This window comes from Puma concolor, chromosome B1 (assembly GCF_028749965.1).
Source record: "Puma concolor isolate L17-30 chromosome B1, mPumCon1.1.hap2, whole genome shotgun sequence".
Classification (NCBI taxonomy): Eukaryota; Metazoa; Chordata; class Mammalia; order Carnivora; family Felidae; genus Puma; species Puma concolor.
Genome location: NC_141670.1, coordinates 152883314 through 152955402, shown reverse-complemented (window position 1 = coordinate 152955402; position 72089 = coordinate 152883314). Strand labels below are relative to the sequence as shown.

At 35.4% G+C, this 72089-nt stretch overlaps 1 pseudogene; it reads right to left on the bottom strand.

Moving 5' to 3' along the window:
• Nucleotides 1-35463: 35463 nt before the first annotated feature.
• Nucleotides 35464-52950, bottom strand: LOC112858706 (D-aminoacyl-tRNA deacylase 2 pseudogene; annotated as a pseudogene).
• Nucleotides 52951-72089: the final 19139 nt, after the last annotated feature.

Below are 72089 nucleotides of genomic sequence, written 5' to 3'. Positions count from 1 at the left end.
TTTCTCTGCCCCTCCCCAGCTCACTCGCATGCTCTTTCTCTCTCAAAAATAAACATAAAAGAGAGAGAGAGAGAGAGAGAGAGAGAGAGAAGGCTAATCAATTGGCATCTTACCAACCCCACATCCCAATTCAAGTGTCATACTATATATTTAGAGATTCAGAAACAGTAGATTGTATAACTTAAAAACTGAATGTCTTTTTATTTCAAACCCATTGCGCTTTCCACTATATTATTGTACTTTTAGCAGTGACAAATGAATCAGTTACATAACTATATACGGCTTTAAGTGACTGTCACATTCTTCAGGGTTATCAATGAATCATCTCAGAAGTATTGTAAATATGGAAGTAGAGAGACAACCTATTAGGTTTCTCATTATTGTGTATCTTGTCTTCCATTCCCATGAAAAGGCACACTGTTCTCAAGATATTTAAGTTTAATTGTTCTAGTGACCACTTTTCTGCAGGCCCGGTTACTCACATGAGATAAAATCTGATAATATAAATTACTTGAAAGACTTTTAGTTGTACCCCTGCCAGGATTCATTTCTCTTCATATGAAATAGCAAAGAAATTTATTTGCATCTTATTGATTAACAGCAGACTCTGGAACCAAACTGGATTCAAATCCCAGACTGAGCAAGAGTTAGTTGGATAATTGTGGGCAAATTACTTTACCTCTCAGTTTTTTAATGTAAAAAAAAAAAAAAAAAAAAAAAAAAAAAAAAGGAATAATGATATTATCTATCTCAGAGGATTATTGTGCGGATTGAATGTTGAATATATGTAAAATGTTTAGAGGACCATTTTACATACAAAAAAATAGTATGGAAGTACATGGGTTTGAACTATGTAGGTCCACTTACATCAGCTTTTTGATAAATACGGTATAATATTATCAATATATTTTCCTTATGATTTTCTGAATAAAACTTTCTTTTCTCTAGCTCACTCTATTGTAAGAATATAGTATGTAGTACATGTAACACACACAATGTGAGATAATAGATTATGTTATCAGTAAGGGTTCCAATCAATAGTAGGCTATATGAGTAGTTACAGTTTAGGAGAGTCCAAATTATAAGGGGATTTTCAACTGTGTGGGGGTCAGTGATCCTAATAGTTCAAATTCTTTAGATATCTACACATTGGATTTCTCTTACCAGTTTACACAAAGGACTTTTGCTATAATGATCATTCTGAATTTGGGTTTTCTTGAAATTCTATCATTTAACAAAAATCTACTTTGTTAAATTCTCTCCTTGTCCTCTGATCCTTTCTTTGGCTCCAAAATTGTCACTGGTCAGCGAACACATGTTGAATGAACAAATAGTTATTTTGCTTGTCTCATTAGCATTGTGGAGCCTACATTGAAAATAGCAATTAGCTTGATTCACAGTGTTACAATGAATCTAACTAAACCAATTTTCTCCATTACAATTATAGGTCCCAGAGTACACAGGACACTCCTCAGGCACTTACCATATTCTGAAGAGTAAACAGTATTCACTTTTTCTTTGCTGCTCTAGCAGTGGTACACAATTATGAGTGAGAGAGAAAAACAAAGCCAAACAAAGCTACAGCAACACTTGTCTGGAATTGTCATTGTGTGATAAGCACAGAGGAATTGTCTTAGGTTGCAATATTTGCCACATTTACAATATATAATAAAATACTAAAGCTACATGCTTAAGTAGCAATACACTACTTAGTTTAATATAACTAGGATTATATTTAAAGCTATAATGCATACATCATATCTTTTCCTAGAAAATCCCACTGACATTCTAAAGAATTTTTGAAAATCTTTGAGAAAACATCAAGGGAAAGAGGAACTCTGAATACAAAATTACTAATGTTAAGTTCAGTAAGGGCTGCTGGTTTAGGAACTGCAGTTGGAGAAATCTATGAAACAGGTGTAAAAACCAAGAGCTAATTCAGCCATGTGGGGCCTGATCTGGGGGATGTTTCTTAGACTTCGTGAGTTCAATGAAGATTATCTTTTTCAGTTTTGACTCAAAATGGACAATGATTGCCAAACCCCACTACCATCCAAAAATTCAGAGACAGAAGAGCCATTCAGCAACCATAACCCAAGTCAGAAAGAGACCAAGAAATGACAAAAATTGAGCAGCAGAGAGAAGTTAGTGTCATATAAAGACTGTGGTCATTCAAGGGGCGCCTGGGTGGCTCAGTCGGTTAAGTGGCTGACTTCACCTCAGGTCATGATCTTGCGGTCCGTGAGTTCGAGCCCCGCGTCAGACTCTGTGCTGACAGCTCAGAGCCTGGAGCCTGTTGCAGATTCTGTGTCTCCCTCTCTCTGACCCTCCCCCATTCATGCTCTGTCTCTCTCTGTCTCAAAAATAAATAAACATTAAAAAAATTAAAAAATAAAAAGACTGTGGTCATTCTGGAGAAGCATCACTGGAAAACAAAACAAAACAAACACTTTTTGGAAATACCACTGATGAAGGGAGAATTTACAATGTGAACCTCAATCGGTTGTAAACTGACTGAACATTCCCCAAACTTGATGTAAAAGCCCAAAGACAAGGTGATCCTGATATGGCAATTTTGGGTACTCACTGAAAAAGAATGGAAATGGCTATGGGCATGATAATAAGGAATTTGATTTAAGGAATGTTTGTATATTTCAATTATTTATGCCATGGCTACCATCACAATTAAAAATGAGAGTTTATAAATACATGTATTTTTACAAGCACATCTGTTAATAATACAAATTCTTTATTTGTTTTAATGTTTATTTTTAGTGAGACAGAGCCCGAGTGGGGGAGGTGCAGAGAGAGGGGAAGTCAGAAAATCCCAAGAAGGCTCCATGCTGTCAGCAAAGAGCAGACATGGGACTTGAACCCACAAACCGGGAGATCAGGACCTGAGCAGAAATCAAGAGTTGGATGCTTAACCGACTGAACCACTCAGGCCCCCCTACAAATTCTTTGTTTTATAATTTTCTACAAACAATACTTTTAAAGACTTCAACAACTCTAAAAGGAACTGACCTTTTTTCATTTCCAAATGAATACTAACTTTTGTTTTATTTTTCTATTTGTTAAAGAAACCATAAACCCTTTGCATTTAGTTTCTAATTACTTTGTTATTCAAAACATGCGTAGAAGTTAGCCATCATAGAATAGTTCATGAAAAGGGCCTTTATCAATGGAATTTTAATAGGAATTAATTAGCATTGCTATATACACTTTAGCTAGTTAGTAGCTTACTAGATATTTACTCTTTTATGCCTTTACCATGCCAAGGTCTACTCCTAGGGATATGGCTGAAGAAAAGAGATCCACAGAAAGAAGTAGATTTCATTTTATATACTCAATATGTGATTTTGTAAATCTTACAGTGCATACAAACCACTCTCATGGATGTATGCTTAGAATTTATTCAAAGATGCCAGTTACACATAATTCTAAACATTTTCCTGAGAATTCCTTTCATAACCAGAATTTTTTCTCTGTAAGTTGAACATCCTTCACTCATAAAATACATCATTTATTTTTATTATTTGCTGAAGTGGATTGAAATACTGATCTCTAGGGTACCTGAGTGGCCAGTTGGTTGAGTGTCAGACTCTTGATTTCTGCTCAGGTTGAGTGTCAGACTCTTGATTTCTGCTCGGGTTGAGTGTCAGACTTTTGATTTTGACTCAGGTCAGGATCTCATAGTTTGTGAGATTGAGCTCCACATAGGACTCTGTTGACAGTACAGAGCCTGCTTGGGATTCCCTCTCTCTCTTTGCCCTTCCCCTGCACACACACTCCCCCTCCACCACACCTCTCTCTCTCTCTTTCTCTCTCAGAATATATAAACTTAAAAGAAAAAGAAATACTGATCTCAATTTTTATTCCTCATACCAGGTCATGTATTCATCATTGGAAAGGTATACTTCCCTACCCCTTGACTTTGGGCGTGCCCATATGACCTGGTACAATCAATAGGATGTTATTGGGCGTGATATGAAGAGAGGCTGGAATTGAGATCATGTGGTAAAGCTTGACATATGAACTCTAGAAATTCTGTCTGTGTACCACAGAAGCAGAGAGAGAGTTATAAGGAATGGAGTACAGCCCCTACCCACCCCACCCCCTCAAAGAAAACAAACAAACAAACAAACCAAAACCTCAAGAAACTTTTGTTGAACCAAGTTTCCAGATAATGACTGCCTGAGTCAGTCACCAGCACAGCAGGCTAAACTATGCAAATTCATTTTGAGTAAATTCATAATCTCTCAAGATCACTCACAACCTTACTTCCGGAGCAGTTTGAGTCTGCAACCACTCTGGTATTGCATACTCCTGCTTCTAACCGGAAGATCTTTTTTAAATGACAGTTTTACAGTGATTATAAAGATGTAGAAACAGGGGCTCCTGGATGGCTCAGTTGGTTAAGTGTCTGACTTTGGCTCAGAGTTTTGGGTTTGGGCTTTGGGTTAGCTTTGGGCTAGAGCTTTGGGTTAGAGCCCTGTGTCAGGGTCTCTGCGGATAGCTTGGAGACTGGAGCCTGCTTCAGATTCTGTGCCTTCCTGTCTCTCTGCCCCTCCCTCGCCCATGCTCTGTCTCTAAAATAAATAAACATTAAAAAAAATTTTTTTTAAGATGTAGAAACAGAACTTCTACTCTATGTGTGCCGTTGTGAGTAGCCATGTGGAGTTTGTATTTGTGTTAAACAAAGAACACGAAAAAAGTAAATTTTAACGGGTAAATGTTTTTGCTTTGTGAATGTAAAATTTTAGTTTTAATATAAGGTTTATCAAATTTGAGTATTATCCAGTTTAATTTACACAATAGAATATTGATTATTACTGATTAACGCATGCTTATCTTGTGGTTATTACTAAAAATTATTTTGCAATTTATAGAGAATCCTTTTGGGATGTCAAACATGGTAGTTAAGTTTCTAAAGAAAGCCATTCCCCACATAGAGCTCCTTTAGCCTGGGCCCTAGAGCGAGGCACCTATAGAACTGACCCAGCCTACCTGGAGCCAACCTGGACCAAACCACAGCCTGCAGCTGAAGGACAGTCAATTCACATACCAGTAAGTGTGAGAATAGAGGCTTATCTTTTATAAACCTTGAGTGTTGTTGCAGTGTGTAATTTAGGATTATTGTGGCATTTGTGTACCGAGTCAGGTACTGGCTTTTCAGACTTTTTATTTACTGCTCAAATTGTTTTATCCACCATTTCACTTTACACAATGTTTCCATCACAGAAAGGTCTCAGGGCTTATCTGCCGATTGACTGATAACTCAGCTTTAGACAGTTGGAATTTACAACCCCACTGAAGAGAAAAGGAGTCCACGTGAAAAGTTATAACAATGTAGGATGCTATGCGATAGTACACGTGGTATGCACATGATGAACACTTAGGATTAAAAGGAGGAAAGAAATAAGTGTTATCGGTGTCTTCTGTAGGATAAAATACAGAGGAATCTGTGAAGTTTGCTGAAGAAACAAGTTTTAGACTGTATTTAAAGAATTATTAGCATGCTTAGAGAAGGAGGGAGGTCTGCAGAAAATGAGGTGTATACCTAGGGCATGACTGAGCACAGCATTCTCAGGGGTAAGTACCTAGTGGAGAGGTACCTCTGGGAACATGCTGTACTGGGGTTCAAGCTTTGCCTCTTACCCACTTAAGTCGTTGGAGCAAAATTAGTTAACATTTGCAGACCCTTTTTTTCTCTTCTCTGTAAGTGAGCTAAATAATACTTCCTTTTGGGACTATTTTGAGGATCAAGTGATGTAGATTACAAACCGGCAGGCATATTGGATACATCAGAGACTATTAGTTCCCATTGCTCCGTTGATTTTTCCCTCATGTCCCCATATATCTATGTTTTGCTGCTCTGTTGTCTAATTTTCATTTCTAAGCTAAAAACATAGTTACATTTCTAATGTTCAGTTTAAGTTTGGGGAGTATGAAAGTAAGAGAAGTAGAGCCATGAACTGGGAGATGGGTAACAGAATGAGACTCTGGTATTCTTTTATTAAATTTTACAGGGTAGCCAATAACCGTCATCTAAACAGTAATACCAAGAGAGTCAGTCTATGACTTTCTGTGTTTTCTCAGGTGTGAATGAATCAGGGTGGGTCATCACTGGTGAGAAATGAAAAAGCCCTTTGTGTTTCAAAGTGTTTCTTTTCAAGTAGCTCAGTAAGCTAGAATAGGAGGTGGCACAGCAGTGGCACAGAGTTAACAGACACGCACACGCTCGTGCACCCTCATACTCACATACTGTATCTTATCACAGCATTTTCTGAGTTTTAAAGGACTGGTGCTGAGACATGTTCAAGGTTGCACTGAAAACAATTCTGTTGCACAGAACGTGTCCTTAGAGACAAACATACACTGAAGGATTTCTAGGTCAAGAACAAACACTTTGAAAGAAGATGCTTTCTGCTTTCATAGTTTTATTTGCTATATTGTTGTTCTTGTTGTTTTGCATCTCTATAAAACATTATACTTATAAAGTCATTTAAAAAATAATTTTCGAAAGAGTAAATTTCTTACTTAACCTGTGTCTGACAGAAGCATTCATTTTCTTTGGCAGACTCTCAATTTAGAATTTTTTTTTTAATGAACATAATTCAAAATATAAAAGCACGTATACATGAATAATGTATTGGAGAAACATAAAAAAATACCTCATAAAATCCCTTTATTGAGATTATGCTTCACATTTTTTAGGTAGATGGTAGTAGAATGGAAGAAGCTCAGTTCTGAGCCCTAAGGGGGTTAAAAAGGCCATTAACGCCAATGGAGATAGAAAAGAAGACAGAGAACAGGATTTGGGGAGAGCACTAAGCTGTAGAATGTCCTCCCTCAGTTATAACAACCATCAGTGAACTCTAAGGTTGTAAGGGAAATAGAATTTTTAAATTTTTTTTTCAACATTTTATTTATTTTTGGGACAGAGAGAGACAGAGCATGAACGGGCGAGGGGCAGAGAGAGAGGGAGACACAGAATCGGAAACAGGCTCCAGGCTCTGAGCCATCAGCCCAGAGCCCGATGCGGGGCTCGAACTCACGGACCGCGAGATCGTGACCTGGCTGAAGTCGGACGCTTAACCGACTGCGCCACCCAGGCGCCCCAGGAAATAGAATTTTAATTAAACTAGTCTTAGGAGCAAGAGGGCTCAGAGAAATTATTGGGTGGGACAGGGCAGCATACCAAAAGCAGATATCAAGAAACAGTCAAAGTTCCACGCAAAATTATTATATTTTCAGGATATAAAATAATATTCAATTTCTACTGAGCAGCCGGAATGAATTAGGCAAGGTGTAAGCATTTGGCTGGATGGGGGCATTAGAAGACTTTTTAGTCAAGATTTTTTGCACTGGGAAGATTATGTGAAGTAATTTGGGGAGGGCCAAAGTTGATTGGGTTTTTGGTGGGGATCAGAGCTGTTCTCCCAACCTTCACATCAGAATCACCTCTGTGAAGCCAGTCACATAATCTAAGATTGAAGTCACAGTTTCAGTTCCAGCAAGGGTAGTTTTAAAGAGGAAAAACATTTAATGAACATAGTGGGGACTAGAAGAAGCCTAAAGCATAAGGCATACATACCACCAGGGCTTGCCTCAGGGACACTAGATCCTTCAGCAGTAGGAAAATTCCAAGCTGCGTATATTCAAAAGATGGGGGGAGAGGGGGCTTATAATCTGCAATAGGGTGGTTTCTGTATTGGTCCAAATTGAGCATACAGGGGAACCTGGGTGGCTCAGTCAGTTAAGCAACCAACTCTTGGTTTTTGGCTCAGGTCACAATCTCGCAGTTTGTGGGATTGAGCCCTGTGTTGGGCTCTGAGCTGACAGCACAGAGCCTGTGTGGTATTCTCTCTCTCTCTCTCTCTCTCTCTCTCTCTCTCTCTCTCTCTCTCTCTCTCTCCCTTCTGCCCTTCCCCTGGGCCTGCACGTACATGCCCACTTTCTCTCTCTAAATAAACTTTAAATTTTTTTTTTTTAAAAATGATGCAAATAGGGGCGCCTGGGTGGCGCAGTCGGTTAAGCGTCCGACTTCAGCCAGGTCACGATCTCGCGGTCCGTGAGTTCGAGCCCCGCGTCGGGCTCTGGGCTGATGGCTCAGAGCCTGGAGCCTGTTTCCGATTCTGTGTCTCCCTCTCTCTCTGCCCCTCCCCCATTCATGCTCTGTCTCTCTCTGTCCCAAAAATAAATAAATGTTGAAAAAAAAAATTAAAAAAAAAAAATGATGCAAATAGATGAAAGAAGGAACAAAGCTGTACAAAGGCTATGTTAAGAAACACCAAGTATAACTACTTCTATATGATTTGGGGCGCTTCTGAAAAATTAAGATAAAAGTACAATAAAATTAAATCAAGATAAAGCAATATAAGCAGAAATTAACATATTTGTTATATTTTACTTCTGTTAAATTTACTGAAGGAGAAAAACATTTTACCAATGTTAAAGTTTTTTTTTTTTTTTATTTAGGCTTTGCTTATTTTATTTAAGAAATTTATACATAGACATTTAAATCTTGCCTCAAGGATTCCTCTATTATATAGATAAGGTACATCCTCACCTGGGGGGGGCCTGCGTGGCTCAGTCAGTTAAGCATCCGACTTTTGATTTTGGCGTAGGTCATGAATTCAAGGTTTGAGACTGAACCCCATGTCGGGTTCTGTCGGGGATCCTGTCACTCCCTTTCTCTCTGCCCCTCCCCTGCATGTATACATGCTCATGTGCTTGCTCCCTCTCAAAATAAATAAATACACTTAAAAAAAGATACATCCTCAATTGAACCCATTTGGTGCCCCTCAAAGTTCTTTCTGCCTCTATTGGTGAGGTCACAGGCACATGACAACTCTCTAATGATGCGTCCTAGCTCTGCCTCCTACCCTATGCCCAAAATTCAATTTTTTTTTTCTGTTTTAGTATCTCTAATTTCTCCCTTACTGCTCTATTTCCATTTTTTTCTCCTCAGATGTGATTTTCCTTAGACTATTTGCTAGGCTCTTGATTTGTATGACATCATCTTTGGGTTTTTCTCAATGGCATGAAAACTGAAGATTTGTGAAATCCTGCCCCCATGCCAGACCCATTGTCTTCAATTCCCTGCGTCTCTATCCAGATCACTGGCCTCCAGGTACCCACTTATCCAGGAGGGCTGTTTCAACACAAAAACTGCTATATTAGAAAGGTCATAATTTTTAAAGATACACATTGATTTCATTCTCTCTCAAGCATTCTAAAATCAATTGTTGAAATTACCATAAAAACTTTTTTAAGTCACTACCCAGGATGGAAAGCTTTTTAAAGGCAGAGAATGTTTTTTCACTAGCAATGGATACAAAGACCAACACATAGGTAGGAACACAGAGGCAGAGTTTAGCAAGTATATGACCAACTTGATATAACGAATGAATAGAACAAAATACCTTCCAGGGCATCTTAACAACGTATATGAAACACTGAGATCAGAGTGAGTAGGGGTCACAGAAGTTTAGTGCCAGCAGTATATAAGCCATTAAACTTCTCCAGGGAAGGCTTGTGAAATCACACTCTAATGAACTTTGACTACAGTTTATCCTGATTTTCTGATACAGACCTTTCTTTTGACAATCAACCTTCTCTGGTATCTGAAAATAACTGAAAACACATACTAATCTATATCTTCTGATTTTACCAAAATTTTAGCTTTGCATTTCTCATAGAAGTTTCGCTTCTGAACCTTGGCACTCTGAAAACTGGTTTCTAATACTGTAGTGCTGAGTTTTCCAATCTGTTTCCCTCCCTGAAATTCTAACCATGGCATAAGCAACCTCAATTTATCACTGACATCATCATTTATTACAACCCTTCATCCTAACCACCCACTGCCTTTTAGTGTCCTTTCTTTTTACTTATTTATTTTGATGGCCTGCCTAGCTCCGAGTTTGCCTTGCATTCCCAATTTGCCTTTCAGCCAAGTGGCTAGTGCAGACTAAGGGGCTATCATCATCCATCACCATCAGCACGCTGCACATTACTCACGGCATTTCAAATGGATGGTGCACTTCAGTTTTTTACATCCCCGATGCCTTTGGTCTCTCTGCCAATAATTCTTCCACTTTAATACTTAAGAGGCACCCAAAAGTTTGGATGTTTGCATATCTGCTTCACAAGGAAGCATGGTGCAGCAGAAGAAAATATCCTAACTTCACGTCTCTTCTTCCTCTTTTGGTGGATGAGTGCAGACATGTGCTAGAAATTCTCTGTCCTTTGGTGGTGAAGGACCACCCCTGTAGGTACTGATGTTAATCTTCTTAGTGTGGGAGATAGTATTTATACAAAGATACAAAGTGTTAATCTTTCAGGTGAAAGGAGGTTCCAAGTCTAGTTAACTACTTTGTTCATTTATATACTACAACCTTCAAAGAGCTGAAGTGCAAGTTATTCTCACAACATGATCGTATTTTGTACCTGGAATAGAGTTCGGATTGTGAAATAAGCATTAATTATGCTAAACATAGAGTGCGTTGTGTTCTATTTTTATTTTTGCCACAAAGACGTGAATCTGTGTTCACTGCTGCAGTCCCAGTTGACACAGATAAATTCAAAGAAAGGAAAGCAGTAATTTCTGTATTTGATAACCTAGAATGCTTATAAACAAAAGTGTCTTAATCCTGAGAGGATGGGCATTAACTATTGGGAGATATAACTGTAATTGACAGAGATTACCATGTAATCTGTACTTCCTAATAGTTTCATAAGACTAAATATTAGGTCTCAACGAAAAAATTATTTGCAACTACATTTTTAGATTTCATTGTATATGTCCTCAATAAATAGGGTAATTGAATAATTTATTCTACAAACTCTTTATATAGTGGAGAGTGCCAAAATAGTAAAAATTGCATTTTTTCTACATATTTTTTCACTTGGTTGAATGATTCTGTTGGTGATCTATGAAATAGTTCTATTCAAAATCTAATTTCAAAACTAAAATTTCTTCTAACATTCATGTACATTAAAGGAAAAAAATTGAGCCTTGAAATAATTGTTAGAACATGAAAAATAATTTAGACCACCATTTGCAATGACATGGATTGAGTTAGAGAGTAATATGCTAAATGAAAGAAGCTAATCAGAGAAAGACAAATACCACATGATTCCACCCATATGTGGAATTTAAGAAACAAAACAAGAGAGCAAAGGGAAAAGAGAGAGAGAGGCAAATTAGAAAACAGACCTTTTTAAAAGTTTATTTATTTTAGTAATCTCTACACCTAGTGTGGGGCTCATGACCCCGAGATCAAGAGTTGCATGCTCTTCCAACGGAGTCAGCCAGGTGCTCCCAGAAAACAGACTCTTTTTTTTTTAATGTTTATATTTATTTTTGAGAGAGAGAGAAATAGAGCATGAGTGGGGGAGGGGTAGAGAGAGAAAGGGAGACACAGAATCTGAAGCAGGCTCCAGGCTCTAAGCTGTCAGCACAGAGGGGCTTGAACCTGTGAACCACGAGGTCGTGAACCTGAGCTGAAGTCGGACGCTCAACCAACTAAGCCACCCAGGAGCCTCAACAGACTCTTAGTTATAGAGAACAAGCTGATGGTTACTGGAGGTGATGGGGATTAAGGAGACACTTGTGATGAGCATCTGGTATTCTATGGAAGTGTTGAATCACTATATTGTACACCTGAAACTAATAGTACACTGTAAACTAACTAGAATTTAAATAAACACTTCAAAAGATAATCTAGACCAAAAGTAATCTAGTATATTCACATACTTTAATCAATTTCTCTGTCAGAGCTGTTTCCCCAATACTGTGTCAGTTTTAGAAAAAAGTTTCTGAAAAATGCACCTTTTTTTTTGGATAAATGGATTTTTATGTCTTTCCCCTCCTCCCACCAAATCGTGTCTACTATCTTCTTCAAAGTTGCATTTAATGGGTAATGACAAGTGTACATCTTCAATTAGCACTTCTCTGTAGATCACAACATTGTTAATTGAAAAAAAATATATTGTTTAGCTAGGAGCTAAGATGTCTGATAAGCTCATAGCAATTTAACCTAAATGGAGAACTTTCCTAAAGTCTAATTTATTGCAAAGAAAAATATTTAAATATTCTATCGAAAATATTTGTGCAACTATTGTATTCGATCTCTATTCCTTTGATAAATGATTTTACTGACAAGGGGACCTGAGTGCCCTGGGTGGCTCAGTCAGTTGAGCATCTGACTTTGGCTCAGGTCATGATCTCACAGCTCGTGAGTTTGAGGCCCATGTTGGGCTCTGTGCTGACAGCTCAGAGCCGGGAGCCTGCTTCGGGTTCTGTGTCTCCCTGTCTCTGCCCCTCCCCTGCTCACATTCTGTCTCTCCCTGTTAAAAATAAATAAACATTAAAAAATTGTTTTAAATAATAATTTTACTGACAGAAGTCTCCAAAACATTATCTTTATTTGGATGAAGCATTAAGTGTATTATAATTTAGGTGCTGCCAAATCATAGGTCTTTTTGGTTCATTACATTTTGGTTTAGTAAAAACTATTTAACTGTTCTTCTGCAAAAAGTGTGTTTTTATATTACTGGGTAGAGAAAGATTTTGTTTATATTGTAAGATGACTTCTTAATTTCACATATACTTATGCCAAGTGAAGTAATAACTGTTAATTATTGACCCCATTAGGAGATAAGAAACTTCACAAAGTTTTAAATGATACCAGTTTTACATCAGTTCATCAGACACCTGAAATAGAAATTAAGTCATTATCAGTACTTGTTTGATTTTTTTCTCCATTCAATTTAAGAACTCAAAATAAAAGTTCTGGAAATGTATTCCCCTTGCCTTTTTGTATCACCAAAGGAAATATTTCTGATGGTCATGTCCCAGAAACACAAGCCCACTAAAACTGAGATTTAATCATACGAATATAGAATGTTATCTCTTGTCTATCTATACTTTACCACAAACCAATAAGATCCCATGATAACAGCAGCACATTACAGCTGAAAGATTTTGCAAGACAGAGATGCTCCCTGAGGAGGAGGTATTTAAGCTTAAATATTAAGCTATTTAAATAGCTACATAGCTATTCAAGAAGGCTATATCTATTTTTAAAAATTGAATCGATAATTGGTAACTTAAGAAAAAAAAAATAAAGCATCAAGCCCAAATGGTTTCACTGGTGATTTCTACTAAACTTAAGAAGAAATGATACCATTCTCCATAGTCTTTTCTAGAAATAGAAGGAGAGGAAACACTTTCTAACTCTTCTATGAGGTTAGTGTTATCCTAAAACCAAAATCAGATAAATATATTACAGAAAGGGATAACTATAGACCAGTATTCCTCATAAATATAGACACAAAAATACTAAACACAGTATTAGCAAAGCAACCCAACAATGTGTAAAAGGAATTTTATACCATACCAAGTACCAACTGGGATTTAATCCAGGTATGCGAGTCTGGTTCAATATTCAGAAACCAATCAATGAAAAACAATTTTGCCAACAGGGCAAAGAATAAACAAATAAAAATGTGATCAGATCAACTGATAGATAAAAAGCATTTAATAAGACCTAACATTTATTATAAAAATTCACCACATTAGAAATTAAAGGATACTTTTTCAACTTGCTAAAGGACACTTGCAAAAAACTACAGCTAATATTATATGTATTAAGAGACTCACATTTTTTTTTTCTCCAAGACTGGGAACAAGGTGATGATGTCCTCTTTCACCACTCTTGTTCAACATCATATCAGAAGTCCTTTCTTATTGCAGCAAGATAAGAAAATAAATTCTCTACAAATTGGAAAGGAAAAAATAATACTGCCTTTATTTGTAAATAACATGATTATCTATGTCACCCTTACAAATCTACAAAAGAACTTGTTTAACTAATAAGGATGTATAACATGTTTGTAGGATGGAAAGTTAATAGAGAAAAGTCAAAAAATATAGAAAAGCCATTTGATTTACTATATACCAGCAATAAACAACAAGAATTGGAAATTAAAAAAAAAATAACATATATGAGCACCAAAAAAACTGAAGTACTTGGACATAAATCTGACAAAGTATCTATAGAATCTTTAGAAAATTATAAAACACAAAAAATCAAAAAGTCAGATAAAAGTGGAGATATTCTTGTTTATGGATTGGAAAACTTGATATTGTTAAGATGTCAGTTCTTCCCAACTTGATCAACAGATTTGATCAAAACCCCTACAAGCTATTTTATATCAACAAACTGATTCTAAAATTTATATGGAAGGAAAAACATCTAAAATAGCTAACACCATATTAAATAAGAATAAAGTTCATACCACCTGATTTCAAGACTATTAAGTTAAAGTAATCGAGACTGCATGGTATTAGCAAAAGAACTAACATATACCAATGGAACAGAATAAAGCCAAAAGGGAGACACACAAACACGGCCCACTTATTTTGACAAAGGGGCAAAAACAATTCAATGGAATAAAGATAATCTTTTCACCCAATGATGATGGAATAATTGTAGGTCTATAAAACAACAACAAAAATGAACCCAGAGATTGTATACCTTTTACAAAAATTAACCAAAAATAGATCATGGATATAAAGGCAAACTACAAAACCATAAAACTTTGAGAAGAAAATGTAAGAAGAAAATCAAAGTGATCTTGGGTTTGGTGATGACTTTTTAGATGTTACACCAAAAACATGATCCATGAAAAAGAAGAATCAATACATTGGACTTTATCAAAATTAAATATTCTGTTCAGCCTAAGATACTGTGAGAGTATGAAAAGACAAGCCATAGATTGGGAGAATATATTTGCAAAACACATATCTAATAAAAGAATTATATTCAAAATATGCAAAGAACTCTTCAAATTCAACAATAAAAAAACAATCCAATTAAAAATGAGCTAATAATCTGAATAGACACATCAACACAAAGATACACAGATGGCAAATAAGCATATAAAAACCTGCTCAATAGCATTTATCTTTAAGGAAATGCAAATTAAAACAATGAGATACCACAACACACCTATTAGAATGACTAACATTCAGAAACTTGACAATTTCAATTGTTAGGATGCAGGGCAATAGAAAATCCTCATTCATTGCTGATGGGACTGCAAAAGTTATACAGTTGGAAGACAGTTTGGCAGTTTCTTACGAAGTAAAACATTGTCTTACCATATGATCTAGCAATCACGTGCCCACTTATTTATCCAATTGGTTTTAAAATTTATGTCTATACGACAAATACATGTGAATGCTTATAGCAGCTTTATTCATAATCTCCAAAAAGTGAAAACAACCAAGATTTTCTTCAATAGATGAATGGAAAAATACACTGTTGTTCCTCCATGCATGGAAGACTATTCAGTGATAAAAAGGAATTGAGCTATCAAGCCATACAAAGATGTGGATGCATCTTAAATGCATGCTAAGTGAAAGAAGCCAATTTGGAAAGGCTGCATGCTAACAAAGGCAAAACCATAGAGACAATAAACAGATGAGTGGTTGCCAGATGGTGGGGAGTGGGGAATAGGTTGAGCTGGTAAAGCACAGGGGATACTTTAGGAAAATGAAACTATTCTGTGATATTTTAATGGTGGATACATGACATGTGTTAAAACCCATAGCACTTTACAACAGAAAAATTAACCTAATGCATATAAATTTAAAAAGTCTTTTAGAAGGTCAGAGTATCCAATGATTGAATATAGATTGTGATGAAAGAACCTGTATCACAAATGTATGAAAGATCCTTACTGAAGGGATAAGGAGCAAAGGTGCCGAGCCAAGCAACTTTGGAAATGCATGGAGTCTGTAAAACTAAAAGCAAAAGGAGCTGAACATAAGAAATATACTGTGGTTGAAAAAGTATTTCCCATGGAAGTGTGAGCTAATACTTCAAAAGCTACTGTATTTGTATATTGGAATTTAAGTAAATAGAGGTGAATGGTGGGAGCCAGATTTTGTACTGCTGAAGTAGAAAGTTAAAATCAAGAATAATGATTTATATGGTTATGCAATAGAATTGAAGACAGCAGTATGAACTCATGTTTAGCTTAATGTAGATACAGATGGATACACATATACACATACACGATTTATAAATATTATAAATATTTTATACATATATGTAAATATAAGTTAGTATACACATATATGTTCTTGCTCTGTCCTCTGAGACTTGCTAGAAGCAATGATGCTGCAGAAGCAATAAACACGCCTAACACCTAGATCTTGGTTTTTAATTACATTTTCCAACATAAGGAATCAAAGCTCTTTGGAGAAATGTCTGATTCTAATATCGAGCTAGGAAATATAAAGGCTGAGCCAGGAGGATCTGTAGTGGCACAAAGTAAGGAAACAGTGAAAAACAGTAATGGTGGTGTGCCATAAAGAAAAAGGAGCTCCCAATAGCCAAAGATAGAAAAATTTGAGTAACTAAGTAAATAGTGTTGGATTGCAATCCAACATATAAAGCAAATATGCAGGAGCCCATGTTGATATAAATAAGTGCTTAAATGCACAGATATAGGAGAATAGACAAGTATCGCATGCAGAAGACACTCTGTCCTCAAGGTGATAAAACATAACATTTCACTCCTTAAGTGACCTCCTTCCAAAGAAATCAATGTGGAAAGAGATAAAGAAGAGAAACTTTATAGTGGAAAAGCCTAACATAAGCTATCTCATAATCATGATTAACATTAATAGACAGAAGTCAATAATACTGTAATAACTTTGTCTAGTGACAGATGGTAACTATACTTATGATGAGCACAGGTAATGTGTATAATTGTTGAATAACTGTGTTGTACATCTGAAAATAATACAACATTGTATGTCAACTACACTTCGATAAAAAAATTTAGAGAGAAGTCATGTTGATAGTAGTTACTCTTGATAGGATATTATTAAAATGGCATTGTATGGTCTTCCTGTCACAAGCCTATACATCCAATCTACTCATGAGAAAAAAAAAAAGACATCAGGCAAATCCTAAGTAATAAACATTCTACCCAATCTCAGTACTCCTGAAAAATTGCCAAAGACATCCCAAGAGAATGAGTCTGAGAAACTTTCACAACCAGGAGAAGACTAAGGAGACATGATGAGTAAGTGGATAATGGTATCACAAATGGAATCCTGGAATGGACAATGGGCATTATTTAACAACCGAGGAAATCTGAAAGTATGGCTGTTAGTTAAAAAATAATGTGTCAATATCAGTTGATTACTTGTGACAAATGTCTCATACTAATATAAGATGCTGCTGGTAGGGGAAGCTGGGTGTGGGGTATCTGCAAATTTTCTGTACCACCTTTACAACTTTTCTGTAAGCCTAAATCTACCCTAGAATAAATGTTTATTTTAAAAAGTAAAATAAAACAAAATAAAAAAAACACTCTGGGGTCACCAAACAAGGAAATGAACAGCAGTGAGATTTTCACCTTGCAAAAACTGCCAAAAGCATTCAGGCCATACATTCAAAGGCAAGACTACTTAACTTATATTTTTCCCACATATTTTACTCATGCCTAATATACTTGTTTAGGTTTCCAGTGACTCTGTCAAAAATTAGTCTGATATGGCCGTGTGTCTTGCTGGTCTTGGCACATAGCGCAGCTGGCTTGTGCTTCAAATGGTTGACGGGGGCTGTCCTGTCTTATTACTAGCCAAGACTGGTCACATGAATCAGAACGCACTTATTTTTCAGGTGACCACCTGTACTGCTGATCTTAAAGGAGAGGTTTCGATTACCTTACCTCTTGGACTCTTGGGAAGTGACAGGCTATTTTTGATCTTCTTTAATATTTATTCACGTGGTAAAAGCAAAAATTCTGTCCAGAGCATAGACATCACACACACTACTAGAGGAGATCTTGGTAGAAGCTGTAATGACAATCTACCATACCCTTTCTGACTTCTATAATTATTATTAATAGTACTTCATTACATTAAAGCAAACTCAAACAAAATGCTAAACTAGATGGGACACGAGGACAGAGTCATAAATGAGGACTATCTGTAAAAAGCCAGGATAGATGATTATTTAATTCAATAAATTTCCCCAGAATTAGTTGCAAGAGTTTTTGTTGCTCTAGTTTTGTTTACATATTAAGAGTTTAAAATTCAAGTGCTTTTCTTTGCCTTTATTCATAACTAAAATTGTCAAACCAAGATGGGGCAAGACTTTGACAAATGATTTCATACATCATCTTAATTTTACCAAAGACACACAAACTGAGGCAGTATAAGCAACTTGGAGAGATTCACCAAGATCAATCATGTTGGAGCTGTAATTACAAACTAAATTTTCTGCCCCTGGGCTTGCTCTTCCACTATATTACCCTGATAGTTTATGCTGAAATTTTATCTCTCCTTACTGAGGTCTCTCTGGCATTTTGTTTCAGAGCAGCCAGAATGGCATTGATGAAACTAAAAGTGTTTATGTAATGATTTTTAAAACTTTTTTTCCATAACATTTAAGGTATGCTCTTATAGAGCTAACAAACTGAATATGAAATCAAAGGTACTATTCAATCTGGTCAACGTCCTTACTTATGAGAGGATTCCAGTGATTCAATCAACCTCTCTTTGGGGAGCAACTACAATTTCTAAGCCACTGGGCTATGTACCAGAATGAGGGGATGGGAATGGGGCAGAACATAAATGTCTAATCAGCATGAAAGACTGACAAGGAGGTGTAATTCGAGGCATCATAAACCATGTAATGATACAGTGTAAGTTTACAGGAAAACCAACTGGAGTAATGTTAACTCTGATGTGGATATCAGGTAAAGAATCATGAAGAATGTGACATTTGAGCTTTAAAGTTGAGATAATGAATAACAGAGAAAAGGAAAGATCATAGATGCTAATGGTGATTGCAGAATGACAACTGTCCTTATATGTCATTTGTTTCTTGAAGGGAATTTGTGAGGGTTGTTTTTTTTTTAATGTTTGTTTATTTTTGAGACAGAGAAAGCACAAACAGGGGCAGGGTAGATAGAGAGAGAGGCACAGAGGATCTGAAGTGGGTTCTGCGCTGACAGCAGAGAGCCTGAGAGGGGCTCAAACTCACAAACCCTGAGATTACGACCTAAGATCATTGACAAAGTCAGACATTTAACTGACTGAGCCACCCAGGTGTCCCTGTGAGGGTTTTTATAGAAAAGTATATTGGGACCAGATGATACAGTTCCTTTAAGGTCATCTGGCAGGGGATATATATGTATTGAATGCCATTTAACTACTCTGTAACAAATATTATGTTGTTGCAGAAATACCATCTTAGAAATGAGAAATATTTATTAACTTTTACCCATGATGCTCTGTATCAAAATTTCATGGGTCAGTACTATGAAAGCCTAAAATGAAATAAACATCAGCATTATCATTAAAGGTTAAAAGTAAAAGCAAGCAACAGTGAGCATTGGAACGTTTCCACCTGCTGGAATAGCAAAGGCAGGCAACAGTAAGCACAACCTAGGGAGCTGCAAAAAGGCTTTCGTATCAGTGGTGGCACTTCTCTGATCTTGCTTAGTTTTGCCACTTAGGTCTTTGATGACATTGTGAGGGTCTACCTCTCTGAGGCCAACGAACTGTATCTAATAGAGGCGTTTGATTAAGCTGACACACTTAGTATATACGGAAAGTAATATGTTTCCTACGAACTACAATTTACTCCAATACCTGTATCATATATGAGAACTTTATTCCAAGGACAACAACTTGTTACATTACAAATATGCGGTAGAGCATTAGGGCTTAGGTGACAGGAAGGAAGGTTACAAAATCATTTATATATGATTCCTGAAAAGCTTTGGTCATTATATACTGTCTTATTTTTATATATGATTGGTAATACCAATCCACACATAGATTTTTAAGCCTTGCTAATTTTCTAGAAATTGCAAGAAATATTGAGTTTATTCATTTGGCTATGCTATTCAACATATTGTTTTAAGGAGAAAAATTGCACAGAAGATAATTTCATTTCTTTTAAATGCAAATAATCAATAATGCACAATTTTATTATCCATTTATAGTAGTAACTTTTCAGAGCAAATCAGCCAAAGAAAATTGGAATTTAAAAGTAATTATAAGGCATGTAAACTTAATATAATCATTTATAATGTAGAAAAAATATGCTAAACACTTGACTTCCGTAACTTAAACTTTCATAAATATTATTTACCTTAAAATTATTAAATCTACCCACACAATATGAGATAATACATATATTAAAATAAGAACTATATAAAACTAATATTAAATGTATTATTATAAAACATATAACGTATATAAGTGGAGCATTCCACTTGCATCGATTTTGGGAGAATATGTGACAAAATATGAATTCTATTTTATTAATCTTAGAGAATGTAATGAGTGACGGGGGAAAACTGTATTTGCTACTAGATCTTTACTGCAAGTTTTAGGAATGTTTTAATAAAAGATATTTTCAGGGGCGCCTGGGTGGCTCAGTCAGTTGGGCGTCGGACTTCAGCTGGGGTCATGATCTCGCGGTCCATGAGTTCAAGCCCCTCATCAGGCTCTGAGCTGACAGCTCAGAGCCTGGAGCCTGTTTTGGATTCTGTGTCTCCCTCTCTCTCTGACCCTCCCCTGCTCATGCTCTATCTCTCTCTGTCTCAAAACTAAATAAATGTTAAAAAAAATTAAATAAAAAAAAAGATATTTTCAGGCATGACACAAGAGTTAAAAGCAAAGTTCAGACACATATGAAGGTTTTGAAATTTTAGATATTTGCAGATTGAAAGTGACATAAACTTCAGGGAATACTTTTTAAAAACTTATACTTTTAGCCCCAGGGCTGACATTGCTCCTAATTATATCTATGGTTCATTGATTACGGATCAGATGAACATTTGTCCAAATATATATATTTAGAAATATGTATTTGTCTCTTCACGTTGCCATAGCTTAACAAAAAATTAAAGCCATGTGTGGGTGGCTCAGTTGGTTAAGCGACCGACTTCAGCTCAGGTCAGGATCTCACAGTTTATGTGCTCCAGCCCTGGGTTAGGCTCTGTGCTGACAACCCAGAGCCTGGAGCCTGCTTCGAATTCTATGTCTCCCTCTCTCTCTCTCTCTCTCTCTCTCTGCCCCTCCCCTGCTTGCACTCTGCCTATTTTTCTCTCAAAAATAAACGTTAAAAAAAATTAAAAATAAATAGAAAAATTTTAAAAGTGAAAAGAGACTGTATAAAGAAAAGGAAAGAAAAGGAACTGTATAAAGTATTTGTATATTCAAATATGCTAAGGAAAAAAAAATGACCACAATGGAGATATCCATGATAACAAAGCTATCACTCTCATAGTGAAAGAGCTCCAGGCTCACCTCACCAACAGTACACACACGTACCAGCTCGTGCACACGTACCCCACACACAGACCCCACAGCAAAATCTCAGCTCTCCCCAACACTCCCTGCTTGAAAACTTAAGAGCAGAGCTCCTCTGGACTGATTATTGTACCACTAAGGAAATAACCAGTCTACTCTGGAAATAAATCTAGTAGCAAAGGCTTTATTGCTCTGAAATTGCAGAAAGGAGTCAATCAGCCGGTAAAATCTGCCAACAGGTGCTCTGCCTGCAGTTTTCTCCTTGCTTAGTTCAGAAATTAGTTAACATTATAATTATTTTGCAACAAAGATGTGTTTCTATAGTTAAGTAAAAACAACCTTTTTTTTTTTTTTAAGCTTTCCAGCTGACTTGCATGTTAGCTACATTTCTGAAGATTTCTGACCCCCACCCCTTTCTCCTAATAAGAATTATATTTCTGGGATGCCTGGGTGGCTCAGACGGTTAAGCATCCAACTTCAGCTCAGGTCATGATCTCACAATTCGTGGGTTCAAGCCCTGCATTGGACTCGAGAATTATTACTATAATGGTTTGAATTCTAGTTTTAACTCTAGTGCTATCTATCAAAAATGGGAATTTTCTGTCACAGATATGCTAAAAATTATCTCTAAACTCCCTTCTAGTTCTGAGACATAATTGTATTATAATCATATTTTATTTACAAACTGAATTTAAAGAAATGTATAGATCTCAATATAATAAATTGTGCAAAAAAGCACATAACACTGGAACTTTCTTGACTACTATCAGACTATTTCCACTTGAATTTACTTTCTGTAATATTTTTTATTCCTCCATTTTATGTAGTTTATATGTGTAAAAACACCAAAATGAATTTTATAGTTAATATTCAAATTTTAATTTACTTCATGAGAAAGATAAAACTATGCATTTAGATACTTGAAAGAAGATTTTAAACATCAAAACAGAAGGGTGGTATTCGCATTTTGTTGAACACCTATAGAAGCTTGGGGAAACATCAAATGCCTCCACAATTAATATACTTTGTACTCACTTTATCCTTAGGCCTGGGCTCTGGCAGTTTCTCTAGGACTTGGCCTCTCAGAGAAGGTTACCTTGTTGTTATAGTTGATAAGGTCACAGTTGGTGCCATCCAACGCATTATAATTTTTTTTCACTTTGTTAATTTCTGAGAGTTATGTGATGGATATAATTTTAAACAATCTCCTCAAACCCATATGCCATACATAATCTAAATACAGAAATGTCCCTTTAACCTGGGAGTCACTCAAAGATATTGTTAAGCCAAAAGCTGACACTTGAAACACATTTTTAAAAAATCAGGTGGTCTCCCTTCTCTGCATAAACTCTGCAGTTAGGATGTTGGTATGTCTCAAGGATTAACTAAGGTCAGGTGATAACCTGCATCTCAGAAATGTTTATATGAGCAAAGATTTCCAGTGAATCCAAAGAACAGAAAGTCTTTTATTTCCCTCTCTGGACAGTACTTCCATCTAAGAGACCCTAGTAAATGCAGTAGAAAATTATATAAAAATTTTAATTCAGTACTTTATCTAGTTGACCAGGGCCAGAGTAAGGAGGGGGTCAATTTATATATATATATATATATATATATATATATATATATATATATATATATATATACACACACACACACACACACACACACATACATATCTCCAGATCAAGCTAAAGATATAAAGAGGAGTAGTTCAAATTAATCTACCTAGGATCAGTGAATTTAGTCAGTTTTTCTGACTTTTTTTTAAGCAGGCCACAGTAGTTTCTATCCACTTTTCATGAACTTAAAAGGTATTGAAAATCAATTTCAGTGAGATGTGCAATCTAATATTTAAGGGGCTATGGTAAGATCATTTTTTATATCTTTGCATGTTGTTATGTGTTAAGTGGGTTTAAAATGCAATATTCTAGTATGAAAAGATGCTTTGATTATGCCTCTAAGCTCATATGAGGGCTAGATTACACCAACTAATCAGCAAACTAATTCTGCTTTTGTGGGAAAGAAAACTAGCATTCAGATGGAGGGGAGGTAGGCAACTTTTCGTGGGAAACAATTCAGTGGATTTATTTTTCTGACGAAAAGAGTCAATACACGTCGACACTCACTCTATCTTTATGGTTCAAAAAATCAGAATCTTGATTACAGAGCTCGCTAAAAAGATAGAGGCTGGGAGCATTAAGCGAATGGGCTGGTGAGGGACACCAACAAAATAAACTGGAGAGAGACAAAAATGGAAGACATGGTAAGAGGGAGAAAAAGAAGTGAGAAAAGAGAGACAAGAAGGGAGGAAGACACCTCAGAAAACAAAAAGTCTGTATCTGGAGGATGACTGCTGCAGGGCTTTACTAGTTAAAGAGCAGAAAATCATGCACAAAATTTCTTTAACATCAAAGAAGAATGACTTAAGTTTGATAAGTGTTGTTCACGTTTGGGAACAATATGACTTTGTTCACTTTTTCATTAATTTATTCATCCATTTAAAAATATTTATTCAGAATCTTCTATGTGTTAACTTGTTTGATAGGCCCTAGGGATATTTTGGACAAGATAGAAATGGATTCTACTCTCATGGAATCATATAGTTTGTCAGGGTTAGTAATCCAGGAATTGATTAATCCTCAAACAGTAATAGTCAATGTTTCAAGGATAAGGTTTTCCATGTATTTAAATATGTTTAATAAGGGCAACTGGTGGAACTGCAAAATATGTTAAGTTTCATATATCATAACCTGAAAGTTTAGGTTAACCAAGTTCTTTAGATACTAATGTGTTATGTTCTTCCAAAGTGCTTTCTAAAATATAAATCTCTTAGGAAGGTATATATTAAGAATGGTATTTCTTGGTTGAAGGAGTGACTTAAACAAAATTGATGATGAATATGCCACGTAATGGTAAATCTGGAGACAGATAACCCTGGGCCAGTGGGGTCTCCATGATTCCAGAAACACCCAAACTCCTTTTGTTTTTCTGCTCTTCCATCCTCAGGGAAAATCCTAGCAATCACACCCTGACAGCTAGGAGTGTGGCAGCTGTCTTCCCAACAGAAGGAAGCAGAACTATGAGTGGCCAATAGTCAACATTGGTCAGCTATATTCTCTTTTAAAGTGCTTCCCCAGAAGCCCCAGGAAACAGCTTGGTATATACAACACTTTGGTGAAGACAGTGTCAAATAGTAATCTTAACTACATAGGAGGATAGCAGATATATTCCATTTTTGGGGCCAATTTCCTCTTTCCAACAATATCTGATTTCTCTTAGCAATGAAAGGATAATAAACAATGGTTAAGGAGTTATCAGTCTCTGCATCACATAGAAGAGTAGATCTTAAATGAATATACCTGAGTGTTGATAGTTGGAGGAGGGCAAGAAAATCATTTGCTGAAATATGGGAACCTGAAAGTTCATTATCCTCTCAGTTTTCTCTGGCACTCTGTAGGGACCCCCCCCCCACCCCACACACACACGGCTGATGTATCCATTTACTATGAACTATAGAGTTACCTCTCTCCCAAGCAGTCTGTAAAAAGTGTTATAGTGAATACAATAGGTGTTCCGTTAATATCTTGATAGCATAAAGGAAAAAGAGTGAAGTATTTCCAAACCAGTAGGACTTAGGCTTTAAGCTATATTTAGCTGGGTTTTGTTATCAAATCAGGTGTCAAGGAGCAAAATGATCAAGAGGTAAAAGGATGAAAAGAAATAGAGTGTGATTACTATCTGACATAGTTGGAAATGATGAAGATTCATCGAAGCTAATGCCTTGAGCATCTTTACTGAGCAGATTCCTCATAAATAATCAAGCACTTAGTGTAATATTGGTTACCATCATTTTAGTTAAAAGATGCTAAATGCTTATTAAATAACAGTCTATTTCTTGGGTTGTGCAGGCTAGAGTCCCTAGAGACAACATATAACACTTGATCTCAGCCAAAAGGCCAACAGGAAATAGTCATGATCCATTTGGAAACATTACCGACCTACAGTACGTATTCAATTACTACCAAGAAAGAGGAAAACAAAAAAAAAAAAAACCCTTAAATGTATACTACTACAATTTATTTTAATGTTTGTAGGAGAATACCATTAAGCTTATACTTCATTTTTGAACTTTTTTGTATGTATTCTTCAGTGATCTTATTGTTTACTACATAATATATTCAATAAATAAGATCTATTTTCTTTCACACTATATTATCATCTTAAAGGGTAAACTTAGATGTTCCTACTCAAATCTGATTTTTATGTTGTCATTAGTCTAATTTTTAAATAACTGCAATTTTCCAAAGTTTTACAGTTGGGAACACTGTGTTATGTTTTTTTTTTTTTTCTTTCCTTCTAGAAACCAATGTCCATGAATTTCAAAAATATAGGTGGCAAAACTTTGAGGAAGATATACTTTGTGGATACAACAAAAGCTGGTTTTAGTCATTATGATATTTTAAGCTACAATTCGTATTTTCCAAATCTTCTGGAGTTTTAGCTGTGATTTGCAAGTGATTTCTTTGTCACTTTTAAAAGTATGTGTCCACCCCTTTATTTCATGAAGACAACTGTGCTATTTAACCATGCTACTCTTGAGTAGTTAGTAGAACAGAGACATCATCAGAGCAGGAGCTAAATGTCTCAGGAGGAACACAATGTCCTCTTTAACATCTACACGCAGTGGGCATTTGTTTCGATTTGATTCATTAGACATGTGCCTAAGTTCCTAAGTATACGTTTTCCCTTTCACTCTTATAATTCCATCTAAAGGAGAAAATATTATTCCTACTCCTTATACAAGTTGGCATGCACGCTTAACAACATTTGGTTTCTGTTGATAAGCAGTAAAAACAATTGTAATAATAGAGAGATTAAGGAACACTTTATGTGGCATGTATTGTTCTAAGCTCTTTTCATCTATTCTCTCATTTAAATCCTCCATTAAGTCTACAAGTAAGGTATATTATTGTATAATTATTATCATCACGACACAGATGGGAAACTGAGGCACCAAGGTGTTAAGTGACTTATCTTTAGTAATACAAGAGATATGATAAAGTGAGATAAGCTCTGAAAGCTGGAAATGTGACTACAGAGCCTGGGTTCTTAGCTAATGTACGTATTGCTTCCTGAAAAATCAAATCCAGTCCAATTTAGTAAATATTCAGCATAAGTTTCTATTGTGCAAAGTATGGCTGTACAGCCTCCTGCAGCCTCGATACTGAGGTAGAGAAAGCAATCCCAATAGAAACTCAAAGACAGACAAATAGCAGACAAATCTTGGAATGTGGCACAAAAACAGTATTTGAGTGTTATCTTGCTTTATACTTCAGATTCAACATGGAAACTCAAAGGTTTAAGAAGATGCACAATGATAAGCTAAAAAGTAAAAGAAGCTATGAGGTAAGATCCATTGAAAGCATGTGGCAGCCGTATTTAGGAGAAACATCATCAAGGATGATGACGTGACCTGAATTTACTAGAAGCAGATTTTGAGTAATGGTATCAGTTCTTGACAAGAACTCATACGACAGGACTTCAAATCCCACCTCTGTCATCCATTTGTGATCTTAGCAATATCATTATTCATCTGTGAATCTCGGTTTCTCATGGGATTTAGAAACTAAGGGTAAAAAATTTCAGGTGGCATAATAAGGATTGAAAATTTAGTGCATGAACAGTTTATGCTGGGGAAAGCTTATTAAAATATATTAAAAGTATTTTATTTCAGGAATTTTTCATCCATTATCTCATTTCCCACAATAATGGGTGAATTAAGTACATTTATCTTATATATGAAATGTTGAATCTGAAAGAAGTATTAAGCAAGACAACCCTCAAACAAATATTGTTTTGATGTCAAATTTCAAGATTTGTCCACTACTTGGAAAAGTCACAATAAACATTTGCTATATCACTATTTTCATATTTAAAAATTCTATTTTGAAGAAGATAATTTTTCTACATAGCTATAATAAACTATTTTTCCATCTACACTTATCTCAATAAAATAGCCATTCCAAATCACATATAAACTGATTTATTTTCCTTCCCTTTTTCAATATGGTTTATTCACTAAAATACTACGCCTTTGAGAATACTAAAGTTTGGTTCTGCTATTATTTTTATGAATACTTCCTTTATAAATGACAGCACAAGAGCTTTTGTGAATCAAAGATCAAAATCTTGCCTATAAACAAAATCATAACATCCCATCAATTACAAAATTTTGGAGTGTGGAATAATCAGATTAGACAGCCACAGTTCATAATTCATCCAAGTTTTCTACCACTGCTATATAAAGCAACTTGATTGAACTCCCATAAACACTGAATCATCCCTGTCCTCACTGGGGAAGTCAGGTCTTACACTTCTCCAATTATGAGACTGGAAAGGCATTGAAGAGAGGCTTAAACATTTTTTTTTCTAAAAATGGGAAAAAATTATCAGGATCATGGGTTCACTAAGCAGCCTCAAAACATCAGAGATGCCCTAGCACTTTTAAAAAATAGTAATTAAGTCTCTGCTCGTGATAGATGAGTGATCTTCCTTAACGTGGATTTGCCAATCTGATTATATCCGCAGTCATGCCAGTTTAATTGCCTCAAATAACAAATACACATTTTTCTATTTGATTTACACATTCACACCTCATCATGACTAACAATCTTCCAATTCTTACAAAATCTAAAAGAAAAGCAGCATATATTTTCCAATTTGGTAAGAAAAGACACAACCCAAAATTTATTTCATATTGTTGGCCCTCAGTCTGGCAACCAGAAATAAATCTCCTCTTTTAGCTAAATTTCAGGTTAGTTATCTGATAATACATAATGGGTTTTGGTTGGGGGTTTGGGATTTGAAAGCATCTAAGAATGGGCTCGATTGATTTAAAAATGGAGAGAGTAATGAGCTAATTGGAGAAGAAAGGTGAGATCTGAGAGAGACTGAGCCTGACTGCAGGGTTATAGAGAAGGGACAGGAAACAATGCCACAATGTCACCAGTGCAGCTTGGAACAGAAAAATGGATAAGAAATACACTTTAAAAGTATTGCTCTGTGAGGTGCCTGGATGGCTCAGTTAGTTAAGCATCAGACTCTTGATTTCTGCTCAGGTCATGATCCCAAGGTCCTGAGATCAGGCTCCCACTGGGTGTGGAACCTGCTTAAGATTCTCTCTTTCTCCCTCTCCTGCTCCTCCCTGCCTCGCACACTCTCTCTCTTTCTCTAGAAATAAATAAATAAAGTATTACAGCGCTGTGTGTTATGAATGGCAATGTCTCTTTCAAGTTTTTAAGATGTGTCAGTTAATATTGATATCATTTTTCAGGTCATTGAAGGCATATTTTAGTAGGCAAGGCAATGAGATACATTGCCTCAGCATGCCTAAATAAAAGGCCCCTGAGTGTAACTTTTTACAAAACAAACAAACAAACAAACAAAAAGGATTAAGAAAAGCTTTTAGTAAATATCAATGCAGTATTCTCAAAATGACAAGAACCTATTTATATCAGGACTCAATACTTAGAAATTTCTAACAAATGTTTCTTTCTTTTTCTCCCTTCCTTTTCCACATTATATTCTACAAATACATTTAATGCTAAGTGTTTTTTATAGATACCCAAATTATAATCTCACTTCTATTTTGAAGAAAGATATGATGTTTCTTCAGTTCATTTGGATTAAATTATGTCCCTATAGTAGGTCTCTTAATTACTGTCTGTATATTCAGTGCTCCCAAGAACCTCTGAGTGTTCAGAAATATTAGCATCTTGTGCCTATCCCTCAGGGAAAAGGTGCATGGTGATCCAAATTTGTCTTTTGTTTTTCTTTATTCCTCATACTGTATGCTTCCCATAAGCAATCCCTCTTCTACACTCATAGGTGCATAGCCTACATGTTCTCTTTCCTCAAACCCAGGTTAATCCCATCTGTAGCTTTTTCATTCCCATAGGTTACAAAACCCATTTTACTGACACATATTAAAAATATGTCCAGGGCACCTGGGTGGCTCAGTCAATTAGGCATCAGACTTCAGCTGAGGTCATCATCTCATGTTTCATGAGTTCGAGCCCCACGTTGAGCTCTCTGCTGACAGCACAGAGCCTGCTTCAGATTCTCTGTCTCCCTCTCTCTCTGCCCCTCCCCTGCTTGTGCTCTCTCATTTTCATAAATAAAAACATGAAATAAAGGGGCCCCTGGGTGGTTTTCTTGGTTGAACGCCTGACTTCAGCTCAGGTCATGGTCTTGCAGTTCGTGAGTTTGAGCCCTGCATTGGGCTCGCTGCTGTCAGCACAGAGCTCACTTTGGATCCTCTGTCCCCCTCTCCCTACCCCTCCCCTGCTCATGCTCTCTCTCTCTCAAAAATAAATAGGACATTAAAAAATGAAATAAAATAAAAGCATATTCTGGTTCACCAATATGCAATAACTCCATTCCTTCCAGTCATAATTGCCCCGGACATAAGAGAACAAACAAGCACAGGTAAATTCTAAAAGGTGGAAAGAAGTGGGCAGACTGCCTAGAGACAGGGCATGAGGCACATGTAGCAGTGAGTCCCCTGTGTCTCCTTCTTACTCCATATACCCCAGATGAGGACTGCAGGAACTGCCAAACTGGACACACACAGATCAATAAAGCTCCAAGAAAAGCCCGTTTTCTCTAACAAAAGACCAGATCAAGATAGCCTAACAGCAGAAACATCTTTCTGTCAATACCTGCACTATTCCAGTGAAACACCAACAGAAAAACCATGTTACAGTTTTAGAAGAGGTTACCATCGGGGGAGACTAGGTAAACTGGACTTGGGATCTTTCTATATTCTTTCTTAGAACTGCACGGGACTCTACAATCTCCATACAAAATTTTAATTAATATATTCTGTTTCTAGCTTTGTTTGTCCTACCTTCAGATTAACATATCTAAATGTCTTTATATTTCAACAGATGTCTAGGTGTTAGAATAAAAGCTTAAAGAGCACATCGAAATTCTACCATCAACCAGTAGATCAGGGAAGGAAGGCCCTTTTTACACTGCGCCAAGTTACCTGTGAAGTCCTATGATTTGTTCATTCCATGAAGTTTTTATGAGTTCATTTCATGTGCGAGTCTCCAGGAGCACAGAGGCAACTATGCGATGGTTCTTATCTATTAAGCATTCATAAGTACGTGTTGAATACACACATAAACCAAAATTAGATTTATGTAGTGATAAATTCAAGTGCATGCGAGGAGAATATAACTATGAGAAAAGAGCACAGGGAAGGAAAGACTATGGGTGGCAGCCAATTCCACATATAATTGATTCCAATTTGGTCAGAAAGTATGTATAGGAACAAGAGTTGATTCTATGGCTTTTGCACAGTTCTTCTGCTAAGCTTACACCGCACCATTCAATCAATTACTCAGTATCCATTCAACACAACTATGTTGGTGCCTCATGGCATTTTTAAATAGTGTGGATATTCCTGATGGCATGTGTTAGCTTACAGCCATGTTCCTGCTCCATCTTAAAAATGTTTTGACAAAGTATGCCTGGAAGTCTTTGAACTAAAAGCTGTTAATAGTCTTGTTTTTTGTGAATAAGTCTGACAGTCTTATTTATTGTGAAAACAATTTGGAGGATACTAACATTGAAGGTAATTATGAGAAAAACTAAAGTCTATTTTGCAAACAAATAAAATACCTATAAACTTAAGATCTAAAAAATATTTGAGTCCTATGGGTTTTTTTTTAAATTTACTATTACTTGTTTATATGAATGATAAAGATAAAGAGCCAGATGAAGACTAAAGTGTGTAAGGTCTGGGAGTCTCTCAAGCATAGCAGCTTCGATCCCCTTGGAGTTTGGGATATGTCAGTTTCCTCATATGTGTATATGTTCACCAACCTAGAAACTCTCCAAACCGCAGAATTTAGGGTTTAAGCATGATTGCCTAAATCACTGGCCATTAGTGATTAAATCAGTTGCTAGCATTTTTTGGTCTTCCGTGGAGTGTGTTAATGTGTGTTGGGGTGGGGTGTGGAGCCAAAAGTTCCAATCCACTGGTGATTACATGGCTGGTTCCTCTGGTGACCAGCCCCCATCCTAAAGTTGTCTATAGACCTCTCAGCTAAGAATCTTCTCAGTAACATACTAAAGACCCTTCCAGCACTCAGGAGATTTCAAGGGTCTTAAAAGCTCTGTGCCAGGAAACAGGGCAAAGACCAAATGAATATTCTTTTATTATATCACAACTCTAGTCTTATATTAAGACATTTTAAAATTTATCTTTTAAGTTTCCTATAATCTCTAGATTCCTCCTCCATCCCTTTTGTTTACTTACAGCTTGTGGGTTAAGGGATCTTGCCTTGTACAATTTCCCAGGGTCTGATCTTTGCTAATTGCACACTTATGGTAAAGTTTATTATGTTCCTTTGTCCCTGTATTTCCTGAAAATTTGAAGTTCGATCCATAGACTGGTTCAGACTCAGGTTAGGTCCCTTTGGCCAGACTATAGGAAACATTGTTGTCTTCCTTCTTTGTAATATTAGTAGGCTTTGATTCTTAATGCTTCTATCTCTTAAGTTTTTGGAGATTGTTAAGTGGTGATTTTTCCCTCAACTTATTTAACTAAAAAGAAGAAAAAAGTTTACCCATTGCTCCCCACCCTACCTCCCACATTAAGGTAGAGAAACCTATATAAATAGCACTCTAACTTTTGTAGCATTCAGGTATTTTCAGTTTTCATCAACTTCATGCAGCCAGCATGTTCAATCAAGTTTTCCTCACTTCATTAACCTTTAGCTATTTTACATATTTTGTCCATAGTAGTCTGCTTTTTATATCACTAGCAATTTTTACTGAATGCTAGCTATTGTGAATGATATATTGTGGAGTATCTAGATTTAGCTGTCTATATAAAGCAGGAATTTTCTAGGTCTCAACTGACTGCCCTGAATATTCAGTGAGGTCTCCCCACTCTGGCTCATGAAGTCTAACATCGCCCTGTTCTGTTTGAGTTCTGTAGGTTTTTGAGATTATATTTCCCCGGTATTTGATGTTTTTCTGTACTTGTAGATTATATGCATATACAGCCAAAGACTCCAGGTACTCTTCCGCAGATGTATGGAGAATTTTTCCTAAATAGCTGTCTCTTATCCAGTACATCTTACTGATAATTTCAGCTTCCTCAGCCTCCCCAATAGCCTATCTTTGTTTTCACATCTCAGTAAGACTCATATGTTCTGCTTGTATTTTCTGTTGCCATATTGTATAGAAATCCCTTCTAGGCCAACATCCTGAGCAAACATAAGTCTCATACATTTTTCTTTTTCAATAAGGGATACATTCCTATAATTCCTATTTTCTGATATCTGAAAATAGTTATGTCATATTTTGTTCACTTTTCCAACGCTTTACATACTGGTATAGGACTAGACCACCTTATCTCAGTCATTGTCAGAAGCAGGGGTCTGGATTCATTTTGAAGGGAGAGCTAACATGATCTGCTCATGGATTATATGTGAGAGATAAAGAAAAGTCAAGAATGACTCTAAGACTTTTACCTGTTCACTTAGAATGATGAAGTTGGAATTCCATGAAGGGGATAGGAATCACCATGGGAGGGGCACACTGTTTGTTTCTATTGTGGGGAGAGGTACGAATACCAAAAACTGAACTTTCAGACATGCAGACTTGAGGTATCTGTTAGAATCCATATAGATACACTAGGTAGGTAGTTAGATATTTAAATGTAAATGTCAGGGAAAAAATGTAGACTAATGACTTAATTGAGGAGTTCTCAATGTGTAGACAAGTCTTGGGCTAGAAAACATTTCCTTACAAATCAACTGTAGATAGAAAAACAGATGACAAGTAGACCTCAGACTTTAGACCTGCTTGGGTCCTCTTTAATGGAAAATGAGTTATTAGTTGAATCACTTTTAATGGAAAATTATTTTACTCTACTTTTTCTTTTCTATATAGGCAGTATACACCGGTGGAACTTTTTTTGTTGTCTTTGAACTTGGTGTTCAAAGGGATACCAAGAGTGCAGTAATGGGGAGAAAGAAATTAAGAAATGAAAGACTAAAGCACACTGAATTCACTGTATAAAAGGAAGAGGAGGAAAAGATGGAAGAGAAAGAACAGTGTATAAGACAAGCTATACATGTGTTTGGAATAGTACATAGGAGGCGCTCAACAACATTTACTCATTAACTGTAGAAATGAATAGTTCACCCTTCTATTTCTATCCAAAATAAGAGCTTATAAGGGGAGACTTCCTGGAAAAGTCTCAGGTGGGACTAGTTTAGTTTTGAATTTGGTAAAATATAACTCTTGGAACCCATCAAGAAAAATAAAGTTATTCAATTTCATTACATTTGGCTCCATATTGGTTTCAAGTTACTTCATACTGTGGATAATGTTACTTTTAAGCCATGGACACAAATGATTTTCTGTTTGGTTCCATCCCAAACTAATGTTAGCATTTTAATAATTGAATTTGAAATGGCTTTCTTTTGTTTACTGAAGCAGTGGTGGTTATATCACAAGACTGTAAATCACTTAGGCAGTAATAAAGATGCTTCTACAGTATTACACAAGACCTAAAGTATTGTCTGTGCATTTTGTGAGAACAAAGGCCGTTGATTTTTTTTTTTCAGTTTGTGCAGGATTTTACCTAATTTTAAGGCAAATAGTTGTTTTTATTATATACTACACACACTTGAGGGTCTAAGAAATATATTTTTTCTTGACTGAACAAAATTATTCACTGCAAAATACTTAAATACACCTAAGAATATTCCCACAATGACTGTAAAGTGAATAGAAAGCAGTGTTCAAATTATCAAATGAAAGTGTAGAGAAAGCAGGATGAAAGGTGACTGAGATCCAGCTGTCATTGGGTCACTCAGTTCTTGTCCCAGATGTACCAAAGAATTGGAGACCCCAGATCAGAATGGGGAGATAGAGTTTATCAAGTAGGTAAGTAGAATACACTTGCAAGAGTAAAAGCAGACCACTGCCAGAAGAAGAAGGATGGCAGTGGCTCCAAGAAGCTCTACCTACAACCTTTTAAGCTTGTTTTGTGTACATGTGAATTTGGCTTTATTGATATTTTTGATTGACACCTGGTGGTTATATGACATTATGGCTTCTCAGCATGCACCTACCCATGATGCATTCTATTTGCATGCATTTATTTATTTTTTTAACGTTTATTATTTTTGGGACAGAGAGAGACAGAGCATGAATGGGGGAGGGGCAGAGAGAGAGGGAGACACAGAATCGGAAACAGGCTTCAGGCTCCGAGCCATCAGCCCAGAGCCTGACGCGGGGCTCGAACTCACGGAGCGCGAGATCGTGACCTGGCTGAAGTCGGACGCTTAACCGACTGCGCCACCCAGGCGCCCCTCTATTTGCATTTATTTATGTATTGTGTATTGCATTTATTTATGTATTGTGTATTTATGAGTGTCTTATGAGCTTTTGTTGTGACCTTAAAAGTACTTAAGGGCAAGGTGCACATTTTGAGCACATGCTCATCTCTTATAAGTCCCCTTGTGGCTTTTGAGCCAGCTCTGTGGCAAGGCCTTTCCTGTTCTGTTAGCCCTTAGAGGTAGCTCTGAAAGTGTGACTGTTAACTTTCAGGGTGGCTCCAAAGGTGTGGCCAGCACCTGCTTTATCCTTCCTTGCTCATGTCTAACTAACACAGTGTTTTGCGACTTGACAAGGTCATCCAATTAGCAGGTTACAGAGTTATGGATGGGACCCAGGATTTTCTTATCTAAAATTGCTGCAGGTTAGCATAGTCAAGAAGAAGAGGAAGAATGGGGCACTTGGGTCACTTAGTGGGTTAAACGTCTGACTTCAGCTCAGGTCATGATCTCGCGGTTTGTGAGTTCAAGCTCTGCATCCGGCTCTGTGCTGACAGCTCAGAGCCTGGAGCCTGCTTCAGATTCTGTCTCCCTCGCTCTCTGCCCCTCCCCTTCTCACACTCTCTCTCACTCTCTCAAAAATAAACATTAAAAAAAAAAGAAGGGGAAGAAAATAATTAGAGTTGAGATTTTATACCACAAAACAATTGCAGAAGCTAACTTAATTTTTCAAAACTAAACTAGGTGTGTATATGGTCCACTGGTATCCAGCTTTATAACTCCTGTTCATTCGGGTAAGTATCCTGTTCCCGCCACAACCGTGGCTTCAGCCGTCTTGCTGTTAGCAGCTAATTCCTTTTCACACAGAGTCACAAATTGCGGATAAAGTTTTAACTCTTCTGCTTTTCCAGAGTTAGAGTGATACTGCATGTTTCTGCCTTTTATTCTCCCACCAAGGGTGGCTTGAGGGATGATAAGAATGTTGCCAAGGAGCTCTAATACAGACACGTGCTTGCCATTTTCTGTTTTCACTTAATCATATTAACCATTTTGTGAAGAAGTTTTTTATTAGGTGCCTTGGAAAAACACACATAGATCGCTAATGTTCCCTGAACCTCCTGGGTCTCGGTGACCCCCTCAGCTGGGTGTATTTACAGCCAGCCCCGCAGGCACTGATCCAGAACTCCCCGGGCCTGAGGTATCCGGCTACCCTCAGCCTGGGCTCAAACGCTGGCAATCTAACATGTCCAGGTCCTGGGCTTGAGGCCATTTACATTTTTAGCCATAGTAACTGATATGTAATCTTTGGAAGAATTATATTTTGACTACATTTTCTGGTAGTTAATGACTGAGTGTGTTTCCCAAAAATTCACATGGTGAAGTCTTAACTCCCAATGTGATAGTATTTGGAGGTGGGACCTTTGGAAGGTAATAAGGTTTAGATGAGGTCATGAGGATACAGTCCTCAGGATGAGATTAGTGCCCTAATAAGAATAGACCAGATAACCTGCTTTCTTTCTTCTCTCTTCTATTTCTGCACCATTTGAGGATACACCAAGAAACCAGTCATCTGCAAGACAGATGACTTCACCATAATTTAATGATGTTGGCATTCTGATCTCAGGTCAGACTTACATCCAGAACTGTAAGAAATAAATGTCTGCTATTTAGGACACCTAGCCCATGGCATTTTGTTATAGCAGCCTGTGCTAAGATACTGTATTGGATTTCGATTCTTCTCTCTATGACTTGTAAATAGAGATTTCCAAAGGTCTGCTGTTTTAGTGAATCAAATTTTTTAACTTTTATTAATAAAGTAAATTTGAGAAAGACACAAAGACAGATGAGAGAGTGAGTGGGGGAGGGGCAGAGAGTGAGGGAGACACAGAATCTGAAAGAGGCTCCTGGCTGTGAGCTCTCAGCACAGAGCACAATGTGGGGCTCGAACTTACAAGCCATGAAATGACCTGAGCCAACTATCATATGTTCAAGCAATTCTACTTTTGGGTATTTATCTGAAGAAAACAAAAATATCAATTCAAAGATAGATATAGATAGATAGATAGATAGATAGATAGATAGATATAGATAGATATATTACAGCATTTTTACAATAGCTAAGACATAAAAGTAACCTAAGTGTCCATTGATAAGTGAATAAAGATGATGTACGTATGTATTTATGTATGTATATATGCATTCCTTCACTGGACATACTTCATTTTATTGTACTCACTTTATTGCACTTTGTAGATACTGCCTTCTCTACGAATTGAAGATTTATGGCAACTCTCAAGCAAGTCTATCAGTCCCATTTTGCTCTCAGCATTTGCTCACTCCATGTCTGTCATATTTTGATAATTCTTGTAATATTTCAAACTTTTTCATTGTTATTATATTTGTAATGGTGATCTATGATCAATGATTATGATTTGCTGAAAGTTCAGATGAGGGTTAGCATTTTTTAGCAATAAAGTATTTTTTCATTAAGGTACGTACATTTTTTTTTGACATAATGATATTGCACACTTACTAGTCTACAGTAGAAACAGAACTTTCATATATGTATTGGGAACCAGAAAAATTATTTGTTGTAAAGATCACTTTATTGCTGTGGTCTGGAACTGAACTTGTAGTATCTTCAAGGGATTCCTGTGCCTCAGAATATTACTCAGCATTAAAGAAGAAAGAAATGTTGCCATTTGTGACATCATGGATGGACTTACAGAGTATTATGCTAAGTGAAATAAATCTGAAAAAGACAAATACTTATATGCGGAATCTAAACAAGACAAACAAACACAATAAAGCAAACTTATAGAGAACAAAGTGTTGGTTGGTTACCACAGCTGGGAGATGCTGAAGGTGAGCAAAATATGTGAAGGGGACTAAGAGGTACAAACTTCTAGAAGAGAGAGAGAGAGAGAGAGAGAGAGAGAGAGAGAGAGGATGGGACCAATACTGTATGCTCTCACTTCTGTGTTAGAAATTTAAAAATAAATAAATAGATAAACAGATAACACAAATTCATAGAAAACATCAGATCTGTGATTACCAGAAATAGGGGTGGGGAAGGGGGAAATGGAGGAAGGTGGTCAAATTTTCAGTTACAAGTACTAGGGATGTAACGTACAACATGATGACTATAGTTAACATTGCTGTTTGGCATATGTAAAAGTTGTTTGGCATATATAAAAGTTGTTAAGAGTAAATCCTCAACGTTCTCATCACCAGGAAAAATAAATGTATTTTCTTTTTTTTCCCCCTGTATCTATATGAGGTGATCAGAGTTAACTTACTGTAGTGATCATTTCATGGTATGTGAAATGGTAAGTGAAATCATTATGCTGTACACTTTACTTATGTGGTGATATGTCGATCACATCTCAATATAACTGAGGATAAGACACTTGAAAAATATTATTGATGGATTTGAGTACTGAAAACATATAGCTTTTAAATTTCTAAAACATAGAAAAGCAGTAAGTTAATAAACAAGAAGTAAAGATGAAACTAGGAAAATATTTAAAAATAACATTATTAGTGAAGTGTTACTATCCGCGATATATATCAAGTTTCCATAAGTAAGAAACATTAGATTCCACATAAAATAAGAAGATGCATAAGGAGACAATGTGTAGAGCAAACAAAATTGGCCAATTCACTTAGAAATATATCATGCTTAAAAGTGAAACGAATGTGCAGTTTTAAAGTATTTTGTCTATCACATTTGCAAAGTTATAAATAAATCCTGGAATGTATCATAGTTTTCAAGCATAAATTATGTTTAAGCATAAATTAGTACTATCTTTATGAGACATATTTAGGCATGATTTTAACTTTTTTGGTTTGTTTGCCATATTTTGACCCAGAATTTGCATTTTTGGGGATCTAGCTTAAAACCTCCACACTGTGGAATAATTAATGTTCCATACATTTATTTCATCATTAATCACACTAATCCAAAATTAACATTAAAAATCTCAGAGAGATACTTTTCTTTGGTGGTTACTGATCCCAATACCCACTCTCCTTTTTTTTAATACTAGAACATTGATAATTTTAGCTGGATGGATGACCATCTACTTAAAGACCACATTAGCAAGACTCTGGTAAGTTCAAAATTGCCATGTTTTGTCCAGTAAGATAGCAGCAGATGGTGAATGTCACTGTCTAATAATTCCTGAAAAGAAAATGCTACCCATTCAAGTATGTTTTCTGACATTCAGTCTTATTTAGATGAGGCATGGTGACAGCAACAACCTAGGGGATGGTAGCCTAACAGTATAGAAGATACCTCTTTCCCTCCAACTCATCTGGCATTTCAGAATTTTTAGAAAAGACGAGTATGATTATTACATTGTTTAAGACACCACTATCAGTTCTCAAAGAGCATTGACCACGTCTTAACTAATAGTTTTCTGTACTTTCCCAATAATCTACAATGAATATCTACACAGATAACACAAGTCAACATTTAAAAGAAGAAAGAAACCAAAAATAAAACTGGACAGAATTCACTCAACTGGTGTTTTACTGCTAAAAGCTGGTGGTCTTAACTCTAAGCTATTTGGGTGCTTAAGAATTTCTCAGGACTTATCACTAGAAAATATTCTATATGTAAGTAATAGATGTAGTATACTGACTTTAAATGAATGCTTTTATGTGTATATTCATATATACATGAATATAACAGAATTGGGGGAAAGGTAATATATAACAGCCTTGTTGAATTAGCAGAAGGTCCTCTATACTTAGAAAAAAAACAGAATAATGTTAGCACTATGCTTCTTAGAGAAACCTTGCATTTTAGCATTGTCAAATAGACTTAGAATTAGTTATTCTGTATAATGATAACCATTAATTTGGGTTAACTTTTTAGTCATAATTGACTATAATACAACAACCTAGCTCATCGAGTTAGATGAGGATTAAAAAATAATTTATCACTGTAGCTAGCACGCACACATGGAGTTCCATAAAGATTAGTTTTTGTGATTATGATAAGCAAATTTAGAGATGAGATACTAAGATTAAGTGACAAACAGAAAACGTATACCTGGGTACCTCTCAATGGACATTAAGGTTAGAAAGTTAATGTGGATTAATTGAAAAGGACTACATGGTAGTTAATAATTTTTCATTTATTCAGTTAGTAATTCAAAGCTGGAGATATGCCTTGGAATAAAGATATAACAAAATGCATATTTTAAGATATTGAACCGTGTCAAATTATACTTAACATGTGTATTTAAAATTTATTGTGCTATGACCTTTTTACTGGCACACATGACTAATATCCTCCAATGATGCTATAGAGGCAAAGTGTTTTCATAGATGAAATATTTTTATAGGCAGAATGTAGCCTCAATAGAGAATAATTATTTTATTTCTAGTATCATTCAGTATCAAAAGACTGCTTAATATCATCATTAATAAACTTAAATGTAAAAAAAAAGAAAAAAAAATTAAAAAAATAAACTTAAGTGTAATATCTGTCTGGGTGTCATTGCACACTTTTATAGAATGTCATCTAGAGTAAGAAGATGCAGGAGATTATGTTTGAGTTCTATACTACACGTAAATTATGTAATGTGTTTTTTAGGTAGGTGAAGGAGCAGAAGTGGGATAAAGTAGGCTGAGTAAATTCATTAGGGATACATGTAAGCTGTGTTTTAATTATACATTATCCCAAGGTAATATATACCTAATAAACTATATACATAACTATATATAACTATATGAGAAACTACGTATATAACAGTTTATGTTACTGAAAACCATAGATTTGTAAAAATATATCCATTTTCTTTCTTCTAAGCCTGGCTTTCATGTCTTCTGATATTAATTACCCCATCATTATTTTCCCTTAATTTTTATTACCAATCTTATTAGAATGTAAGCTTCTCAGCAGAGGAATATAGGTCTGTTTTATTCAACAGTTCATCATCATCATCAAACTGCCTTGCAATAAAACTGCCATATAGTCTCTTACACATATAAATAAAATGTTTAATAAATACATATTTTTAACTAAAGAGAATCAGCAACATTAGTAAAGGAAAGAAACTTGGAGATCATCAAGTTTTCGTAAATAAGAAAACTGAGGCCAAGAGAGGACAGACAAAAAAGCTCAAGATCACAGAACAAGTCTATGGGAGAGATTATATGGTCATGCGAATAGTGGTAATTTTGGATTTTTTCCTTTAAACATTATTGCAATATCCATTCTCTCTTTCTTCTTTTTAGTAAGAAAATATTTCTCATTATTATTTTCAATCACTTTCCCTTTTAATGATAAAGGATAGTCTCTTTAATAAAAATGAGTTGTTGGGAAAATGAATGAACATAACATTAAGGGTAGTTTCTCTGGTCACCATGCATGATGTTTCTGAAGTATGCAGTGGATAAAACATTAAGATTAACTTAATGTATATGGATAACATTTCTACAAACTAGTTTCAGTCATAAAAAATATAGCGCAGAAAATGTCATTTCCAAAGTAGAAAGAGTTTCATTGTTGTGCTAGGATTCAAACTGAGACTTTCTAGTTCAAGTGTAGAATTTTCTATGAAATAAACGTATATATATGTTAAATTAGCATGGTTTCAGAATAAATAATAGATAAATGTAGTGCACACTAGTAACCAATTTTAAGTTTCTATTCTCTTTTCCTCCTTCAGACGCTCTACCTGGTGACTGTATTTTACAACCTCTCTTTCAGTTTAATATGGTCATATGACTGTGTCCACACTAATGACATATGAACAGAGGTGGTATGTGCAACTTTTGATGTATCATTGCATTGCACTATTTCCCCTGGAAAAAAATGTTAGAACACAGACCTGGTAGTACTTTGTCTTGGACCGTGCAGATCAGGACAATACCTTGGAGTATGGGCAGATTTATAAAGGATCTTGGTTACTGAATGATATTTTTAAAAATGTTTATTTATTTTTGAGAGAGAGAGAAAGAGAGCGCACATGCATGCAAGCGGGGAAGGGACAGTGAGAGAGGGGGAAAAGGATCCAAAGTGGGTGCATTTGGCTCTGTGCTAACATCAGAGGGCCTAAAGTAGGGCTTGAACTCATGAACTGCGAGATCATAACCAGAGCCAAAGTCAGAAGCTTAACCGAGTCACCCAGGATGTCTAGGTCTCATTTTTACTACATCCTTAGCCATATGTATGTAGCCTATACACTTACTAATATAAAGTAAATAAGAAATCAAGAGAGACAGAAGGGATGTAACTCTAACTTAAGCAAGAGATCAGAACTCAGATCCTGGAAGCCAAGAGTAGGTGGAAAATAGAAGACCAAGAATTGGACAGGGTAATTAATGACAACTACAGACTGGGAAACATATACTGCTTATGGACACAAAGAACTCATGCTGGATATGCTTAAGAGTAATAAATAGATAAAAGGAGAAGGTCTGTTCCTTTTCAGGTTATCTCAGAGAAATTAGAGTGGAAATAAAGTAAAAAAAAGTAATGAGGATGAAGGTCTTCTCAGGGAGATAAGCAAATAGATGAGAAGCAAGAGAGTTAAATGAACAGTATGGTGAGAATTAATGTGTATCTAAATATGAAGAATTATTTACAAATACACTCATTGAGGGGCTTTTTAAAGGGTTCATTAAGTAGTAGGGACTGAGCTTATATTCTCTTGGCTGAATTAAGTAATGGTTCTGAACCTCAGCTTTATCACCTGAAAAAGAGTGGTTTTAAGAATTTGATAAAAACACGATGGAAAGAAAATGGCACATAAAAGTCTAATCATTCTTGTTTATATAATTGTTAGAGAAAATGAGGCAACTAATTCTCTGTAGGATCTGACATCATCAAAGTAGAATATAATAATTTATCTGTGCTCTTGAAAAAGAAGTAGATATCTTTTAGGCAGAGAGCAAGATAGGGTTTTTCAAACAGAAGAAAGTATAGACTTAAAGGCAAAGAATCAGGTAAGATCATCATACATAGAGGAAATTAATAGAGATTTACAAAGCTTGGAACATAGGTTACAAAATAGAAAATAATTGAACAAGTAGATAGGGACAAAATCTGAAAGATTTAACTTCCAATTTAAAGATATTAGACATAATCCTATGTGTTAAAAAGCATACTTTTTTTTAACCAAAGAGTGATATGAAAGATATATTTTATACAAAGAAATCCAAATTCATTATGGTGTATGGAAGAACAAAACAGGCCACTACAGGGAGATTGGACAAAAGATTTGGAAAGAGAATTGATATCCAAACTAAGTCAGGGGAAACAGGCATACATAAAGAAAAAAAAAATGATTGAAGAGATAATCTGAAAATAGAATCAGTATCACTTGGTAAATAACTGGATGTGGAATACTCTGTAACTTGAGAAACTCATGATTCTAATAAGCAAAATTTCAAAAACTGGGAAAGAAGTAGATTTTTAGAAAGAAATGAGTAAATTTTATGAAAGTGTGATTGTTGCCAAAAGTATAGGGATATGGGTATGCCTCAGGTATATATACTTAAGGTAAAATGATGCATATAAGAGTAACATAAAAATCATATTTTTGCTATATTGTTCATCTCCTATATCTTCATACTTCTTCATAAGGAGTTTGTATATTTAATATTAGCCGCTTACTCCCAAGAAAGTATTTGAATTTCAGTGTGAAGGAGCTCGTTGTATGACAAAAGGAACAGAATGAGGAAGACATTAAACATGGCCCCTGCATTTATAAAGCTGAGTCTAGAGTGAGGAAGCAGATAAATTGTGATGGTTAATTTTATGTGTCAACTTTGACAAGGGAAATGGATGTCCAGATTAAACAATATTCTTGATTGTGACTTTGAGTATTTCTCAGTAAGATTACCATTTGAATGAGTAGACTCATTAAAATAGATAGTCTTCCCCAATGTGGGTGAGTATCATCCAATCTGTGAGGGCTCCAATAGAACAAAAAGGTTTATGAAGGAGGAATTCACCCCTTTTTGCTTCCTTCATGCCTTCCTGAGCCAGGATATCAGTCTCCTGCCCTTGAACTGAGATTTGCACCATCAGCTCCCCTGGTTTTTAGGCCTCGGGAATAGGACTGGGATTACACCAATGGCTTTGTGGGGTTTCCATCTTGCAGATAACAGATCATGGGACTTCTCAGGCTCCATAAAAGCATGAGCTAAATTATTACAATCTCTTTATATAAATCCACTATGGCTTTATTTCTCTGGAGGACTCTAATACACAAACTAAGAGAAATTTGTTGATCAAGGTACCATCATGGCTAATGGTGAGGAGAATAGCAAGGTGAAGTCTAGCTTGTGGGGTTATACTCACATGGTAAATGGAATCACACAGCTATTCTCAGTCATGTTTCCTGTTGAAAGGATTTCTGTCCCTAATAGAAATGAAGTGAACACCTTCCAGTAGCAACAGCTAATATATATGAAGAAGAATAGAAGCAAAAAACCACTCATCTAATCTAGAAAGGCCTGATGGACAAGCAGGGAGAGGAGAAAAAAAGAAAAACACTGGCCTATATGAAACCATTTCATCTGAAAACTTTCAACTTCAGTAAAAGGGGTTTGTTTAGTCCTAACAATTTCTTCACCAACTCAGGCTAATATTAAATTTAGTCCTCTGTAAAATCCCAAGAAAAACATAAGTAAATTGAAACTAAGAGATAAAGAAAAACCTTTCACTGAACTTGTAATTTAATAAAAATTCTTATCTATGGATAAGAAAAGGAACAGGATGAAGAGGCAATGATGGAAGGGTGCCTTTTCGAAACACACCCTGTTACTGTAGTTTTGGTTTAGAAAATATATAAATATTTTACATATTCACAAAGAAAATTTTAATTTACAAAAGCCCCCTTCACCAAAAAGGTGAAAAGAAAAAAAGTAAGTAAAGAAACTCAACTTTATATCAAGGTGTAGAGATAGCCACATACAGAAGTAAATTACTTTAAGTGACTTTGAAATAAATTAGAAGCACAAAGAAATAGTAAATATTATTTAGCAGTTTAAATTTGGGGTGTAATCAATATTACGAATTTAAACTTATTGTGTAGAATAACACAACTGTGTTTTACCTTAATGTTATAAACCAAATATTTCAGTAAAAAAGAATGAGATCAAGATTCAACCAGTTTAAATTTTATAATGTTAAAATTGAGTCTGAAATATGATAAACCTGTAATTTTTCTTAGGAAAACTACATTTTTCTATCTAAAGAAAGGTTTGTATCTTCAAAAACAGCCATGTCGTGAATGACAAGAAAGAGTAAGAAACTCCAGATGAACAATCAAGAGAAATAACAAAAGAATTCTTTGAAATTCAGAGTATTCAATATTCAATACTTAGAAATACTGAAGCGATTTTAAAGTTTAATGTAAAAATTTCAAAAACACTGTCATAAAATAAGTTTTCTGCAATATACCAGTGAAATATTGCTGAAATCATTGACTGAACAAACGCTTTTAGGTCAAATTAGATTTTTGTAAACAAAGAATCCTGTGACTAGCTTCAAAGTTAGTTCTGTTAAATTAAGAAAAAATCCCATTTACAATTGTACCAAAAATAAGATACACAGAATAAACCTAACCAAAGAGGTGAAAGAGGTATACTCTGAAAACTAGACAACATTGATAAAAGAAATTAAAGACACAAAAAAGTAGAAAAACATTCCATGCTCATGGACTGGGAGAACAAATATTGTCAAAACGTTTATACTACCCAAAGCAACCTACACATGTACTGCAATCCCTAACAAAATATGAACATCCTTTTTCACAGAACTAGAACAAAGAATCCTAAAATTTGTATGGGACCACAAAAGACCCCGAATAGCCAAAGCAATCTTGAAAATGAAAAGCAAAGCTGGAGACATCACAATTCCAGACTTCAAGTTATATTACAAAGCTGTAGTCATGAAGAGAGTATGGAACTTGCACAAAAACGATAGAACAGAAGAGAAGACTCAGAAATGAACCCAAATCTATATGGTCAATTATTCTTTGGCAAAGCAGGAAAGAATATCTAACCGGAAAAAAAGACAGTCTCTTCAATAAATGGTGATCGGAAAACTGGACAGCAGCCTAAAAAGAGAAAGAAACTGGGACACTTTCTTATACCATATTCAAAAGTACACTCAAAATGGATGAAAGACCTAAATGTGAGACCTGAAACCATAAATAAATAAACCATAAAATCTTAGAAGAGAGCACAGGCAGTAATTTCCTTGACATCAGCCAAAGTAACTTTTTTGTAGTTATGTCTCCTGAGGCCAGGGAAACAAAAGCAAATATAAGCTCTTGGGACTATATCAGGGAAAAAAAGGAAAACAAACAAACAAACAAAAACACCTTTTGCATAGCAAAGGAAACAACCAACAAAACTAAAGGGCAATCTATGGAATGGGAGAAGATATTTGTAAATGACATATCCAATAAAGAGTTAGTATCCAAAATATATAAAAAATTTATACAACTCAACACCCCAAAACCAAATAATCCAATTAAAAATGGGCAGAGAATATGAACAGACATTTCTCCAAAGAAAATATACAGATGACCAAAAGACACATGAAAAGATGTTCATCATCACTAGCCATCAGGAAAATGTAAATCAAAACTACAATGAGATATCACCTCATACCTGTCAAAGTGGGTAAAATCAACAACATAAGCAACGACAAGTATTGGCGAGGATGTGGAGAAAGGGAAACCCTCTTGCACTGTTAGTGAAAATACAAGTTGATGCAGCCACTCTGGAAAACAGTATGGAGGTTTCTCAAAAAGTTAAAAATAGAACTACCTATGATCCAGTAATCACACTACTGGGTATTTTCCTAAAGAATGCAAAAACACTAATTCAAAGGGATACATTCACCCCTATATTTATAGCAGATTGTATACAGTAGCCAAGATATGGAAGCAGCCCCAGTATACATCAGCTGATGAATGGATAAGGAAGGAATGTGTGTGTGTGTGTGTGTGTGTGTGTGTGTGTGTGTATAATTAGGTATGTATACATACACACACACACACACACAGAATATTATTTGGCCATATAAAAGAATGAAGCCTTGCCATTTGCAATGACATGGATGGAGCTAGAGAGTATAATGCTAAGCGAAATAAATTAGAGAAAGACAAATACCATGGGCTTTCACTCATATGTGGAATTTAAGAAACAAAACAAATGAGCAAAGGGAAAAAAAGAGAGAGAAAGAAACAAATCAAAAACAGAGTTGTAACCTCTAAAGAACACTTTGGTGGTTACTAGAGGGAAGTTAGGTGGGCAGATGGGATAAAGCGTAATAGGGATTAAGGAGGGCACTTATTGTGATGAACACTGAGTAATGTATGGAATCATTGGATCACTATATTGTACACCTGAAACTAACATAACACTGTAAGTTAACTAAATAGAACGAAAATAAAGACTAAAGAAACTACTTCTTTTAAAATTCTCAGGAAAGGGGCTCCTGGGTGACTCAGTCGGTTAAGTGTCTGACTGCCTCAGGTCATGATCCCACAGTTCTTGAGTTTGAGCCCCACTTCTGTCTCTATGCTGATAGCTCGGAGCCTGGAGCCTGATTTGGATTCTGTGCCTGCGCTCCTCTCTCTGTCTGTCTGTCTCTCTCTCGCTCTCAAAAATAAACATTCACAAAAATAAAATTCTTAGGCAAGTGTTACTCAACATTTTCAGATTTGGATGAGCAAAAGGTAATTCATAAAGGTAATCCGTAAACAATGGATGTAATTATTTATGCTTTATTCGGGATTTCTTTTTCAGTTCCAGTTTAGTTGGTTGTTGTTTTTAGTTTTTTTAAGAAATACATTATGTTGATCTTTCTTTTCTGGGAAGTAAGAAACATGGGCTTTCAAAAACCTATCTATTTGCATGGCATTATTTGTATGTTATTATTATACACAGAACACCATGGCCATGGTTTATTTAGATTAGATTTATTTATCTTAATTTAGAAAAAACCTGTGGTGTTTACTACTAAAACATTATCTTTAAGATTTTTTTTTAAATGTAAGATTTCAGGCACAAAAATTGAATGGTTAAAGAAATGTCTATTAATGTGCTGCGTATATAATAACTGAGCACCTCAGAAATAGAGAGTGATATTTAAACTCTGTGGGAAGATCATGAATATCAGAGTTCCACTTAACAAACATTCTTGACAGGTTTTTATTTATTTTTAATATGCTAGCAAAAACATTTAACAGAACTCAGGGTGATTTTCAGTATGCTCTCACACAATCTTAGTACTTCATGTGAACTTCAGGCATCTGTGAAGTGATCATTTACTTTCACTTCTTTCCCAATTCACTTTGTCTAAAATGACTTGACACAACATAAATTTACTTTATTTCACTTACAAATATAAAAAGAGAAGTCTTTTTGTTTTATGAATTAGTTTCCCTTTGTCCATATATCTTTCCCAGCTGACAAAAATAATGTATTTTAGAGTCTGTGTTAATCTCAAATTCCTCTAGACTTTCAGTCAGGTAAACATGAAAATCTGCATATTATAATTACTATAAATCTGGAAAGGTTAATTTGGACATAATTTTTAATGTATCATCTGCTAGACTTGGAAAACAATGATAATTTTACTTCGTCTCATGCTTTCTCTCGAAACTCCTTCCAAAAATTTTCCAACTTCTGCCTTCCAGAAACCAGGCAATTTCAAACTATAAAAATATACTTAATATATACATTTCAAACTAATCAATTTTACATAACAAAATAGTTTTAGTCTCAATATTGTTACATGAGTTTGATGTGGTCTGTGTATGATCTTTTGGGATTTCTATTTTGTCTCCTGATATCATTTCCTTGAACGTATCATGTGGCAATACTACCTACTATTTTTCTTGTTTTCTAAAAATTGCTTGTAAAACCTCCCAGAGTATTTAACGAAAATGTTAAATTACTTGAAAAATAGTTATTTTAGCTATATTTATTACTATGAAATTTTTTATAAGCTGTGATGCTGTATTTTTAATCTATTGATGCAGCTGTGTTCTTTTCGTTAAAATATTTTAAACCGTTTGTATTCATATAGCTCTAATTTCTAATAAATCCATGAATCTCAATGTTTATAATGGGTAAACTTTTCTTAAATATTTACTTGATAAGTGTTTCATATTCTAGAATTTTCCCTTAACTATGTTTACTTTTGTGAATACGTCAATTTGTATGTTGAGGTCTGAAACAGATAGGTTTCTGACAATTATGTTGAGAAAATAAACAATAATCTAGTTGATCTTTCTCTTACAGTTCAAAGAAAACAATCATGAGATAATTAAAATAAGACAAAACTGAATGCTAAGACCCTGAGTTTTTAACTCAGTGCCAGAAATTAATATCACAAAAGTCATACTTTTCCAATGTGAGTGGAATAAAACAAATAAATAATAAAAAGATTTCCTAAATAATTTCTAAGTTCTTTGGAGTTTAAAAATTCTAGAAAATTACAATTTTGTTGATATAACCTATATATATAGTTATATATATTTATATTATTTTATGTATATATTATATATACAATGCTGAGTGAATATTAAAATTGGACACCTTAATTTCTTTTTAGCTTCAAGTTTTTATGTAAATTCCAGTTAGTTAACCTACAGTGTAATATTAATTTCAGGTGTGCAATATAGCAATTCAACACTTCCATACATCACCCTGTGCTCATCATGACAGGTGAATTCCTTAATTCCCATCTCCCATTTAATCCATGCCCCCACCCACCTCCTCTCTGATAATAATCCCTGTGCTCCCTGTAGTTCAGTGTCTGTTTTCTGGTTTGCCCCCCACCTTTTTACTCTTTTTCCCTTATGTCTGTTTTGTTTCTTAAATTCTACATGAGTGAAATCATATGGTATTTGCCTTTCTCTGACAGATTTATTTCACTTAGCTGTACACTCTCTAGCCCCACACGTGTCATTGCAAATGGCAAGATTTAATTCTTTTTGATGGTTGAGTAATATTCCATTCTATATAAATACCACATCTTCTTTATCCATTCATCAGTCAGCGGACATTTGGGCTCTTTCCATGATTTGGCTATTATTAATAATACTGCTGTAAACATCAGGGTGCATGTGACCCTTCAAATCAGAATTTTTGTAACATTTGGGTAAATACCTAGAGGTGCAATTGCTGAGTCAGGGTAGTTCTATTTTTAACTTTTTGAGGGACTTTCATACTTTCAGAGTGGCTGTACCAGTTTGCATTCCCACCAACAGCGTAAGAGGGTTCCCCTTTCTCTGCATTCTCCCCAACACCTGTTTCCTGTGCTGTTAATTTTAGCTATTCTAACAGGTGGGAAGTGATAGTGCATTGTAGCCTTGAATTGTATTTCCCTGATAGTGATGTTGAGCATCTTTTCATGTGTCTGTCATCTAACTTCATGTTTTTGAAAAATTGTTTATTCATGTCTTCTGTTCATTTTTTAATTGGATGGCTTGTTTTTTGAGGTGTTGGCTTTTATAAGTTCTTTATATATTTTGAATACTAGCCTTTTACCAGATATGTCATTTGCAAGTATTTTTTCCCATTCCATAAGTTGCCTTTTAGTTTTGTTGATTATTTCCTTCCCTTTACAGAAGGTTTTTATCTTGATGAAGCCCCAATAGTTTATTTTTTTCTTTTGTTTCCCTTACTAAAGGAGACATTTCTAATAAGAAGTTGCTATGGCTGATGTGAAGGAAGTTACTGCCTGTGTTCTCCTCTAGGATTTTGATGATTTCCTATCTCACATTAAGGTTTTTCATCCATTTGAGTTTCTTTTGTATGTAAGAAATTGGTCCAGCTTTATTCTTTTGCAGGCTGCTGTCCAGTTTTTCCAACACCATTTGTTAAAAAGACTTTTCCATTGTGTATTCTTTCCTTTTTTGTCAAAGATTAGTTAACCATATAGTTGTGGATCCATTTCTGGGTTTTCTCTTCTGTTCCATTGATCTATGTGTTTGTTTTTGTGCCAGTGCCCTATTGTCTTGATCACTACTTATTTGTTGTTTTTTCTTTCATAAATGTCATAGCAGGTTTATTAGTAAGAGCCATAAATGGAAGCGGTCAAAATATCTATCAACAGGTGAATGGATAAATAAGCAACCATATGGAACAATCTAAAAATCATTATTCTACTTGAAAATAAGCCAGATTACGGGGAGGGAGGGAGGGAGGGAGAGAGAGAGAGAGAAAACACTGAGTGATTCTACACATAAGATTCTAAGAATACAAACTCATCTATATTTGTAATATAACTTCAAGTCTGTGATGCGTCCAGCTTTGTTTTTCTTTTTCAAGATTGCTTTAGCTATTTGGGGTCTTTTATGGTTCCATACAAATTCTGGGATTTTTTGTTGTAGTTACGAAAAATCGATGTTGGTATTTTGATAGTGATTGCATTAAATGTGGAGATTGCTTTGGGTAATATAGACATTTTAACAATATTTGCTTTTCCAATCCATGAGCATGGAATGTTTTTCCATTTCTTTGTGTCATCTTCAATTTCTTTCGAAATTGTTTTATAGTTTTCAGAGTACAGATCTTTTACTTTGGTTAGGTTTATTCCTAGGTATCTTATGGATTTTGGTACAATTGTAAATGAGATTGATCCCTTGATTTCTCTTTATCCTTCTTCATTGTTGGTATATAGAAGTACATATCTACATATATTATCATGTCATTGGCAAATAGTGAAAGTTTGATTTCTTCCTTGCCAATTTGGATGCCCTTTGTTTCTTTTTGTTTTCTGATTGCTGAGATTAGGATTTCCAGGACTATGTTAAATAAAAATGGTGAGACTTGGGGCTCCCGAGTGGCTCAGTCAGTTAAGCTTCTGACTTCAGCTCAGGTCATGATCTCACAGCTCATGAGTTTGAGCCCCATGTGGGGCTCTGTGCTGACAACTCAGAGCCTGGAGTTTGCTTCAGATTCTGTGTCTCCCTCTCTCTCTGTCCCTCCCCCACTCACACTCTGTCTCTGTCTCTCAAAAATAAATAAATATTAAAACAAGTTTTTAAAAATAAAAATGGTACGACTTTACATCCCTGTTTTGTTCCAGACTGTAGATGAAAAGTTCACTTTTTCCCCATTGATGATGATGATATTAACTGTGGGTTTTTGTATATGACCTTTACAATGTTGAGATATGTTCCCTCTATCCCTACTTATTGATGTTTTTTCAGATTTTTGTAGTGGTTACTCCACAAAGGACTTGAAACCAAATGCTTCTGTTTTTTTGACTTAGGTATCAAAATATTGGGATAGTTTTTTTTTTGGTTATTTCTTTTTAGAATATTAGTTATTACTGCCCTCATTTTTGTCTGAAAGTAGTGTTGGAGAATATGGATAGGACAGATCTAGAACTGCTGATCATTAGGGAAATATTAAACTATTAATAGTATTTAGAGAGAAAATAGAAAAATATAATACTTTTGTAACAGTATTTTCTTTCTAGTACTAAAGTTATTTATGTGCATTTTTTTATATACTCTAAAAAAAGGCAGTATATCTGATCCATATCTCACTCATGACATGCATGAATGTATGCTTAATAAATGATGTAATTAATTTCTATAGCTTGCTTCTCTTGCAGGGTAAGTTTTTTTTTTTATTTTTTATTTTGTAATGTTTACTTTTGAAAGAGCATGAGTGGGAGAGGGGCAGAGAGAGAAGAAGACAGAGAATCCAAAGCAGGCTCCAAGCTGTCAGCACAAAGCCCGTCGTAAGCCTCAAACCCACCAACTGTAATATCATGACCTGAACCAAAGTCAGACACTCAACCAACTGAGCCCCCCAGGTGCCCCAGCGTCAGTTTCAAGGATAAGAAAAAAGAGAAAAGAATCTCATATATCTTTAAACTCTTTTTTTATTTCCTGAAGTTTAATTCTTTCTGAATTAGGAAAACCAAGCAAACAAAAATATACCCTCACTCTCAGTGTTGGTTTCCATTCTGGCTCCTTCTCAGTCTCCTCTCTATATGGCACTAACTCTGGTCTTTCCAAGGCCCCAGATTTACAGAGCAAGGAAGCCAAGGTTCAGGAGTCCTCACTGGTGTGTTCTTACCCAGTGGTTTCTATGGTAACGAGACCAACCAGACTGCTTTATCAAATGTAGAAGATATGTGCCAGCATGCGTGCCATCACCCTTCTCTTTATTGTACTTCTCTCTCAAGGGCTTGAATTTAAATTTTAGATCTATCATCCTTCTGGGGAGGATAACTAAAGATTAAGAAAAATAATGTTCTCTAACAGAACTCTACTTCAGTGGTTCTCCACCCTGGTTTACATGGGAATCCCCTAGAAAACTTTAAATATCATGACCAAGCCGCCACAGAGAAAAAACTAATAAAGTTGATGTGGGAAGGGACATCAGTATTCTCACATACAGTCAATTTGACAATCAGTGACTTGGGAGCTACCTGGATCACCTGCTCAAAAAATGACAAAATGATCTGAAGATAACAAAAAGAAACATAACTAAAGCTCATTATCTCCAGCCTTGCCTTATTTGAGAATTATGGGTATGATTTATCTTTTCTTAATGACCCATTAAAAAGGTTTTATAATGGGGATGCCTGCATGACTCAGTCAAATGGCTCTTGATTTTGGCTCTGGTCATAATCTCATGGTTCATGGAATCGAGCCCCATATCACACCCACACTATGTGTAGAACCTGCTTGGGATTCTCTCTTTCCCTCTCTCTCCACCCTTCCACCACTCGCACTTTGTCTCAAAATAAGTAAACGTTAAAAAAAAAGTATTTGCAATCGCTATCTATGTGATACTGAAAAATACAAATTTAAGCAGCGACAACTCCCTGAACTGCCTCAAGATGAATGTGACTGAGGGATGCTACACATGGTTATATGCGTACACTCTCACATGCACGTTTTATCCAAGGGAATCTATTTTCACCTCAGATTCCTTTCATCAAAGAGAACCTAATCTATTGTTTCCCATTATGATTGTGCAATCAAGAAAGAAGACTATAAGACATGGAGAATGCATTGTCCGTGATTGAAAAAAACACATTAATCTAGTAAATACACAGAAATAGCCTTTCAGTTCTTCCAGTATATGCTTTAAGTGCATACACCTACATAGTTTTACCTTGTAGCCCCTCCCACTCCTAGTTAACATAAGATCTGTTCTTCACCTGAAGATTTCCAACCACTGGTGTTTTCAAGATTATAGTCCTGTAAGAGCAGAGTGGCTACGCTTATACATAATTCAAATGGGAAATATAAGTTTTTTTCAAATTTATGTTTGGCTATTTTTCCAAATTTGAGTTCATTATTAGCCATAATTGCTAAGGGGAAAACATTATATCCTTTCTTAAATATGAGACACAAATATTTTATTTAGAAAAATAGAACCTGAGGCGCTCCTGGGTGGCTCCGTGGGTTAAGTGTCCAACTTAGGGTCAGGTCATGATCTCACAGTACTGACAGCTCAGAGCCTGGAGCCTGCTTTTGATTCTGTGTCTCCCTCTCTCTCTCTCTGTCCCTCCCCTACTTGTGTTCCATCTCTCTCAAAAGTAAATAAACATTTAAAAAATTTAAAACATAGAACCTGATATTTCTCTGTACAGCATCCACTTGAGAAGCTTTCTTGTTTATATTCCCATGACTTTTTAAAAGAAATCTTTCAATTTTATTGACTATATTTTCTGTTTGCTTATGTTAATTTATATGATCTATCACTATGGTTTTATTGGTAAAATTTCCTTCTCAAAAAGTTGGAACAAAATGTTATATATAAACAGATTAATCACTGAATTCTAATAAAAGAACTCAAATTTACCTTCCAAGTTCACTGAGTTTGTGCATTAAGTCAATCAATCAGTCAGTCAGTTAGTCAATAAATGTTAATTGAGAACCGGTCTCTGCATATGATTAGGTTTGGGGCCAGAAAAACTAACACTAACACACATTCAAAGAAGGCAGTAAAGTAGTGAAATTTCTACACTTACTGTAATTGTAAACTCTTAAGCTTAAGGACTTAATTAACACTTTAAATTAGTAAGTAATTCAAGCTCTAACTTCTATTACTGAAAATCAGGTAAACAAACCCCATATTTCTCCATTGTCTTACATTTAACAATATTTGGTTATGACTATACATTTGTTGTGTTATGTATATCCCACTTTGATTTATGTAGACAAATGAGAGATCAGTTGTTCTCATGCAGATAATAGTCAAAATCAGATTTAGTATGAAAGTCTCCCCAAATTATTTCCTATTACTGAATGTATGTTCTATAAACCACATACGACCAACTCTAATAATGTCAAAACACAAACACAAAGAAGTATATAAAAAATGTTCCAAAACACAAGATTGATCATATCCAGAAGCCAAAGGAATAAGAAAATAATGCTTCAACATGTTCAGGAACTCAAAGGAATCCCACAATGCTGAGATCACTGTGGTGAAAAGTTCCTCCCTTCTAAAAATGGAAATAAAGGGCCTAAATCCTGAGCATGAGGGATTTTATTTCTAAAATAAGTTTTTTATAAATTCATTTTGGCTAAGGACAAAAGAAAGGTTGGTAGATTGTGCAGGGCTTTTACATTTAGACTCCTATTCTGTTTTAATACAAGGAGACACAATTGAAAGCATTGGACTCAGACTAGAGTGACCATCTAATTTATCATCCAAACCAGGCAATTTTGTGAACAAAAGAGGAACTACTGATCATTAGGCTGGACAATACACAAAATCTCGAACTCTCCTGTGCTTTCCACGACATAGGGTCATGCCTATTGCACACAGACCTGAAGTTCTAACCCTATTTTTTTTTTTTTTACCTAACTAGGTATAAAAATTTGTGGAAATTTTATAATACATCTTGTATCTCAATGCATAGAATTAAACCTGAAAATATGCACCAGGTGTCTGTGACACATTAATCCTTCAAAATATGGTAGTTATTCCAGGAGATCTATTTTTTCTTTTGGCATCTTTGATCTAAATTCTGTCAGACATAAGATATTTCAAATTTTTCTATTGCCAAATTTTCTCTATATGTTCGTGAAGATATTCCAGGATATCTTTACGAAATATAGTCGTGCCTGTCATCACTGCCATGAGAGGAACGTGCCCGTTCTACAAGGAGAGAGACATGTGGAGGAGAGCCATCTCAGGCAAGCTCAAGCTAAGTCAGCTGATGTATATATATATTTTTTTTAGCTCAGGGGTCAAGGAACTTTCTTCCATAAAGGAAAAGGCAGTAAATATCTTCAGCTTCAGGGCCATATGGTCTCAATACCAACTATCAACTCTGCTGTTGTACAACATAGTCTTAGATAACATAAACCAACAGCCATAGCTAAATTCTAATAAAATTTTACTCCTAGAGACTGAAATTTGAATTTTATATTATTTTCATGTGTTGCACAATATTTTCCCTTGTTTTTTTCAACCATTTAAAAATGTAAAACCCATTCTTAGTTTTAATGAAATATACAAAAATAGTTTTCAAGCCTTATTTGGCCATTAGGCAGTAGTTTGGGAACCCCTGTGTTACTTTGTTGTTTATTCATTTACTGTTGAAATAAATATACTTGAGCTTATTGTTTACTTTTACATGTCACTGAAGTTGGTAAATTTTTGTAATTTAGAGTTATTTTACTAACAGCGAATTGATACAACTTCAGTACAGAATAGCCGAAGATTGTCAGTGTATAAACATTCATATCAATATGTGTACAAGTTTTTGGCAACTTATCACCTTTGCATGTAGTAGCACAATGTCAGTTGTGGTTGATTTGAAAACTGTGCTAAGAAAGAACCATAAAGTCAGGTAGTATTTTGACATTTTTCACCTGTCTTCTGGAAATTGAAAACAAGCAAACCAGCTATTTTGTTGGTGGAAAGTGAACACAGCATCTATTTACTACCTTTGGACTGAGAATTGCCAGAGCTCGCTTTCCTCCTTTCCTTCTAAAACTGTAATGACCAGCTTTTAAGATCAATCAGCCTGGGTCCTTAAGTGACCATGTTTGAGATGCCCCGTTTCTGTCTGCTAATGGACATCCAGCATGAATGAGAATTGTTAACTTAATTAAACAAAGAGGCCATTAGACTGAGGTGGCTTTAATGCCTCTGTAGCCTACATAAGCAAACCAAAATCTAAGCCAGTATATCCTGCAAGGTTAAGAAATCAAAACCTCAGGACAACCAATCTCAAATAGCCAGCTAAGTTTTTCCATATAAGGCAAATGCTTAAACTACAGCCAATCATAATTTCCTGGTTCTGCTTCCATCACTTTTCTATAAAGGTCTCTCAGAGCTCCTGCCAGTAGTGAGCTCCTAACTATTTCTAGTTCAGCACTGCCAGATCATGATTTTTGCTCAGATAAACTCATAGTTTTTTAGTACAGGAATTAACCAGAATGAAAACTGTTTAGTCGCATAGATTTGGGACTGTTTGCTGTCACCATGTAACCTGGTATGATGTGTGCATACATAAACAGTAAAAATTTAGTGCTGTATTTTAAGTTCTGTATTTTAAAGATAAATATACATATTGCAAAATAAAATAGAATACTTTTAAAAGTTGTTGTTGTGGTCTTCCTATTTAAAAGGCAAATATTGTTTACTTTTCAAGACCATATCACTGAGCTACAAATTTTACAGGTCCCAAAATTTTCTCCACGGGAGATTAAATACAGAACTCCAGAAAATAAATATAAATGTCAAATAGGATATTTAGGCAGATATGTTTGGCTGTCACCATCAAATTTTAAAACTGCTAATGTGGACCAAAGCAGTTCCTTTACATACAGTAAGCTTCCATCATCAGAAAGTCTAAAGCAAGTCTATTACGGTCCATAAAGAAATACCATAAATCGTTCTTCCATACAAACAAAAAGCAAATAAATGACACGTTGGATGAATTTTTCTTATCTACAAGTAATTCTTATATTGCTCAAAAGGAGTTGAGGTCTGGTGACTTGAAATAATGCAACTGTTAACCTAGGAGTGGCTGTGTCTTTTCTGTGCCCTAAGTTGTTGCTCAAAGCACATTAATATAAATTTTGCATTTCAAGTATCCTCTCTTGATTTAAGGAATGAAAGGGCAGACAAGGAACCACCACACACTTTTCTTGCCTTTTACCACACAATCAATTGCATTCAATCTGTTGCTAGAAATCCTCTAGTGCTGCTTGGCCCTAAATCACCGGTATTCAAAGGTTTATTGCACATTCACACTCGCTTGTCATTTGCAGGAAGTCTAATTGAGAGAATTTACAGTTGGTTGAGTGTTTCATTTAGATTGTACATGTTTAATAAAAGCTTTTTAAGTTACTAATCTCAGCTCAGGAAACAACAAAAGTGCTTGAGGGTTAAAGAATAAAACATAGCAGGTAAATGTTATTGTGTGACATTTCCTTATAATGTTTCCAAGGAACTGCATTTACTGGCTTTGAATTGTTTTACACATCTAACTCACTTTGCTGGAAAAATTGAGCCTATTAGTTATACCACGTGACAGAAATGTGATGGTAGAATTACTTCTCAGTCAAAATGCTGTGGTTAGCTGAAAATAGTGTCAATAATTATTGCACTCGAGAAGAAAACTTAAAATAATATCTCCAGTGAAATAATCTTGAGCATCTTTTCATAAAAATAAATCTAATTAAATGTTAGGAACTGATTTTAGCCTATGTTACCGTGCCATCATCTTGAAATGGGACCCTGATTTTCAACTTGCATTATTGAACCATATGCATTGTTTATGGATGGTACTGCGCAGAGGGGACTCATTTCATGCAATTAATCCTTGTTGCTATTTAGCCTTATATTTCAAAGAAAATGTGAAACTATGTAGTAAAAAAGACCACAATGTTAAGGTTCAAAAATGTGACATGATAAACTTCCCAGATATATCAACATCTGAATTCTTCTCTCTGTTTTGACGTGGCTAAAATTGTTTATACACATAACAATAAGAAAAATTAGACAGTGCTAATAAACAATGCTATAGGACAAAAAATCAAATATGTAGACTAGCTCTTTTAGTAGAAAGTTGAGAACTTGCCTGCCTTCTCATTACTCAGTAAACATTAGTCCCTTGCTATTTTCCTTAGTTTGGTGCACTAAATGCTAATCCTACTGCATGACACGGAGTAGCTCTTTAAACTCCATTGTTTCTAAATAAACTCTTCTCTTAAATAAAAGTGTGGATCCACCATTACCACCTAGCTCAATTGGATTAGAATTTGCATTTAAAAAACACATAATTTGCAAATGGTGGTGATGATAACACGAGGCATGAAACACATTAGGGTATTAGGATAGAACCATTTGTCCTTAGAATTAAATTTACAGTAGACAAAATAAAGAAAAGCATTCTCTAAACAGATGGCTAAAATTACTAATACCAAAAAAAAAAAAAAATAATGAAAACATTCTCACTAATTAGACTGTTGGACAACATTTCTCTAGAAATATTTTAATGAGTTTTAATTGTAATTGATTTTGATCCAGATTCACTTATTTTCATTTTGGAAAGCTTCAAGCAGAATGATGCAGGGAAGTACTTTGACAACATGGAGGAGAGTATTTCAAAGCGAAATCGAGAGTTTAGATTTCTCTTTCATTCACTCAATCATTGAGCAAATTATATAATTGTCTACATGCTAGATATAGAGCAGTGCACCAATATGCTTCCTGTGTTCCTGAAGCAGACATTCAAATGGAAGAAAGAGATAAACAAGTAAATGTTTTCTTCATGAGTGCCATGGAGAAAAATAAAGTTATAAAGAGAGGTCAGAAGTGGGGTACAGACAGTACGCTTCTTTAGAGTATCAGAGCAGGTCTCCCTCATGATGTGATATTTGAACAGAAACCAAGGGCAAGTGAGGGAGTTAACCACATGGATCACCAGGGAGAAAAACTACCAACATCGGTAGTCTAGTTCTGTATTAAGCCAAAATCAGCTATGACCACATAAACAGCAATGTGCACTAGAATTGTTTCTTGAGTCATCAATTCGCTGAAAGCTTTATTCAACACAGCACCACATCTGCCATCCCTATCTTCATTCCCTTCCCTTTTCTTTCTGAGCCAGCTTCAGCTCTCACCGTGGCTTTCCTCACACGAGGCCCTGTGCGCAATCTGCTAACTACTGTTAGGACACATCAAATAGCTTCAACTACTGCATCCTTATTCCTGCCTGATTTTGTCTGTGTAACCATGGTAGGCTTGAAAGAGAGAAGAAATTCACCTACTTTCTCTGAAAGTTGGTTTGAATGTTTTCCATCTTATCGTGCAGTAGCTTCTTCGATATTTGTATGTCATCTGTTAATGCCTTTGTTTCTTCACTACGTGTGTATTCAAATCAATCAATAAAGACATCCTTGCTTCCCAACAACTGCACACTTGCCATTACTTCTTCTTAGCAAATCAGTACATGTTAGTTTTCTACTGCAATTGTAACAAGTTACTATAAACTTGGTGGCTTACAACAACAGCTATTTATTATCTCACATTCTGTGTGGGTCAGAAGTCCAGGAGAAGCACAGCTCAGCTGTGCATAGAGTCTCACAAGGCTGAAGTCAACATGTCAGTAAGGCTGCCTTCTTATCCCAAGACTGTAGGGATGAATTTGCTTCCAAGCTCATTTAAGTTGTTGGCTAAATTCACTTCTTTGCAGCTAGGGGAGAGAGGTCCCTGTTTCATCCCTGTCAGCCCCAGGGCCTGACTTTCCTGTTAGAGGCTGCCCACATTCCTCATTATGTTTTACATGTGGCCCTTCCTGCAACAGCAAGGCTGGTCCACACATTCGGAATCGCTAACCTCTTCTGCACTCTTATCTCTCTTCTGCCACCCCACCCAAAAATGTAGTCTTTCTCTGAGTCCACCAGAGAAACTTCTCTACTTTAAAGGACCTAGGTGTTTACATTGGGTCTACCTGGATAATCAAGTATAATCTCCCTATTTTAAGGTCAATTAATAATTTTTTTTAATGTCCACTTACTGATTTTGAGAGAAAGAGAGAGTGTGCAGGGCAGGGGCAGGGAGAGAAATAGGGATAGAGAGAACCCTAAGCAGGCTCCGAGCTCAACTCAGAGCCCAACGCAGGGCTCAATCTAACAACTAGGAGATCAGGACCTGAGTCGATATCAAGAGTCATATGTTTAACTGCCTGAGCCACCCAGGTGCCCCAGTTGATTAGCAATTTTGATTCCATCTGTAAAGTCCCTTCACAACAGAAACTAAATTAGTGTTTAAGAACGGAAATCTTGGGGGAACACCTTCAGAATTTAATCTACCATAAAGTGCTAGCACCTTATGTTAGTATGTGTTGTCATAAAAAGAGCAGCTGTTAAAGCTGGTAACTATTAATATCTTTACGCTATAGATGGAGAAAGTGAATGCAATTTAAGTAACTTCCCCAATGTTCTTTACCCAGTGAGACCTGGAACAGGAATTAAATCTATGTCTGTATGATTCCAGAGCACATGTTCTTCCTCAAAGAATGGCATGCTCTTCTTCAAACAATGAATGGCGATGTCAGATACACCTTGATGAGCAGGAATCGAGGCAATGGTTCTAAGTTAAGCTTGATTAAGCAACTACTTTGAGGTCACATTATGGATTAGGTACCTGAAAGACTTCTCTGTAGCACAGTAAATAGTAATCTTCTACCTGGAAATGCATTGCATTTGAAACTACTGATGGTCCTTTTAAAAGTACAGTATTCTTTTTGTTTGTTTCTTTAGATAATTTTGTTCACATTATTTTAACTCATGAGTTAAAACAATCACCTCTCCATTTAAAATAATAATTTTATATTTAAATATAAAGGAAATAGATTAAAGCATTAATTAGAAGAATACAAAATATGTATATCCCAATACTAGAATTATGTCATGATTCTTTAAAAGGCATATGTTATTTTAATAATCAAGTGACAATTAAAAAGATAACCACTTTAATGTTGTGAAAATAGTAATGAGATTTTTAACATGAGTTCTAGATCACTTATATATACACATATATATACATATATGTGTATATATATACAGCAGCGTTTCATATTTATAAGTTTCAGTCATGAACTTCAGCTTCTACATATCATTTGTTTATTCTAGAAATTTTGACTAAATGTAAGTAAATGAAAACACAATTAGAAATCATAGATAAGGATTTCCAAGCGCAAATTAAAAAAAAAAAAAAAAGAGGCGAGTTTGGCAATACTCAATTTATAGTCAGACTAAAAAAATTGTAAACATACTTGCATTTGTAGCCAAACTAGATAATTTGAGGGCAGAATATTTTAAAAGCACTAATAGTAACTATTTTTTCCATTATTCAATGAATAGATTAATATACTAGATATTGAAGAAAACATTCCCTGACTTACATTATGGATTACGGTTGTATAGCCTTTAGAATAGTTTGAGTTCCAAGACTGCAACATTTTTCAGAGAAAATAAAGTGAACATAAAGTAAACATACTGTTTACATTTTAAATTCAATGCTATGTTTTTCACAAAAGTCTTTTATTGTATTGTAATTTGAAGAAAAAAAGAAATGATGCACTTGGGTCATTTTCTCAACTCATATTACCTAGTTAATTAGATTAATATACAGAATCCATTGATCAGCAAATTGTCATTACTTGTAATATAGAATCTGTAACCTTGCTCTTTTAAACTATAGGTCTTCTCAAATTTAAGAAAAAATTGCAATCACAGTAAATATTTTTAAAAGATGAATGCTTATACCAATAGGGATTAAACACAGTAAAGATTCTCCTCATAATTATTGACAATTTTTAAAATTTTTTTCTTTTTAAAAATTTTTTTAATGTTTATTTATTTTTGACAGAGAGAGAGAGAGCAAGCGAGCATGAGTTGGGGAGGAGCAGAGAGAGAGGGAGACACAGAATCTGAAGCAGGCTCCAGGCTCTGAGCTGTTAGCAGAACGGGGCTCTAACTCACCAGCCATGAGATCATGACCTGAACCAAAGTCAGACACTTAACCAACTGAGCCACCCAGGCTTCCCGCAAATTTTTTTAATTTCTATTAGTCGACAAGAAAGATAATCTTTGCATTCACTGATATGTTGGTTACAGAGAATAGAATAAAATTTGAGGATTTGTCTAGCACATTGGAAACTTAAAAATCTTAGCTTTTAACACCTTTATAACTTTAAGGATTTGCTATTTTCTATACCCAATACACATGCACACACATATACACACACGCACATGTACACACATCCACCACAAAAAACTCAGCTGGAGACAAGTTAAATCTCTGTAGGGACCAGAACCTCTCTACACTAGCCGACTGTGATTTTCAACTTATTTCCAGGCCACCCGTCTAGTTTTCTGGGTAGTCAGATTTCTTTCCACTAGCTACTGCCAGAGGATGTGTTCAAAGACCTTTGTTCTGGGATTCCTCTTGGCATGCACAGGGTTACTCAGAGGAGCGACTCTGCAGTGTTTTCATAGTATAGTATAGAAATGGAGGTTTGTGTGTATCAAATCCTTGACAAATGTTCCAGCAGTTAAGTAAAACTTTGTTTATATTGCGTGCCTCTCAACAGAAATTAAGAGCTGTGGAAACAATTCACGCAAGTGGTTGGCAATCTTCTCTCGTTCTCTCTTAGTGAATATGACAAGCTCACCTGCTGTGGGAGGCTGAAAATAAAGGACAATCTCACCACATTAATAAAACATGAGCCACAACTGAATCTGAGGCCAACTAAACCACCAGAGACCTAGTGTGACGCTTAATTTTGTCGATGATGGAAGTACTTTAGCCTGAGGTAACTTTCGTGGAGGCCATATTTGCGTGCAAACCTTCACTTAAAGCACTACAGCTGGGCAGAGTTAATGTTCATAGGAGTGTAAACTTACAGTAAAAGGCAGGAACCACATAAGATGTTACATCGCTCAAGCCCGTCAACTTTGGTAGTGGCCTAATGTTTTATTGAAGCTCATTCCTCCTCACAGGAGATCTGAAAACCCACTTAGTGCCCTCAGAAAATTGTCTGTTTTGGCTGCATGGACTGGTTCCTAATCACAGAAAGATAAAAACATCAAAATAAGCTAATAGGGTTTTGCCATGAAATACGGTCCCGGGAGAGCGAGAAGTAAAACGGGAAGGTTTCTGGGGGATCTATTAAGTTCAAGGGTTTGGTGAGGTTAAGGGAACATGCTCCCATACAATGAAAGGAGGAGACAGAAAAGGCATACGAGTAAAAGGGGAAGTTAAGAAGAAAAAATAAAAAATATATTTTTTAGGAAATGAAAAAAAGACCCAGTAAATTAAGTAAAACCATCCTTAAATTATGTATCAGTCAGTGTTTGAAAATGATGCTGAGGCACTGAAACAGAATTATGGTGATGGCTCATATGAAAAATGTTCCTTGGAAAACAGTTTTAAATAAGAAATCATGATACAATGCCACCAGAGAAAAGACATTTTGTGAAAGAAAATTTTGCCTTCTGTCAATTAGATATTCCAGGCAAAGATTTCAAAATTATGTTTTCACTTATTTCCATGTTCGTTCCTTGAGAATGAGAAAATAGGATTTCTTTAAATTATATTCTCAACCAAACAGTGTTTAAAAATGGAAATATGGAAGAGAAAACATATAAAATGATTGATTATTGGAGAACCTTGGGATTTCTTGTTGATCTCATCTCCAGCTACTTAGGAGATTTCAAACAAGGGCTTATGGAAAGAAGTCTATAAAGAAAATAGTGCAACTTACAGAGTTAATACTTCTGAGTCTCCGTATGCTTCAATTTGTCGTGACTAGACTATCCCCATGGTTTAGAAAGTAAATGTTTTATCACCTTTTGTGCAACAGCAAAGTTTTATATCTAATAACTCCCAGAAATTCTTTCTGGGAGGCAATGGCACCCACTAATGGGTTCATAAATCTGTTACATAGGGCGCTGATGGTTTTGGTAAAGGTATTAGAGCACAAATTTAGAATCATATATTCTCACATTTGCAAACGTATCCATGTCATTGTCTGCACTTTCTTAGTTCCATAGCAAAGAAGGGTTTTAAGGAAAGAATAAATTATATAAATGTGCACTACCTTGACAGTTCTTGTCTTATATTGTATTTATTGTGAACCTGAGCCAAATTCAGATTTTTAGAAATGATCACTGAGGTAAAAATTCTTACTGTTCTTTCAAAACCGAATAAAACATTACTTCGGGGAGCACTGCAAATCGCTTCCCCCTCTAGCTGAATTCAACCAGCATAGGCATTTTGTGTGGCTCAGACTATTTTTTCCTCCAATTTTTAATAGCTTGATCCAACTATTAAAAATTGAGATGCTTTGGAGAGCCTGGGTGGCTCAGTTGGTGAAGCATCTGACTCTTGGTTTCTGTTCAGGTCACGATCTCACGGATCGTGAATTCGAGCCCTGCATCGGGCTCCGTTCTGTCAGTGAGGAGCCTGCTTGGGATTCTCTTTCTCTCCCTGGAACTCCTCCGCTTGTTCTCTCTCTGTCTCTCTCTCTCATTCTCTCTCAATATAAATACACTATAAAAAATTTAAAAATTGAGATGTTTTATATTCCAAGTCTGAATTCCAGCTTCCCTTGGAAGTCAGAAGATCAGCTTCTACCAGCTACTACTACCCACCCACCATATCAGTTGTGATCTATCAGGTGGAACACTGCCAAGACTGAGCCCTATGGCCAGCCTTTTCCAACCCAGTACTTCTCCATCTTCCCTGTGGTCTTACTTACAATGAGACAAAACCTCTTTGCCATCTATTGTCACTCTTGCCCTATTTTTTAAAATTATTTTTTTGGTTGTTTTTTTAAGTTTTTAAATTGTTTTACTCTATATCCTTATCTGTATTGAACATTGGAAAATGTGTATAAGAGTCTTCCAGTTCAAAAGCATAGCGGAGCATACTTCCTCGTGCATATGAAGAATGCGTCTAAAAAAAAATAGAATGCATCTAAGTGTAATATAATATATGCACCTCTATCTTCCACACAGACTACTCTTTCACCTCTCTGTCCCACAAGGCATTCATATTTCAACGCTTTTAAATCCTCGTTAGAATGTTAATCTCTTTCCTGTGAACCTCTAAAGCATTTCTCATGAAACCTACGTTGTACTTCACCATGGATATGCCTCTTCCCTCTTAACAGACTCTGGGATCTTTGAAGACAAGCCTCATGCCATACTTCTATTTTGTAGCCCCCAAACCACTTGGTTTAACACTGTTAAATAACTTTAACAATTTTTTTATTAGAACTAATGTGTGAAAATGAAACTAGTTAAGAAATACCACATTTTTTTTAATTTTTTTTTTTTTTTTTTTTTTTTTAAGAAATACCACATTTAAATGGCAAGGTACATTAAAGGATTACTATCCAAAAAAGTTCTAGCATCTAGATGAGATGAGTTTGCCCACTACTGGATTTAATAATTATATCTCTCCTTTCTTTAAATACAATTAATAAAGCAGTGTTATGTACAGACCTTCTTTACTGTAGTTTTGTCCACTAGGACTTTTGCTCACGATTCTTCTTGATTTGGGGCACCTGGGTGGCTTGGTCAGTTAAGTGCCTGACCTGATTTTGGCTAAGGTTATGATCTCACGGTTTGTGAGTTTGAGTATCACATCGGGCTCCATACTGAGAGTAAGGAGTCTGCTTGGGATTCTCTCTTTCCCTCTCTCTCTGTCCCTACCTGTTCACAGGTGTGTGCATGCTCTCTCTCAAAATAAATCAATAAACTTAAAAAAAAAAAAAAAAAAGACTCTCTTTGATTTGCCAAATACAGCTCATAATTTGAAAGTGGAGTAAAATATAGAATGACATTTTTAAAATTCTCTTTCACCCTGGATGAGACATTTTATGATTGCATCGTATTTTTTTTAGAAGTAACTTTACCTCTGCCTATAGTTGAAATAGAGACTTATGTGTTAATTGACCCAGAAATATTTGGTACATTCATTACATTAATATTTAATGGGTTATATGCAAGAATTATTTTCTATTAACTTCAATAATTACTATGATAAATAAAAAATAATAAAAAATAAAAAATAAAAAAATAATTACTATTAAATATCTAGGATTACCCCAAAATCGAAGAGAAACTTGAATAGTTCAAGCAAACTATGGTTATTGCTATAGCACTCCCTAGATAACTCTCTAGAGAATACTTTTTATGCTATCATTCACAATGTGTTAATATTCTAAAATCATTTCCCATTGGGTTCTCTCACATGCTATAAAGTTTACATTATTAAAATTAATTAGATATGGGGCTATGTAATAATACGAGCTATAAAAATAACTTATGAATTATTTTCCATATGCCAGGCATGATGACAGATTTGAGATATATAAATATAATGCTCACAACAACCCTCATTTTGTTGATGAGGAAACTGAGACACCTAGAGATTAAGTAACATGTTCCAGGTCACCCCACTAATAAGGAGCAGAGCCTGCTTTCCACTCAGTCTGGTTAGCTTCCAAGCCTATGCTCATAAATACCATATAAAACTGGCTTTATTTATGGCAATATCATATGAAGTAATTGTGAGTTTCAATAGTTAATTTTTCCCAATTTTAAAGATATATCCTGGATATAATATTTCATGAAGAGAACATAGCTTTGTTAAATTCTGAGACAAATGTGACTATAGTGATTATTTTTAACGTGCAAAAAGACGGTCTAGTGATTCTTTATTCTTCTTTTAATAGGCACCAAATTGGTTCGTGTATGAAGTACAAGTTTAAACCAGTAATAAAATACACTTTTGCATTATCATTTATAAAAAATCAGGCATATATTTTAGCACATTTATCAGGGCCAGAGCTGTTGGCTCTGTGTAAATGGTGAATCTATTCCTCCTGTTCCTTGCAAAGTTGGCTGTTTTTTCAAATTTTAGGCCCTGGCATAGATATTGCCTCTCTTGATGTCCCTTTGCACATACTTTGCACACATTTGACTATCACTCCATTAATTTCTTTCAGAGAATTCCTCTAAACTCATGTTTACATAAAAGTTTGTATGTATGTGCATTGTTTCTTTCCCAGATTAGAGGATAAATTTACAGAATGTGGAAACCATGTGTATTACATTCACTGAGGCATATAATATCATAGGGATTGGCATGAAGAAATGTGTTGCATAAAAGATTTTCAATTAGCTGTAAGTAGTTTGATACTAAAATATAGAGGGTTGGCAGTTGTGAATTGGTGAGAACCCAATAAGAGATCAATTGCAGAGAAAGCCAAAATGTATTCCATACAGTCTATCATACTGTAGGTAGTTTCAGTAATACTCTTTAGTGTTTCCAAACCATTTTCTTACATATTTCAATCAATGCAACTTTTGAGCATACCTTTAAACATAAAAATTGTCAAAATATAATTTCATCTCCACTGCTACAACCTTGGTCCAAGCCACCATCATCTCTCACTTAGACTCCAGCAATAGTGTCCTAATTGGTCTTCCTACTTCTACCCTTACTCCCCCCTACAGTCTCATCTTGGCACTTAAGTCAGAGTGAATCAGATCATGTAACTCCTCTGATCAAATCCTTCCATGGTTCCTCAACTCAGTAGAAGCCAAAGCCCTCACAACAACCTACATAGCTCTAAAGATCTGGCTTCCACTTAAATCTCTAATTCCTATCCTACTTCATTCTACCTCCCTTTCTTTACTCCAATCATTCTATGTACTTTTTGTTTTTTGAAATGGTATACAAATACACACCTTAAGACTATGCATAGGGTGATCCCTGTGTCTAGATTGCTATTCTTTGAGGTATCCACATAGAGAACTCCCTCACCTTCCTCAGATCTATGTTTAAATGCCATCTCAGTGAGGACTATTCAGACAACATGATTTAAATTGCAACTTAATCCCTCAAAGCCTTCAATACCATTTCCCCTGCTCAGTTTTTTTTTTTAACCATACAATTTATCATCTTCTAACACATTTCAATGGATTACTTTCTTGTCAAGTATCTTAAGGCAAAATATCCTTCTCTGACCATCTGACCTAACAGGGCCAATGGGATGTAAATAGATGTGATGTAAACAGAAGCTTTGCACAAGTCTGAGGTTCAGTTTGTCCCTAGGACTCCCAAATTCTGGGAGGAGGACATGTCTGAGCAGTTGCTGGTCAAAAGAGAATGAGGAAACCTGTGGGACAGAATCCAATCTGCAGCCTCAAGTCAAGCCCAGGCTACACGAACCCTGAAGAAAAATCATCTGAATCCACTGACAGACCAAACATCAAGAAAAACAATTATTTATTGCTATAAGCCACCAGGTCTTATGGCAACTCATAAATTATTATTGTGGGAATAGCTGACAAATATATGTGGAATATATTTATCTGTTTTATTTCCTATCTCTCTTCCTCTCTGTTTCTTCCATAAACACAGGTTTACATTATTTTGTATTCCCAATGCATAGCACAGGAAATGGTATGTGGTAGGCACTTAACAATAGTTAAATGAATAAATGAATGTATGATAGCTAATTCTAATGTCACAGTATACAATTAGAATGAATCCTCCTTCATACACATAGGATGCACATTTGTATTTTGAAGAATATCAAAACCCCAAGAGTAATTATAATTTTTAAAATTATTTGAAGATGTGAAAATTATTCTAAAATGTCTTATGCAGAATAACACATAAGAATAGCTAGATACAAGGAAAAAAAAACTGAAAAAATCCCACAAACATGTAGAAGCTAAACAACATACTACTAAACACATTTGAAGAAATAAAAAGGAAATATAAAAATACATGAAGGAAAATGAAAACACAATGGTCTAAAATCTGTGAGAAATAGCCAAAGCAGTTCTAAGAGGGAAGTTTATAGTAATACACACCAGTGTCAAAAACCAAGTAAGATCTCCAAATAAACAACCTAACCCTACACCTAAAAGGAGCTAGAAAAACAACAAAGCCCAAAGGAAGTAGAGGGAAGGAAATGGTAAAGATTAGAGCACAAATAAATGAAACAAAGACTCAAAAAGACAACATTAAAAATCATTGAAGCAAAGAGCTGGTTCTTTGAAGAGATAAACTCGATACATCTTTAGCTGCCTCATCAAGAAGAAAAGAGAAAAAAAGGAGAGGACACAAAATCAGAAATCAAGGAGAAATAACAACTGACACCACAGAAATACAAGGAACTATAAAAGAATATTAACAAGAATTGTATGCTAACAGATTAGACAACCTAGAAGAAATTGATAAATTCCTGGAAACATATAATCTTCCATAACTGAATCATAAATAGAAAATTTGAACAGAGCAATTACAAGTAATGAAATCGAATTGGTAATCAAAAACTCCCAACAAACAAAAGTCCAGGAATAGACAGCTTTGAAGGTGAATTATTCCAAACATTTGAAGAGATCATACTTATTCTTCTTAAACTATTCCAGAAAACAGAAGAGGGAGGAAAACTTTCAAATTCATTCTACAAGGCCAGAATTAGCCGGATACCAAAATCAAAGACACTGAAAAGAAAGACAAGAAAGGAAAAAACAGAAAAAAAAAAAAACAAACCCAAAACTATAGGTTGATATCTCTCATGAACATAGATGCAAAAATCCTCAACAAAATGTTAGTAGACCACTTCAATAATGCATTAAAAAAAATAATTCACCATGATCTAATGGGATTCATTCCAAGGATGCAAGGGTGGTTCAACACTTGCAAATCAATATGATACATCATGTTAACAAGAGAAAGGATAAAAACCATATGTTCATCTCATAGATACAGAAAAAGCCCCGACAAAATAAAACATCCCTTCATGATAAAAGCTTTCAACAAAATGGTTTTAAAGGGAACATTCTTCAACATAATAAAGGCCATACATGTAAACCTAGGGCCAACATCATACCCTGTGGTGAAATACAGAAAGTATTTTCCTCTAAGATCAGGGACAAGACAAAGATGCCTATTCTTGCCATTTTTATTCAACATGGTACTGCATGTCCTAGCCATAGTAATCAGAAAAGGAAAAGATATAAAAGGCATCTAAATTGGTAAAGAAGATGTAAAACTGTCACTATTTGCAGATGACCTACTATACATAGGAAACCCTAAAGACTCTACCAAAAATCTACTACAATAAATAAATTAGATAAAGTTTCAGGATAACAAAATTAACACATGGAAATTGGTTGTGTTTCTATACACTAACAACAATTAGCAGAAAGAAATTAAGAGAATAATCCATTTACAATTGCACCAAAAAGTATAAAATATCTAGGAAATAAACTTAAAGAAGTAAAAGAACTAACTCTGAAAACTATAAAACACTGATGAGAGAAACTGAAGCCAACACAAACAAATGGATATTCCATGTTCATGGATTGGAACAAGTAATATTAAAAAATCTATGCTTCCCAAAACAATCTACAGATTCAATGCAATCATTATCAAAAAAACCAAACAGCATTCTTCACAGAATTAGAACAAATAATGCTAAAATTTCTGTGGAATCACAAAAGGCTCCAATTAACCACAAAAATGGTATGGTACTGCCATTAAAATAGACACACAGATCAATAAAACAGGATAGAGAGCCCAGAAATAAACCCACACCTATATGGTCAATTCATCTATAATGAAGGAGGCAAAAATATCCAACAGGGAAAATATAGTATTTTTAATAAATGGTGTTGGGAAAAACTGGACATCTACATGCAAAAGAATGAAACTGGACCACTTTCCTATACCATACACAAAAATAAACTCAAAATGGATTAAACCTGAAGCCATAAACCTCCTAAAAGAAAAGACAGGTAGTAATCTTTTGGAATGATGATCAGGGTCATTTATTTTAGTAAATATTAAAGTACGTGATAAAGCTACTATATTTGAGCAACTTGCACTGGCACATGGGTAGGTAAAACTCCATGAAAGAAAAAAACATAATCAAGAAGTATGACATCACCAGATGGTGAATTAGGAAACCCCAGCCTCTGTTACTCCCACCCAAAGATAAAGATTTAAGACAGCTTTCTATAAACAAAAACAGCTCTGGGAGAGCAAAGGTGTCCACTTAAGAATAAAAAACAGGGGCACCTGGGTGGCTCAGTTGGTTAAGCATCCAACTCCAGATCAGGTCATGATCTCATGGTTTGTGGGTACGAGTCCCATGTTGGAATTTGGAGCCTTGTACTGACAGCTTGGAGCCTAGAGCCTGCTTTGGATTGTGTCTTTCTCTCTCTCTCTCTCTGCCCTTCCCCCACTCACATTCTGCTTCTCTCTCAAAAATAAACATTAAAAAAATTTTAAAAAAAGGAATGACAGAAAAACCTGATAATAATTACACAAAA